We start from the raw sequence: 55,637 nt of genomic DNA, 5'->3' as shown, positions 1-55,637 counted from the left end.
TTTTTGACATTCCACTGGCCTCTCTTCTCTTTTTCCTTCCCTCTGGTTGTGTGTGATAGTAGCCTCAGAAGCTCTGCCCAAGGTGCATGGAGGTTCTAATAAATTTGTACCATTTTTTGGCCAAAACTTTCTGGATCTTGAAGGTTGCCCACACCATGTGCACCACGGGCGATTGCTCTAAGACAACGAGGGAGGCTCAGCCTCCTCTAAAAATGACGAACATCGTGTAGGATGAATTGCGCTAGGCTTATGTTATAGCCGACCTTATAACATTGCTATTTCAGATCCAGAATCATAGAAATATATGTGCTCAACCCACTACAGTGCGAAATCATTCCCTTATAACTTTAATGTGTGCGTGAGTTTTTCCCCCTTGTGACAGCGCGATGCAGCCCAGCCTCAGTGCACTTCAATGGCATTTGGGAGCTCTGCGCTTTTCAATCTCAAAATGCAAGACGATTATTGGACAAATACTGCGAAAACGCCCGCCCCACGGACTCCCAGCCTCAGTGGATTTCAATGGCATTTGGGAGCTATGCGCTTTTCAATCTCAAAATGCAAGACGGTTATTGGACAAATACTGCGAAAATGCCCGCCCACGGACTCCCAGCCTCACAGTGGGAGGGACATGGCAGTTTCCGCGAGGAGACTGGTGATTGGTGAAAGCGGCCGGATATTTTCTTTGATTGACAGCTTGTTTCAACTATAGACAGGCAGCGGTGAATCTCAGTTAAGTCCCATGCGGATTCGCAAGTGGTGTGGTGCATTGTAAGAGATCAGCTTACATTTCGATTTCATTCATTACATACGGTTTCTACCAGCTTTTTTAGTTTGTATATATTTTCATTGTAAATAAAGTGTAAATATAGTGTTGTCAAGTTTGCTATCTTAGTTCCAGAAATGTCGTTTATTTGAGTGACTGAACTTGAACTTGAGGGGGCTAGTCAGCTAGCAAAAAAGCTGCGCACGGATGCCAAGCATTGCTGATTTAACTTTGGCGAAGCCATTTGCCAGTCTTCCTTTCGAGGAAAAAATTAAAATTAAAGAGCAGGGTAGACCAACGCCTCAAACTGACTTGGTGAAAAAGGTAGGGAATAATACTCGTTCCTTTCAGCTCTCCTGGTACGAGAAAGTGAATTGGCTAACAGCAAGTGACCCACATCAACAACAGTAAATAGGCTACTTTAGTAATATGTCATGGATGGACCAAAAATATAGAATCTATTTAAAATGTTTTTGCTGAGTATATTATATTGGAATATATATTTTTCTGGATATAAATTAAACACAGCTACAGTTTGGAAAACATTTTTAAACAAAAACACAGCCGAGAACATTTCACTCTACAGACCTGGATTAAAAGTGAAGGGTTATCAAAATTGTCAATAAAACATTTCAAAGTCAAAATAAGTAAAATATAGGGAAAGTGTCATTGAATGAAATGTGTGGCACCCAGCTCTGAGGTTCCTGACAAAGAGCTGCTTTCAATAATGATCAATTTTTAAACAACATGCCACAATTTATAATATAAAATGTTAAAATATACCCCCCCCAACACCACCATCATGTATATTGGACAGTAGGCTAATGGGCCAAAAGAACCTGTGATTTCACAGTTTGTGACGCTGCCAACAATCAGCCAGATCAGAGGCAAGAGTATGGGCAAAATTATGTTTTTTCTTTTAAAATCTGGAAATATCGTAACCGACCAGCCTCCCCTGTTTGAAAGACTACCAACCGCCACTGATGTGCACACACTACTGTGTGCTGGTTTCCAGGAGAAAAAGACATTTTTGAACACCATGACATAATGAACTTTTCAGAGTAGTCACTGGACTGACAATCGTTCAGAGAATACCATCTTTAAAAGTCATTAAAGAGTCAAATTATCCTCTCTTTTTGAAGGTAGGTAGTTCTTGGCCATGTTTATTGACAAAACATGCCAGAATTTTTTTAAGTGAAGCGACAGGTCTGGCTTGTGAAGCATCTATGTATGAGTTTTATTTACATTGGTAGCTCAGTGGTTAGGAGACCAGACTACTTTTTGGAAGGTTGTGAGTTCACATCCCAGCACTGCCAAGCTGCCACTGCTGGACCCTCGAGCAAGGCCCTTAACTGCTCAGTTGTCTAAATGAGATAAATGCAAGTCGGTCTGGATAAGGGCCACTTACATTTATCTTTGTGATTTGAACTCACAACCTTCCGAGCATAGCAGAGTTTTATGCTATGTTGTTTGTGTCAGTGTTACCATTTGCACGTGGAATGTTTTGCACTGATTTACCAAGGTATAATTCTCTATACTCCATATCTTTTAGTGAATAAAGTGATGCTTTTTCTGACATAGTAGCACATCGCAACAACGCACAAAAATGAATATAATCACAGAGTACTGTAGTAGGTCGTAATTACCCAGGATTGATTGGTTAGGCTAATTGGTGGCTCTAAATTGACCGTAGGTGTGAATGGTTGTTTGTGTCTATGTGTCAACCCTGTGATAACCTGGCGACTTGTCCAGGGTGTACCCCGCCTCTCGCCCATAGTCAGCTGGGATAGGCTCCAGCTTGCCTGTGACCCTGTAGAACAGGATAAGCGGCTACAGATGATGGATGGATGGATGATTGGTATGTTGTTTTGGGGACAGGTGGACCACATAGCAACAACAAAAACAGTTTAACTCTGAGAAAGAGAAATGGTTATTATTTTCACATATTCTACAGTGATCCTGTCCTCAGTGTGATTGGATGCATTGATTGTTCTTAAACTGAGCCGTCTTCAAATGCATATTGTCCAGCAAACCATTATGCTATTTCTCTAAGAGACTTTTGTATTGATTTAAAAGTAGTTGCACGGATGTGCTTTAGACCCTGAGGCCTGGGGCGAAATTCTAAATCTGTCATGCTGCATATTTGTCAAAGAAGTCATCTAAATTGTAGCAGAATTGTTTCATGGTTAATAAAGATTTTCAGAAGCAAATCATTTTCAAAATATGTGGCTTTGCAAGTATAAATAGACAGCTTAAGCTTATTACAACACCCATCCATCATCTATACCGCTTATTCCTTGGGGTCGTAGGGAACATATACTTCAGATTCATGTTGCTGTTTATAGCAGATTAGTTTGCCTGGAATTAAATTTTAGACCAAAAGAAGAGGGGATTTTTGATGAATTCAGATGAATAATGTCAGTTCCAGTTTTGCCAGATCTCAAGTTTAATTTGTGTGTAAAACCAGTCCAGTTAGTTTTGCTCATGGTTACTTTAACAAGACATAACTAGCCTTAATCTCATCTGATTATCTCTAGCCGCTTTATCCTGTTCTACAGGGTTGCAGGCGAGCTGGAGCCTATCCCAGCTGACTACGGGCGAAAGGCGGGGTACACCCTGGACAAGTCACCAGGTCATCACAGGGCTGACACATAGACACAGACAACCATTCACACTCACATTCACGGTCAATTTAGAGTCACCAGTTAACCTAACCTGCATGTCTTTGGACTGTGGGGGAAACCGGAGCACCCGGAGGAAACCCACGCGGACACGGGGAGAACATACAAACTCCACACAGAAAGGCCCTCGCTGGCCACGGGGCTCGAACCTGGACCTTCTTGCTGTGAGGCGACACTGCTCACCACTACACCACTGTGCCGCCCCTAACTAGGCTTAATCCTTTTTTAAAACTTAACATGGTATTTGTACAGTACAGGCGGCACGGTGGTGTAGTGGTTAGCGCTGTTGCCTCACAGCAAGAAGGTTCTGGGTTTGAGCCCCGTGGCTGATGATGGTCTTTCTGTGTGGAGTTTGCATGCTTTCCCTGTGTCCGTGTGGGTTTCCTCCGGGTGCTCCGGTTTCCCCCACAGTCCAAAGGCATGCAGGTTAGGTTAATTGGTGGCTCCAAACTGACCATAGGTGTGAATGTGAGTGTGAATGGTTGTTTGTGTCTCTGTGTGTCAGCCCTGCAGTGACCCGCCTCTCACCCATAGTCAGCTGGGATAGGCTCCAGCTTGCCTGCGACCCTGTAGAACAGGATAAGCGGCTACAAATAATAGATGGATGTTATTTGTGAAATTGCATTAAAGACATTTTATTATACTCCAGTTTTGTTTAAATAATTTGATTTATTAGGACATAGTTTCAGTGTGCATATCACAAAACAGGAATGGGCATGTCCCATTTTTTCATAAACCATCAGACAACAAGCAAAAACTGACACTTATACAGAAAAAAGAAAAGAAACCCTACCCACCCACATTGGTCCATTCCCACACTAAAGCAAAGAGCATGAAGAGTGTTACTGTCTTAAGTTTGTTCTGGTCTAATGTTTTCTATTTGAAATTAAATACTGGAAGTTGTAGACACTTCATCAAAATAAGAGAGGAAAGGCTGCCATGTAATGTAAAACTTCTCAGTTCATCCTCTTTGAGAAAATTTTATCTTTTCCAATTTCAGGAACGACATCACATCAGTTTTCCAAGCGTGTTGTCCTGGGGCATATTATACTACAGTTAAAATAGTATAAACCTAAATAAAAACAAATTTAGACATTGTCATTCATGAAAGTGGTGCAAAAATGAGAAGAAATAAAATAGATTAGATTAGATAAAACTTTATTGATCCCTTTGGGCGGGTTCCCTCAGGGAAATTAAGATTCCAGCAGCATCATTACAGATAAACAGAGAAAAGAAATAGAGAAAACTTCTAGATAAATTAAAGGATTTACATATGCAAATATAAAAGAATAAGATATGGGGAAGAGAGGAAGGGGCGCAGCAGGAAAGATATTGCACTTTATATTGCACATTGTGGTGGCACGGTGGTGTAGTGGTTAGCGCTGTCGCCTCACAGCAAGAAGGTCCGGGTTCGAGCCCCGTGGCTGGCGAGGGCCTTTCTGTGCGGAGTTTGCATGTTCTCCCCGTGTCCGCGCGGGTTTCCTCCGGGTGCTCCGGTTTCCCCCACAGTCCAAAGACATGCAGGTTAGGTTAACTGGTGACTCTAAATTGACTGTAGGTGTGAATGTGAGTGTGAATGGTTGTCTGTGTCTATGTGTCAGCCCTGTGATGACCTGGCGACTTGTCCAGGGTGTACCCTGCCTTTCACCCGTAGTCAGCTGGGATAGGCTCCAGCTTGCCTGTGACCCTGTAGAACAAAGAGATAATGAGATGAGATTGCACATTGTCCGGTATTGCTTATTGTTAGGCTAGGCTACTGGCAGAGGCGATTCTAGAGTCTGTTGTGGCCCCAAGCAAAAATTTCCAGGGGGCCCTTCTGACCAGTGTTCATCACCAATATGTTATAAATAATCTGACACCAACGAAAAATGTATGAAACCAACAAGTTTTTTTTAATTCCAAATGTGAAAATACAATGGCAGAGAACATTAAAAAACAAAATAAATAAGCCCTCGGGCCCCGACTCTCGGGGGCCCCTGGGCCAGGGGGCCCCAAGCAGTTGCCTGCCTTGCCTGTTCACAAGCTGCGCATCTGGCAACTGGTCCTTCCTGTCCTCTGTCCTCCTGTTACCCCCCCAGAGAGGACTTGTCGAGTCTGATGGTGTGAGGGACAAAGGAGTTTTTGAGTCTGTTCGTCCTGCACTTTGGAAGGAGCATTCTGTCACTGAACAGGCTCCTCTGGTTGCTGACGGTGTGCAGAGGGTGACTGGCATCGTCCATGATGTTCAATAGTTTGTCCATAGTCCTCTTCTCTGCCACCGTCACCAGAGAGTCTGCCACAAAGTATTATTCTAGATTATTTTTCTTAATTATTTTAGTGCATAAAGTGACAATGTATTATTCTAGATTATTTTTCTTAATTATTTTAGTACATAAAGTGACAAAGTATTATTCTAGATTATTTTTCGTAATTATTTTAGTACATAAAGTGACAAAGTATTATTCTAAATTATTTTTCTTAATTATTTTAGTGCATAAAGTGACAATGTATTATTCTAGATTATTTTTCTTAATTATTTTAGTACATAAAGTGACAAAGTATTATTCTAGATTATTTTTCTTAATTATTTTAGTACATAAAGTGACAAAGTATGATTCTAGATTATTTTTCATAATTATTTTAGTACATAAAGTGACAAAGTATTATTCTAGATTATTTTTCGTAATTATTTTAGTACATAAAGTGACAAAGTATTATTCTAAATTATTTTTCTTAATTATTTATGTACATAAAGTGACAGTATTATTCTAGATTATTTTTCGTAATTATTTTAGTACATAAAGTGACAAAGTATGATTCTAGATTATTTTTCATAATTATTTTAGTACATAAAGTGACAAAGTATTATTCTAGATTATTTTTCTTAATTATTTTAGTACATAGTGACAAAGTATTGTTCTAGATTATTTTTCTTCATTATTTTAGTACATAAAGTGACAAAGTATTATTCTAGATTATTTTTCTTAATTATTTTAGTGCATAAAGTGACAGTATTATTCTAGATTATTTTTCTTAATTATTTATGTACATAAAGTGACAGTTATTCTAGATTATTTTTCGTAATTATTTTAGTACATAAAGTGACAAAGTATGATTCTAGATTATTTTCATAATTATTTTAGTACATAAAATGACAAAGTATTATTCTAGATTATTTTTCTTAATTATTTTAGTACATAAAGTGACAAAGTATTATTCTAGATTTTCTAAAATGCCTGGTCAAACTGAGAATCAGTAATATTACCCCAGAGGATGTGTGCTGCCTGGCGTGTGGCTTTTCCTGATCTCTGTACCACGTGCTTCAGAATTATTGGCGCAAAGCAAACTGCATTCCAAAAAATTTTGAATTTTGTCTCGAGCGCTCAGTTGAAAACGTTGAGCTGCGTCGGGAATCGTGATTGGTCTGTCTTGATCACATGACCGACGCATATTATTAGCGGCCATGTTAGTCAGGCCCATTCTTTCATTCGTCTGGAGCACAAAGTGAGGTGTTTGTGGCAGCTTTGTGCGGTTTATTTTCATGTGTTTTGGTTAATATTAGGTGGCTTAAATGTTAGCTGGGCGGTTCTGTAGAACTCTTTAAGCCAATATATGCTTTTCTGGACCTTTAGCTTTATATATAAGCGCATTCTTGGTCGGTTTTTTTTTTAAACGTCGTGCTGTTAGCTGAGATTTTTAGCATTTCCAGCTGAGTAGCGGTTCGTATCGTCCAGTCAAAACTTCAGGATATTTTATTTCACCATGGCGACCGCTACTTCTACCCCGGCCGGCCACAGAATAAGCACCCGGGCGAGCAGCGGAGGAGGAGGCACTCCTTTGAGCCCCACGAGGATCACCAGGCTGCAGGAGAAAGAGGAGCTGAGCCACCTCAACGACCGCCTGGCCACTTACATCGACAAAGTCCGGAGTCTGGAGTCTGAGAACAGCGTTCTTCACCTGCAGATTTCTGAGAAGGAAGAGGTGAGGAGCCGGGAGCTGACCGGCCTCAAGTCCCTCTATGAGACCGAGCTGGCGGACGCGCGGCGCTCTCTGGACGACACGGCGAAAGAGCGGGCCAGGCTGCAGATCGAGCTGGGAAAACTCCGAACCGAGCACGAACAACTCGTGCAGAAGTGAGTGAGGTTTCTACTCGTACGCGTCTTTTCTCTTTCTTTAAGCAGCCAGTGCAGGGAGCGCTTCCTCGTGCTTGAGCTTTCAAAATGGCCCGCCATTTGTAGCGTGTGAGGAATGGCCGCTCTGCGGTTACACACAGAGCGGCGTCGGGTTAGTGTGCGCGCAGCTCTACAGGCTCAACTGACAGCGCAGCTCAAGTGGAAAACTTCGAGATCAAGTCCAGAGATTGAGTCGAGTCACTGTAGTGAAGGAGAAATTCGAGCTTAGCACTTGCACAGGTTATCAGTTCACATCCCAAGCATAATGAAGTTTGGACTTTTCCAACTGCCACACCTTTGGTGGCTGTGGGGGAGGGGAAATCACTTCCAGCCTCGAGTGAACTGGGATTGAAAACTAAGCACCAAAAGAGAATTATTCTGGACACGTGGTCTGTGTGTTCTACAATCAGGGAACGCAAGCTAAAAATCACATTTAACACTTATCATCTTCAATATCAAAAGGCTTGACTAAATAAACTTGGTTGTTTATTGTAGCCCTGTGATAGCTCTATTTACCATGCAAAAAAAAAATTGGTGATAACGTTATTTTTGGTGACTGTATGGCAATATATGTCATATATTTAGCAAAATTACTCGTGTCATTTAGAAAAAGTGCTTTTTGACCACAGGTAGCTCCAAAAGGGATGCACTTAAGTTAAATCATTCTTTATACCATAAAACAAATATTTGGTTCCATATCATTGGAAACATAGTTAAGTTTTAATGTTGAATGCCAGTAAGTTTTCAGACTATTTCGATCAAATTAGTGTGTAATTGTGTCAAAAAAAAAAGCCCCCTCTGAGACAGCTAATTTTTCAATATAAAATAACATATATCTAAAATGTGGTCAAGATAGATTGGGACATAAATATTAGAGACAACTAACACAAAGCTTACAGCCTTATATTTAAAAGCACTATGGAAGTAGTGGATTCTGATTTGTCCAAAAGAAAAAAAATGTCCTCTCTGAGAATCACTTCATTTGTTTCTCCCAGCCCTGCTTAAAGCTACACTTAATCTTGTTATAATACAAACTATTACACATGCCTATCTGTTCTTTAACTTGTCCTCCACTTAAAAACTGGTACAAGAACCAGTTTGAATCAATTTGAATTTTGGACCCCTGTGACACAAACTTTGTACCCTGTTTGTAAAACAACCCTTATTTTAACCCTTGTGTGCTCTTCAGGTCAAATTGGTTTTTTATTTATATACAAGTGGAGCCCTATCTCTAAGGGAGCGCCCAGCCACCCTGCGAAGGAAACTCATTTCAGCCGCTTGTATCCGCAAGATACTTAGACTTAGAGATAGACTTAGAGATAGGGTGAGAAGCACAGTCACTCGGGAGGAGCTCGGAGTAGAGCCGCTGCTCCTCCACATCGAGAGGAACCAGCTGAGGTGGCTCGGGCATCTTTTTCGGATGCCTCCTGGACGCCTCCCTGGGGAGGTGTTCCAGGCATGTCCCCCCGGGAGGAGGCCCCGGGGAAGACCCAGGACACGCTGGAGGGACTATGTCTCTCGGCTGGCCTGGGAACGCCTCGGTGTTCTTGCCGAGGTGTCTGGGGAAAGGGAAGTTTGGGCTTCCGTGCTTAGACTGCTGCCTCCGCGACCCGGTCCCGGATAAGCGGAAGAAGACGAGACGAGAAGTGGAGCCATATACATCTCTATGCTTCTCATTTTCTCTGCTGAACACTGAAAAGGAGAAATTTACCCCGCTTTTTTGTGCATCAACCATCCGTCTGTCTTTATTATCCAGCTTAAAGTGCATAGGTAAATTCAGCAGCAAGATCAATGCAGTTCTCCTATTTTATATTAAACTTTGGTCAAATATCGGTCACATCCTTGAAAAATCAAGTCAAAAGTATTCTTCACTTGGTCTTTTTTTTTTCTTAATTATGACTTCTTCTCAAAGTGGACTTAGTACCAACAAAACCGGCAAAATTCAAATATGTGCACAGATACAGCTCAGCCTCTCCATCACACATAAAATTTACGCTTCACTCCAGCTTCTAATAAGACCTGATTTTGGGCTCCCTGTGCACCGTGAAGCCAAAATAAAACCCCTTTTTAGTTTGAGCTTACTTAAAGTGCATATCATGGGTAAATTCAGGAGCAAGATCAATGTAATTCTCCTGTTTTATATTAAACTTTGGTCAAATATCTCTCACATTTTGTGCAATTTTTTTTACCTTGCGCAATACCAGAAAAATTCAGTTGAAATCCAGGCATTTGAGGCAAATTGGTCCGCCTCTGAAAAAACTTGGCATTTGGATTTCCCAGGAAACATTGATTTTCGTGACGTCGTGTGTGGGACGCCTCCCTCTGAATCCTATGTCAGCACTGGTTTGTTTGAGAAAACGACCTGGTGGTTTTCTGCAAATTTCAACGTTCTCATGTAATTATTAAAATGGTTAACAGATGTAACGTAGGAGGGTGTAGCAACACCAGTCTTGACAGGATTAACACTCATAGTTTTCCAAAAGACCGGACAATGAGAGAGAAATGGGAGCGCTTGGCCTACACAGGCTGTGCACTGAAACCGTGCAAGCTCGTGCGGCCTGCTGGCGCTTCTGCAGGTAACGTCACGAATCTGGCTCCAGACTCTCTTGGGATTTTTTTTTTTTTTTTTTTTTCCCCAGACAAGTTTTATTTTATTTATTTTCTGTTGTAGGCAGATGGCCTTGTGCAAAATTACCATTCTGGGTGAGTGTGTAAAGGGACATTCTTTCATATAAAAAACAAAATTGGTCCAGAATATGCACCTTTAGGTCATTTTAACCTGGGGGGTGCAAAACGTTAATTGACTCATCTGTCAACAAAAAGAAAACAAATGGGTGAATAGGCCATTTGCAGGAATTGGTCACGTGTCAGTTTTCCCCATAGCAACAAGCCTGTGGTGGGCAAGCTAATGCCGCTTTTCCACTACAAACGCGGCTGAGTCGGGCTGAGCTGTGCCGGGCTGAGTCGAGCTGAGCGGGGCTGTTGGAGTTGCATTTCGACTACAACCGCGCTGAACCGTGCTGGCTGGAAGTGGGTGGATACATTGGGTGGAGTTAGCGAAAGTGGGTGGACGTTACGTGATGTCGTTAAGCAGCGCAAACAGTGACATCAGTGAGCTTTTAAGCGGTAGTCTCACGACCCGAATAGTAAACAATAAACATGGAGGACATGGAGTCGTTAGTGTTGCTGGTCTTGGTGCTGTGGCTTGTTGTCACCGACAACGCCAACAGATACTGGCAAGAGCGTATAGATGAGGCGAGGCGCATAAGGCTTCATAATTCTCGTAATTCTCCTTCTTCCGGGTTTATGGTGTTTACAGATCCCAGCGTGCTCGCGGGGTGTGTGTGGGCATGTGAGGACACTCCTCCTCACCAATCAGTGCACAGGGGAGTGTCTGCTCACGCCCCCAGCCTCACTCGGCACGGTTTGGCTCGCTTCAGCCCCACTCCAAAACGGTGCGAGTTTTAGGGGCTAAGCAGGGCTGAAGCGAGCTGAGTCGTGCTGTTTTTTGGTAGTCGAAACGCGAGCCGTGTCGGGCTGAAGTGAGCTGAAAAAGGGTAGTGGAAAAGGGCCATAACTTGACATTCCTTGACAACCATAAGAGTTTGACTGGCAATGCGAAGCAATCCATTTCTATAATGGCTGTTTTTATCTTTTTATACTTTTAAAACCTGAATTTTCGTGTGTACTTGGAAAAAGTTTGTGGTTTTAACTTCTGTCGTAAGTTAAAGTGAATCATGATGCAAATAAATCTGCTGCTTATCGGCTAAAAACACATCTGCAGAGATATCTGTATCTATTTTCAAGAATCTTCACACATTAAGCGAATGATAAAGGTAGAAACGGAGAAGTTATAAATGTACCCGAGAAATTTGCCATTTCGCACGTGAATTTCTTTTGGCGGCGACCAACTTGAGTCCAAAAATCTCTTACGGCCAATGATTTGCTTTAACTTGCGACAGAAGTTAAAACCACAAACTTTTTCCAAGTACACAGGAAAATTCGGGTCAAAAAAGACAGTAGAAAAGGTAAAACCAGCTATTATAGAAATGGATTGCTTCTCATCGCCAGTCAAACTCTTATGGTTGTCAAGGAATGTCAAGTTAGCTTGCCCACCACGGGCTTGTTGCTATGGGGAAAATTGACATGACCAATTCCTGCAAATGGCCGATTCATTTGGTTGCACTTCCTCCATGTCTTGTTTACCCTGACCATGCACACCTGCTGGTATGAGCATCCCAAAGCATGAGAACTGGTTTTGTGTGGTTTGCCTGTTTGCCTGAAAACGGCTGTATTCAAGGTTGGTGGTTTTAAAGATCATTGACTGACTTTGGTCAGCTAAGAGACTCACTGCACTTGCCTGCACAAATGTTACTTTATTTTTTGGCTGTTATTCTGTAAGACGGTATTCCTCCGATGCTATTTACATGGCTGCTGAAACTGAATATTCCTATTTACGTGAAGCCATGTATACTCTAATATAAAATGCACCATAACAAACTACAGCCATGCCCTTTCTAGCATTATTGCCCTACAGAGGGTAAACGGGTAAAAGGCTGCGTGTTAGAAACTGCGATTAAACCCAGAATTCAGATGCATATTCCAAATCTGCTCTATGTACGTGTCTGTTAAATTCTCCTAAAACCTGAATATCGACATGAGTGTTAAATTCAGAATATGCCGTTTACATGACCCGTATCAAATTCCCCATGTCATATTTGGAATATTAGTGTGCATGTAAACGCACTGAATTTGTCTTGCATAAAGATTTTGTTTCTGTGAAGATTCTCCGTCATCCAGGTCATAGTAAACTGTGGGTGGTAAGAGAGCAACTGGACTTGCTTGAAGACGTTTCACTGCTCATCCGAAAGGCTTCTTCAGTTCTGTCTGACTAATGGGAGTATCAGGTATTTATCCTCTCATGGATGATACCATATTTATCATCCATGAGAGGATAAATACTCCCCATTAGTCAGACAGAACTGAAGAAGCCTTTCGGATGAGCGGTGAAACGTCTTCAAGCAAGTCCAGTTGCTCTCTTTTACCACCCACGGTTTAAAGATTATGTTCCAGTTTTAATTGGTGCTGTTTTGATGCTTCAATCTATTGTACTCAATGTGGACAAAGCTGCCTGGAACACTTCCCTTTGTATGATTGTGTTTGGGGTTTGTCTTTTTCCTTTTCCTTTAACAGCTTCATGCCTGGGTGAAGTGGTCAGTAATGGGCTGGTGTTGGAAGGCATGGCATATGGTAGTCCTCAGAGTAGTGAAAATGTTTCCTTTGGTAGTCCTCAGAGTAGTGAAAATGTTTCCTTTAATGTTGTGTAAGTTGGTCCTATCCCATGACTGCTTGTTTCTGAATATCCGCTTCCTTTTGTTCACTGATCTTGTCCTTGTCTTTGCACGCCTGCTGCTGTTTGGTTATACACACCCTTTTTCTTAACCTTTTTTAAAGAAACACATTTTTACCTTGTTCAAAAACATCTTGAGAGAGCAGTCAATATCTTTGCTTATTGATTGCTGTGGATTCATCCTGTATGTGAAATTTTATTTCTACTCATGAGTTTTTATATTTAGGTCAAGTCTATCTATGGAAGTGGCTAGTAAAATTACCATTAGAAGGCAAGACGGATAAATAAATGAATAAAAAAAAGCACAATACTCATAATGGCCACTCTTTCTGCCTTAATCTGGTGAACTGTTGCAAACCTTGATAAAACTGAAACGTTTCATTTACATTTGGTCATGTGGAAGTCATAAGAATTGTCCTGATCTTGTAGTCTGGTTAACACCAGACCATATAAGTGAAATATGGTCTGGAATCCGCCTATTGAATTTCTCGTGGGGAGGTGTGGTTTACGATTGTCAAGGGCCGTTTATTGGATGTTGCGAGTGTCTATCATTTGGCGTATACGTAGCCCATGGCCAATCATGGCAGTTGTACCCGGTGACGTAGTTAGAGCGATGAAGAGGCGAAGAAAGACTGTAACGCCAAACGCTGTTCTTTTTTTAAAACAAACTTTCGCTCTAAACTATTCAGAGCAGTGTCTAAAGTTTGGTTCGTATCGCTCGCCGCCATGTTAAATGTGATCCGTAAACAGTCCCAAATAAACTACAAGCTTCCGTTTGTTGAGTAGTACGCGTCACCGTCTTTCCACCCCTCCCCACTCTCTGATTGGCTCCCTAACTCAGGCGAGCCTTTAGACCATAGTTTCCATGCTGTCTTTTCAGATCGGAACGATTGTGCAAAGCAGCATGGGATTTCCCAGGCTACTGATCTTGTACAATACTTGTCACTAATATAATATATAGGACTCACCCCTTTAATATTACCTAAATGGAAGTACCAGTATAGCCTAGGTCACAACCGGACATACGATTTTTTGGCCGTGCGATTTTTGCCGTTTCCCAAATTGCTGCTTTTTTTTTTTTTTTTCTTCTTCATGGAGAAAGACGCACATTGGGTGTAAGTTTGTCTTGCAAACTGAAAAAAACGTAAGCGCCCGTAGAGTTTGTTTGACATGACAAAGAACCTCTGCGGCCAGTCTACGGCTCGAAAATCAGCACATCACACGCGCGCCCTCCATGCGTTTTTTGCACATAGACCGGCCGTAGGAGCACGTACCGTACAGCCGGTTGTGACCGAGGCTTATGGGATACCTCACTGAACTTGGAAAATGTATGCCATGGCTGTTTGCTAGAACTAGGAACAGGTATTACAAAAACGAGGGGAAAAAAATCCTTCCAGCGGACCTGTTGTTGCCTCTTAAGTGCATAAAATTTTATAATTGGCAAAATTGAGTCCTGAGGCACAAGAGTGCTGCATCAACACTTAGGATTGCAAAGTACCTAAGGACACAAGTGTGCACACATCCCTTTGCATACTCAAATGACGGCGTGCATCCTTGGATCCATTTTTACATATTAAACCACATCTCATCTTGGTGTACACTGCGAGACGTAACAATGACTGTCAGCTTTAAAGTAAATGTAATGCCTCTAAACTTTTTTTTTTCCCCTCTCTCTCCTACTCCTTTGTACAAAGCAACAATCATTGTTGATGTGACTGTGTTTTCGAGCCACAGCTGATCCAAAAGGCCATAAATTAATGGAAAATCAATAAGATCAGCTGATTTTCACGGAATCTGTTGAGACCGAACCAGAAGGTCCTGAAGGGGTGCGTGACATCACGCATATAACAATTCGGGTATCAATTTCGTTCCCATGCGCAGCCTCGATATGGAATCACGTTTTGGAGAGAATTCTGATCATGATTTGGGATTCTTATATGTTGGATGAAGGGGCAGATGATTATCAAGGATATTCCGGAGTAAATGGTTATGTTCGAGCCCCCAAGACGAGAAACTACCAGCTCACGACAGTCTTCCTCTGTCGCGTGCGTGAGATGGATAGATGGAGAGAGATGTGCAGAAAGCTGTGGTTACCCTTCATGTTTTCCTGAACAAAAGTAAAAACAAATCGAATATTGCAATCTGAGAGCATTCAATACGTTTCAGTTAATAACGATTGTACGTGCATATTCTTCTTCCTGTTAAAGTGCATTAGATAGAAGACCGGATGTTGTGAGCATGTAAATGATGCACCAGACGCAGGATTACGAGCAACATGTGTGAGATAAAATGGGGGAATCGATGAACTGCTCAAATGTCATTTGTTAAATTACTTAAAGCTCATAGGCAACGGTTTTAATTTTATGCACATTTGAAACTTTGTGTTAAGCTCTCTGTAATTTTCTTCTGGTCCCAAGAAGTATTGTTAAGAAGTAATAATTAAAATAAGTTAGCGCGGATCGTGGCGAATTTCTGTTTGGCTATTTTCGTGACCACTCGGTGCGTGACGTCATTTAAGACAGACAAACCGCTCGAGTTGAGTCCACTTCCATGTGTTTTCATTGCCGTTTGGCTTGAGTGCAGACGTGCGTTTGGGAATTTCCAAAAAGAAAAACATGCCTTACTGTTGTGCAGTGAACTGTAACAACGGGACCGGTTCAGGAAGAAGTTTTTACCTTTTTCCGAGAGAGAAGAGGCAGAGAGTGGATTGGCTTTTTCTGGAAGAAAAGAGGTGGAGCGAGAGGGTTGGCTTTTTCCGAAAAAGGAGAAGAGGCGGAGCAAGTGGATTGTGCGTGTGAAGCAAAATCAAGCAGTCAAAGAAGAAGCGGAGCAGCAACGCTCAAGCAAAAAGAAGATTGGAGGTAAACATTTTTACTTTTGCTTGCAACTGACAAGTCAAGAATCCTGAGGGATCCTGTACAATCATTCAGTGCGTTTACATGCACATCCAAATCGAGCAAAGGGTCCCAGCAGGGGTGCCAGAGAAATCCAATCCTACATGCACCCAAGGAAATCGAGCCATTGTGTGAGGTACATTGTGCACCCAAGCCACAGGTGGCGCTACATGCCCCATCGTGTTGGTACACTTCCGGTTGTCGTCATGAAGAAAAGCTATTCAAGAGTGTAAACAAAGTTATCAGTTCCGTGTTCTCCATTGTGCATTTTTCTCCCGTCCATGAATTTTAATATATTCAACTCCTTAAGCTGAATGAGCATGAACTCTGTCTCCTCATTGCTCCAGAAGTGCACGTTTCTGCTCGCCATTTTCTCCTCTTCGTTTGTTCATCCTGACCTCTTCTGCTGCTCGCTACTACTGTTGTCATGCCGACCGAGGCTGTCGTGTTTCCCGCTTGTGGTCTCGTCACTTCCGGAAGGGGCAGTGCTGAAGTAAGTAGCTCGACTACGTAGCTCGATAGGGTATACATGCACCAAGTAGCTTGGCAAAAATCGCATAATCTAGGTCGTGTAGCTCGATTACGAGAAATCAAGTTCGGTTCAATTTCAGCCTTGCTAAGGTGTTTCCATGGCATTTAGAACTTCGATTTCAGTCGAGCAACGGCAGAAATTCAATTTTCTCTATGTGCATGTAAACGCACTGATTGTGGAAATGAGACAAAGGGATATTTCCTTGCTTAGAGTAGGCTATAAATGGTATGGCACAGATGGCAGGCTAATGTGGCCTACCGGCACACTGTCCAGTAATCATTCCCTATATCCACTAGGGAGGGCTGTTTAATTATTCTTCAAAAGGGCTCTTATTTAGTATTATGACGAAAGTAGGAATTTATCATAACGACCAGGATAAATCGTTTGGGCGTGAGTCTTGTCGAGGTCCGGGGTCACCGCGATCAGTGTCGGCGGAGTCGCTGTCCGATTCCGAGGCCGCACGGTCAAACCAGTGAGCCACATTCACCGATTGCTTCGCAACGGCCATAGGCTCATACATGTATGGTTTCACTTCTCGATATTCAATTTGGAGAGTTCCTACTTCAAAATCGCTATCGCTTTCAGACATTTTACACAACCTCTCACGACCAAAGTCCATGCGCGTGTGCTTGGTTCGCAGGTAAACACAGAACTGCTCCCGGTCTGTTTGGCTTAAATGATGTCACGACGACGGTCCCCTGGCGGTGAAAGTGCGCATAAGTGAGATGTAAACAAACCTTCGGAAATTGGGCAAACCGGTATATTTTACAGTTGTACAGTTTTATTCAATTTTAGGGTGCAAATTAGACACTAGGAAAATTGAATTTGCTTTTTGGGTCGTTCTTCTAGACAGTAAAGTTGATATTCTCCATTTCACCTCTGACCATTGCCTATGACTTTTAATCCTTGAGTGGGGCATAAGGCCAATACCAAGCGCCTCCACTTTTGACGGTCTTTAGCAAGATGATGTTCCCCATGATAGATTTAACTCTGGTAGCTCAGAGGTTCTTTTCCAAGTGGTCTTGGGTCTTCCAGGTTTCCGCCTTCTGTAAAATAAATGTTGTGGGTTTTTTTTTTGGCTCCAATAATTCCCATGTGGTTGTTCTGGTGGTGAACACTTGATGAATCAGATTTATTATTAGTAGGTGACACAATCTGCCTGCTTTGTTTGCTCAAACTTTACCCACTGTCGCTTTAGATTAGTGGAAATTCGTGAACTGAATGTCCTGTTGTATATGGATTTGAACAGCCAAACGCAGCATGGTGCTTTCCCATCATTATTTTTGTCAGATTCCAACAAGATCCAATTTCAGTGAGCAAACAAGCACTGAGCCAAATGAACTGAATTGAGCTACATAACGAGGGTTCCACGCATGTCTTCATGCGAGATTAGCCCTGAGGCAAGACTGCCTTTTTCCGGGATCCGTAAACCATGATTTATCGATTTAGTTTTGTGCTTGATGATAAAATAACAACAATTAACCCCCCCCCCCCCCCCCCCCCCCCCGCTTTATTAATTAATTTTGGTTGTTACTAATGAGATTCATTTTAAAGCATTACAATAAGGCATTACATACACTTTCAAGTTTTTTTTTTTTTTTTTTAATATTAAATGAAAGTATGTCCCTTTACACACTCCTCCAGAAGGGTAATTTTGCACAAAGCCATCTGTCTACAGCAGGAAAAAAAAATTAAACACGTCTGGAAAAATCCCAAGGGAGTCTGGAGCCAGATTCGTGACGTTTCCTGCGGAAGCGCCAGCAGGCTGTGCGAGCTTTGCACGGTTTCAGTGCACAGCCTGTGTAGACCAAGCGCCCCCATTTCTCTCTCATTGTCCGGTCTTTTGGAAAACGATGAGTACTAATCCCATCAAGATTGGTGTTGCTACACCCTCCTACGATACATCTGTTAACCATTTTAATAATTACGCGATAACGTTGAAGAAATTTGCAGAAAACCACCAGGTCGTTTTCTCATAAACAAACCAACACTGACGTAGGATTCAGAGGGAGGCGTCCCGCACGCGACGTCACGAAAATCAATGTTTGCCGGGAAATCCAAACGCCAAGTTTTTTCAGAGGCGGACCAATTCTCTTGATTTCAACTGAATTTTTCTGGTATTGCGCAAGGTAAAAAAAATTGCACAAAATGTGACAGATATTTGACCAAAGTTTAATATAAAATAGAATTACATTGATCTTGCTCCTGAATTTACCCGTGATATGCACTTTAAGACGTTGGTAATTTGTTTTTAAAACATGAATCGCATTTTTCTAATTTTCTGCTTTAGTGTCATAAATCTACTTGTAAAGTGAGATCTCAGGCCAAAAATGCTGTTCCAATATAATTAATTTACACACTGGGTCTGAATTGATGTATGGTGCATATGGTTTACAAGCCCTGTATGACACCAATGCCTAGCTGCCAGCTTTATCTGATGTATGTGGTGTCACAGCTAGTCATTTGTCATTTCTGCATTACCTAAGCAGTTGGACTGACGGCCAGTTTTTCACCCAGTGTCATCGAGACACCACGCAGCTTTCTCTACCATTGGGGGGGAAACTCCATTCATTCATCCAAACACTAAGCACTAATCTTATCCCAGAAATGTGATCCTGAATTAGTAGATGCAGGTCTTAGACTTTGTGAAATGGTCTTGTGACTTCCATTTTAAAGGCTTTATTGGACACTCATGCTTTTAAATCAGTTCGTTACCAAGTTGAAGTCTCTAATCAGTTGTCTGCAATTTGTAATTTTGTACACCTTTTAATGGCTTAAAAATGTAGAAAGTGCAGGGCTGGGTGCTGGGAACGAAGATTTCATATACCTTCATATTAAAACCCCTCATTTGGGCACCTTCAATTTCTTAAACTACCTTTTGAAGATAACTGGCAACTAGGTCAAGATTGCATCAGCTGTTAAATCCTGATTTCATGTTTGTTAAAGGTTGGGTATAGAACATGTACTTGAAGCATATACACAGAGCCATGGTCTAGCTTTCGTTTATAAATACCTTGAGATCTCAAGAATGGCACAGGAATAGTTTAAGGTCGTAGGCAATGGTCAGAGGTGAAACGTAGAATATCAACTTTGTCTAGAAGAACGACCCAAAAAGCAAATTCAATTTTCCTAGTGTCTTATTTGCACCCTAAAATTGAATAAAACGGTTAAAATGTACTGTTTTGCCCAATTTCCGAAGGTTTGTTTGCATCTCACTTGTGCGTACTTTCACCGCCAGGGGACCGTCGTCGTGACATTTAAGCCAAACAGACCGGGAGCAGTTCTGTGTTTACCTGCGAACCGTGTACGGACTTTGGTTGTGAAAGGTTGTGTAAAATGTCTGAAAGCAATAGTAATTTTGAAGTAGGACCTCTCCAAATTGAATATCGAGAGGTGAAACCATATATGTATGAACCAATGGCCATTGCGAAGCAATCGGTGAATGTGGCTCACTGGTTTGACCGTGCAGCCTCTGAATTGGACAGCGACTCTGATCGCGGTGACCTCGACAAGACTCACGCCCAAACGATTTATCCTGGTCGTTATGATAAATTCCTACTTTCGTTGTAATACTAAATAAGAGCCCTTTTGAAGAATAATTAAACCGCCCTCCCTAGTGGATATAGGGAACGATTACTGGACAGTGCGCCGGTAGGCCACATTAGCCTGCCATCCGCGGCATTATACTATTTATAGCTTACTCTAAGCGAGGAAATATCCCTTTGTCTCATTTCCACAATGATTGTACAGGATCCCTCAGGATTTTCTTGACTTGTCAGTTGCAAGCAAAAGTAAAAATGTTTACCTCCAATCTTCTCCTTTTTGCTTGAGCGTTGCTGCTCCGTTTCTTCTTTGACTGCTTGATTTTGCTTCATGTGCACAATCCACACACTCTGCCTCTTCTCCTCTCTCGGAAAAAGGTAAAAACTTCTTCCTGAACCGGTCCCGTTGTTGCAGTTCACTGCACAACAATAAGGCATGTTTTTTTTCTTTGGAAATTCCTGAATGCACGTCTGCACTCAAGCCGAACGGCAATGCAAGTAAATGGAAGTGGACTCAACTCGAGCGGTTTGTTTGTCTTGAATGACGTCACACGCCGAGTGGTTACGAAAATCGCCAAACAGAAATTCGCAGTGATCCGCACCAACTTATTCTAACTTATTTTAATTATTACTACTTAACAATACTTCTTGGGACCAGAAGAAAATTGCAGAGGGTTTTTTTTAACATATAAAGTTTCAAATGTGAATAAATTGAAAACCGTTGCCATTAGATTTTAAGCATTGACAATAAATCTAATATAGTAATTTTTATGATTTAAAGTGATTTATATAGGTAGCGGTCTTGAGTGAATGACCTTGACGTCCATAACATCAGAGCAGGAAGTCTATCGGTCTCATTGCCATTTCCACTATAGTAAAGCACAGAGCTGACTGCAACTCCGATCCTCCATTTTGGGCTAATTTATCGCTATGCTACGTAGAAGTGCCAGCAACATGACAGAAGATGGATTTGCGTTGTATTCATGGCCCAAGAATATTCAAACTGCAAAGATTTGGACGCATTTTACAAGAAGTTCACGGGTACGCTGGGTGCCTACGAAGTGGTCTCTCCTCTACTTTGCACATTTTACTGAAGACTCGTACGAAACCTCTGATCTGTTGAGGAGTGTTGGCTATAAGCCTGTGTTGAAAGAGGGTGCAGTACCAGCAATTAAATAAAACAAGAAAAGGAAAGCATTTATTTTATTTATCCTTTAAAAGGAAAGCAAGTTCAGTTGCACCAGTTCTCCCGGAGTGTGAGCCAAGGGTTGTTGGTAAAACCCGGGAGGGGACACAAGGGCAAATACAGCCCCAATTACATACCGTATAACGGCGCCCAAATTACGGGCTTGTCAAAAGGCCCAAAATAAAGCATACGAAAATTGCCCAAATTAGAAGAAAAAAATCCTGTTTCATAAGGGTGGAGAACCCAAAATATTTTTAAATTATTGTTAAGTCATTTTTTTGGTGTGTGTGTGTGTGTGTGTGTGTGTGTGTGTGTATATATATATATATATATATATATATATATATATATATATATATATATATATAAAAAATAATTTCAATTTGTTGTTCAGTTCCTTCATAACATGAAATGCATCTAGCGATTACCGTAAACCGTGTCTGAGTCTCTGACGTCTGAATGTCGTAAAATATACTTCCTTTGTTTGTTGTGAAATTCTCAACGATTCATGATAACACGTGGCTGTCGGTTTGTGATAATTCTAAGAGTAATAACTTTGTGTTGTTGAATGACTGTTATACTAATTATACTACTGGACCTATTATTAATATATGTAAAGACATACTACAAGCTTTTTATGTGGTTATATTATTAGTGCTGTCAAAAATGTCGCTTTATTAACGCATTAACTTGACTCAATTTTAACGGCGATAATTATTATTTTTTTTTAATCGCGAGATTAACGCTCTGTGACATGATGTAGGTTTTGAAACTGCTTTTGAAACTGCCAGGAACTTGGAACAGAGACTTTGCTTAGAAAAACAATAGCAGTTAGACTGTAATGCCACGCCCCGCACAGCCAGAGTCCTCTGCGCCCCCCCCCAAAAAAAAGAACCAGCGCGGGCAGGGCGCGCTAGTAGAGATGGAATTTATGGCTTTTTGATGGGATCCGCATCTTTGTGATCCGTTCTTTGAAAAGAGCCGTTCAAAAGGCTGGCTCATTTGGCTCTTTTTAAATATTTATTCAGTTTTAAGAAGGCAGCGTCTAAAGAAGCCAGATCCCTCTGAACTGTAAACTCAACGCTATCCCAGAAATCCTTCCTGTAATATGCAAATTTGGCCGCCTCTGATTGGACAGCGCGACGCATCAACAGTGTAAAAGTACAAAATGTGTTAAGTGAGCTGAAACGGTAAAGATCTGATTCAATGCAATATTTATCAACGAACAACTTAGTTAATATAATGGTGTACTTTATATTATAATCAAGCATGTCAAGCCTACCGTCACTGTGTAACCTGTCTCTCTGATTAGAGTTGTAGACTAACTTAAGCAGTAGATCACTACACTCATGGTTCTTTTGCTAGCCCCGGTGCTCAGCTTAGGTTTTACTTTGCAGTGGCTGTGTCAAGACGTGTTATGCTTTGCAATAAAAAAAACATTGGTACAAAGCAAGCCCATTCACTTTATGCTGATAGGAGAATTACGATGGTTTTTCATGCGACAAATGTGCGATTAAATTGCGATTAATCGCGAGTTAACTATGACAGTCGCGACATTAATCGCGATTAAATATTTTAATCGCTTGACAGCACTATATTATATATTGATATCTTTATTTTAATTGATATATTGTTGAATTGACATTCTAGCTTTTTCGATATATCAATAGCTTAATTTAAACAGATACATATGTCATATTTTTGATATTTTGATTGTTGTAGATCATTATTGTTTCACTGTTTGAGACTTTAAAGTTCTCTGCTGCCCATACTCTTGTGCAAATAGATTATTACATATTGTTTCCCATTTTTCATGCATATAAAAAATTCATGAACTATTTTTCATTTATTCAGAGTGTTGGAGAAAACTTTTGACTTTTTAGATACAGCACTACTTTATACTTGCACATGATTATGTAATTTCTATTTTTATTGCTCGATTATATTTATAATTGGTTTAAAAAATTACTAAAAATGATGCGTCAATTTTCGGCATGCTACGCGCGTAAATAGTAAAAAAAAAATTTTGGCTCGCTACGCTTGCCATGGTGCCCAAATTAAAAACCTGTCTTTGCCCCTGGGACATGTCACTGCCTGAGTGATCTCCCCGCGGTTGTTGCTAAAACCGGTGATGTTCCATTCCATCCCGGGTTTTAGTAATTGCCTGAGCCGAGCAGTACTGGTGGAGTACTCTGTATCGAGAATGAGTGGAGCAGCTGTCTGATTTCTCTGCTGGATATTGCTGCCATCTCACCCTTATGTGGAAGAAGTGAATGAAAGGAGAATTGAACAAACAACTGAAAGTCAGACTGTTTCGAAATGATCGGCCTTCAAGAAGCGAGACCGACTCTCATTTGGATACAAAACAACAAAAACTCGGTTTACCTGCATTTAGATTAATACATATAACTTGTATTGTGTATTTAAGTTACCGGTATAAGATTTAATTTGCTTCAGAATGTGATTGTCTCAGTTCATCTGATTTATTTAATTAGTCTTTTACGTTTTATCAGTGAAAATGCATGCATGTACATGTATGTTGCATAAGTTATAACACCTATCCTGTTTTAATGAGAGTCAACCCACAATCAATGAAGTCAAATCAGTCTTAGTTGAGCAAGTCGGTAACGGTATTTCTTACTTTCACCATAAATTTTTTTTTATATGACTTTGGTCTATAGCTGTCAAAGGCCTTGGCCTTGAAATCGGTTACCGCTATGATGTCATGGGCTGGCTGGCTCAGCGGGGCAGCTCAAACGCCAACTTTGCAGTCGATTTTAACTTGTATATATTTTAAGTTCCCATTTATGCAGCATACAAAAGTCAAGGGTGGAGATACTATCCACTCAAATTTATTTAAAACTAAAGGTTGTGCGTATGTCCTTTTAAGGGTGTTTTGTATAAGGACTTTTGAACAGTTCAAATCAAAATTTCAAAACATTGGTTCACTTTTCTATTATGCAACGTGGGTGCTTGGTTATTTCTGGGTCCAATAATTTAACCGTTTGAGGATTTGCTTTTAGTTTTTGGGCAACATCACCCCAACAGACCACTCTTGTGTGTGTAATCGAATTGTCCTTTACTGGGCTTCAGGGTTAATGGTTAAATCATTTTATGGGATTCCTAGACAAGATGACAGGAGTTAATGGTGGGGTGTTTTTGTTTAAATAACACCATGAAGAAAGCTTTCACAAAACGTGAGCAAGTTAGGTTGGTCAGTAGAGGTAAATGTTCAGTACACTGCCCAGCTTCAGAGTAAAATTTAGTGTGCGTGAAATCCTCTCTATTCCCATAGCGTCCTTCCCCCATATGCTCTTTCGTGGCGCGTAAAAACTAGCTCTGGATAAGTGCATATGAAACTATTTTTTGGCTGACGTGGTACAGGAAATTCCATCTGAATTGTGTCTTTTTGAAAGAATTCTGAAAATGGAAGCGCCCTGTTTTATGGCCCCCCCCCGCCTTATTTTTTATAAAGCCTGAGGTGTATTGACTGAATAACATTAAACTGATGTGAGAGAGTAAGCCAGTTGATGGACTGAAACAAAAAACTCTTACCATCTGTTCCTAAAAATCGGACAGACGGCCTTTATTTGTAACAGCCACATGTGTGCAACGTTCTCCATAGAAGAGTGGGTTTGGGTGAGGAGGGTGGATGGTGTAGTCGTCCACTCTACGTGATGAATGCATCATTCATCTCTGAGCATGCTAATGCAATGGCTAATAGATGAACACTGTGCACCGATTTCAGTATGTAGGAAAATTGACTAGTGGAGATTTTTTTTCCATATGGTTTGATTGCAGCTTTTGTCATTGTCACGGAGGTTTGAGTGACGTGACAGCTGTAAGGCCATGTTTGTTCTAGATCTGCTGTCTAAGCCAGCTGTTCATTTCCTACTGAGAAGTCCCTTTGTCCAGGTTGAACATTTGAGGATGCATTTGCTACCAAAAGTTATATGGAGTTAATGGTCAGGGTTGTCTGTCAGTGAAGCTGCTCCAAGTGACCATTTAGTAACGTGGACCTTGTTTTTGGGGAAATGCAAGCTGAATAAATACGGTTATTCCTTCAGATGATGCTATACCTTCTCTCTGTAGGGTCTAAAGGTTCTTGGCAGACAGGGGTCATTTGTAAACCCTTCCCTTGGAATTTGCACATGAGCATGGCTAAGCTCCGAACACTTTGAAATTGCAGTTAGCTGATCACACTCAGTGCTGCAAAATGGAGTGGGTGGAATGGCTTGACCTTGGCAGTCACCATTGCTCTTTGAGTGTGCAATAAAAATGGAGACCCTGCATCAGTTAATATGTGGGCAGATTAGTGATGATAAAATGTTAAGTCAGTTCAGGGATAGTAATTAAGACTTGCTGAAAGACGATCTCCAGGCATTCAGTTACTCCTGATAAATGCAGCCTTAAAGCGCATATCACGGGTAAATTCAGGAGCAAGATCAATGTAATTCTCCTATTTTATATTAAACTTTTTGGACAAACATTTGTCGCATTTTGTGCAATTTTTTTACCTTGCGCAATACCAGAACAATTCAGTTGAAATCCAGCCATTTGAGGCGAATTGGTCCGCCTCTGAAAAAACTTGGCATTTGGATTTCCCAGCAAACATTTGATTTTCGTGACGTCGCGTGCGGGACGCCTCCCTCTGAATCCTACGTCAGCACTCGTTTGTTTGAGAAAACGACCTGGTGGTTTTCTGCAAGTTTCTTCAACGTTATCACGTAACTTATTAAAATGGTTAATAGATGTATCGTAGGAAGGTGTAGCAACACCAATCTTGATGGGATTAGTACTCATCGTTTTCCAAAAGACCGGACAATGAGGGAGAAATGGGAGCGCTTCGTGCAAGGCACCCGGAAAAATTGGTTACAGACTACAGCATTATTTGCGGTGCTCACTTCACAAGGCCCGATGACTTTGAGAACTATTTGCAGTGGGAAATGGGCTTCGCGAAGCAACTTGATCTGAAAAAAGATGCAGTTCCATTTGTCAATGTCCAAAGCAACACCGTCTCCATCTGTGTCCGCGTCACCAAAGGAGCCAGCCATGTTCGTCTCCCCTGATAGTGGATGCGGCACTTCGCCTTCTGAGGCCCTTGAAGCCGAGAACCAGGCAGAGCCGAGAAAAAGACCAAGAAAATTGGCAATTCACAAGTTGACTGTTGCCAGGGTAAGAAATCATTGACATCTCATTATATTCTTCATCCAAAGGTGAAGTAACATTTGCGCTCGGGTGACAATTCCATATTTCAATGCAAAATCACTAGCTGCTAAACTTGGTCTACACAGGCTGTGCACTGAAACCGTGTAAGCTCTCGCAGCCTGCTGGCGCTTCCGCAGGTGAAGTCACGAATCTGGCTCCAGACTGTCTTGGGATTTTTTTTTCCAGACATGTTTTATTTCATTTTTTTTTCTGCTGTAGACAGATGGCCTTGTGCAAAATTACCCTTCTGGATGAGTGTGTAAAGGGACATACTTTCATAAAAAAAAAAGAGAGAAATTGGTCCAGGATATGCACTTTAAACATTTACTGCTGATCATCGAAGGTCACCTGTGCTGATCACCTTATCAGTAGACAGGAATGAGATGAATAGACACAATTCCAGTATACACAGCATTAGCAATAAGATGAAGACTCCTGTTCAAGTAAAACAACTGTGTAAAAGTAAAATTCAGTCAGGCAGCGTTGTCCAATGAAATGGTATTAAACACCAATGTTGGTTGGCTGGCAAAACTTTATAGTATTCCTTTTATAAAGAGTTCTGGATCAATTAAGGTTTCTTGGACCCTTTCCTGAAAGGAAAATGCACTGTTGTAAGTTTACACCTTCAACCCTTAAGGGTTCCCCCAGAGAGACATCTGAAGAATCTAAGGGAGCGTATGCAGTCACTTTAGTGCAGCACGGAAGTGAATCTTGAAAGCTTGGAAATAAATGACAAACTTGTGTTCAATGAGAAGTTTATAGCATGTAGCTTGGATCACTGAAGTTTTAGTTTCCTGGATGCTGACGGGCGTTAATGTTTGAAAAGTATGTGTCGTACTACATGCAGGGTCCTCCACTTTTCAAAAAGGGGGCGGGGGGACGAAGTCCTCCTGAAGCTGACGGACTTCGGGCTTTTTTTTGACAGTGAAACTGGCCAATAAATGGATAGGAAATGCTAAATCATTGTTAATCATTTTACAAAAAATTAACATGGTACATATCTTTATTGTCAATGTGATATTCATTTGACATTTCAGTTGAGATCGCTGCACCTGTAGTGCATCCCTGAGAGAGTTCATTTATTTTTCTAAATAAATAACTTCCATGCATAAACAAAATGCCCAATTGCAATAAATGCATACTTTTTATTTTATTTAAACAATACACAGTGTTAATTGGGTGAAACCAATCCATGCCCGAGCTGGTGCGCGTGCCTGAGACTGGCACTACAAAGCCACCCCGGCCTCCTGTAGTTCGGTTCCTTTGACCCAGGAACCCAGAAGTCCTGTAGTAAACAAACAGTGAAGCAACGGGACAATGCAGCTCTCGCATACACGATCACAGATGCCTAAAATAAGACCTGAACTTAACGTGTGTGTGCTGTTACTGTATATGATTACTGTAACTGTGTATGATCAGAAAAGATGATGGATAAGCGTAACTGTTGCGCAATAACGCTACAAACGCGTGCAAAGTTATTTAGCTGCTGGCTAGCTGCAGCTTGTAGCTTCCAACGTTGTGTGTCAGTATAGTGTAATGTAACGCAGGGCAGAGGTGGAAAGAGTACTAAAATATTATACTCAAGTACAAGTACTGTTACTCTGATGAAATTTTACTTAAGTACAAGTAAAGTTACCAGACAAAAAATCTACTCAAGTAAAAGTAAAAAGTAGATCATTTAAAATGTACTTTGAGTAAAAGTAAAACGTTACTTTTAACAATGGGTGTTTTCTGCCTCCATTGTGTTGTGCAAAAATGAAAAAGAAGAGGAAACAAGGATATATGTACATCTCAACCCAGATGTTTTATTTAAAGGAAGTGTATCAAATTGAATGCTTAGGATAATGCTGCATTAAAACTGAGACAAACAAAAAAGGTCAATACACAGTCATGTCGTTTACGTCGCCCTGACCACACACAAAGCATTGTACACGAAATATGAAAGTGAAATGTTGCACCGAAATCTCGTAGCTTGCCTGTGTGCACTGTGTGTTATTCATCTCATCTCATTGTCTCTAGCCGCTTTATCCTTCTACAGGGTCGCAGGCAAGCTGGAGCCTATCCCAGCTGACTACGGGCGAAAGGCGGGGTACACCCTGGACAAGTCGCCAGGTCATCACAGGGCTGACACATAGACACAGACAACCATTCACACTCACATTCACACCTACGGTCAATTTAGAGTCACCAGTTAACCTAACCTGCATGTCTTTGGACTGTGGGGGAAACCGGAGCACCCGGAGGAAACCCACGCGGACACGGGGAGAACATGCAAACTCCACACAGAAAGGCCCTCGCCAGCCCCGGGGCTCGAACCCAAGACCTTCTTGCTGTGAGGCGACAGAGCTAACCACTACACCACCGTGCCGCCCACTGTGTGTTATTGAACAATTCAATTCAAACATTATTTGTTTTGCTTAGTATTCCTTTCTGGCCTGTTGGATGTAGAATGGTAGGAGGACTGATCACGTCAGGTTGGCGAGCTAACTTGCTTGCATGATTAGCCAACCGAATAACAGACTAGTTACCGTTATGTTACAGTACCAACAGGTTGCTACTTCAACATTAGCAATGCCATCCATTATTTTTGGAATATAACCAGCCTATTGTTGGTTTTACTATGGAAAGGAAACATTATGATCAGGGGCGCAGATACGTTTTTTGAACTGGGGGGGGGGACAAAGCTGCCAGCAGACCAACCCCGATATGCCTGTCAAACTTGTTGTGGGTAACCATAGCAACCAAGCTCGAGCTCGCAACCTGTGCAGTCTGCGCAGCTCAACCAACCGAATATCAGTCTTTTTGTTTTATGTGAGTTGTTGCAACTATGTATACATTGCTGTGCACCTCAATAAACCGAATGGTAATTAGTCTTTTGATTTTTCCGTGAGGTTTGCCTTATGCAAAGAAAGACAGCATAGACATTTTTTCCTCCCTATAAGTGGGGGGGACCGAACGAGGTGAATTTAAATCTGGGTGGGACGAATCCCACCCTCTATCTGCGCCCGTGATTATGATGCCAATGACAATACTTACCTCAACATGCTTGCGCAGATTAGACGTCGAATTTTTGTATGCCGCAATGGTTGTCTTCTTGGGCACACATAATCTGCATTGCATAATGAAACTGTTACCCCTTTTCTCTACGAAGCTGAAGTGATCACGTATGTAGGGCCAGGGGTGCACTTCATTATTGGAAGAAATTGCGTTTTCTGCAGGGTCGTCCACCACGGTTCCTTGGTCTCCTCCATGTCCGCAGGGGCGCTTTATCAACACCCGTGGCCCAGGGGCTAGGCCCCTCATAGGCTACCTGTCAACCCTACCCTTACCGTTGGCCAGGAAAACACTATTTTATTTGCAATACGTGTCAAGCATTTACAGTGTAAGCGCGTAATTAGCCTAGAAGCCTACGATAGGTTACGTTTGCCTCAGCGTAGCTGCGCAAGGCCCACGCTCACATCGCTCAACACATCCGACCACAGAGGGAGAGAAGAACGTGCGCATTATCATTACGGAGCCGGTTCTGATTATTACCACGGGCAGGACAGTGATACTGCGTAACTTTCACGCAGGGGCATGGCCAGAGATAACCACACAAGCGCGCGTGCGCTAATGTAGACCTATGTGTTGTAAACATAAAACACACACACACCTACAGACAAGTCCTTTTAAAAAATAAAATGCATAAAAATAGCTCGGCGGCATGAAAACAAACATTCACTGCAATACGAGGTGCCCTAGAATCGCCATCAGTTTTTAATATCTATATGGACTTTGTTGTCAGGATTGCACAGCATGAGATATCAAAACTGTACCCAGATACAGGCTTCAAGTTCAGATATTGCATTCCAAATGAGGTATCCACAAGAGAAATGCGTACGAAAGCACGAGCATCAGGAGAGGGTTGCATAACAGAGATTCTATACGCAGATGATCAGGCCATACTCGCTGGATCCATCGAGGAGCTTCAGAATATTCTTCAGTTGTATGATAAGACCTACACCCGCTTTGGTTTACAAATATCATATGTCAAAACAGAAACAATGGCTTTTAACGTCAATGAGGATATCAAATGTAAACCAAGTATCATTTCCCTTGGCGGCACTAATATTAAAAACGTCCGCACCCTTAAATATCTTGGTTATAATGTCAGCAACTGTGATGAATCCTCACACTTCCTGCATGCTAGGATAAGTGCTGCATTCATGAAATGGAATGAACTGAAACACGTTCTAACCGACCACCGAATACTACTAAAAACCCGTATAAAGTTCCTAGTGGCATGCGTTCGATCTCGTCTCCTGTACAGCACACAGGCATGGCAACTATCATCCAGTGAAATTCACAAAATTGAGGTAGTGTGGCACGGCTTCCTAAGGAAAATGATTAAAGGTGGATATAAATGAAAGAATTCCCCTGACCAAAAGAACACTACAAATGAAGATATAGACTGGAGCTACAAGATGTCCAATGCTGACCTCCGGAAACTGACAGGAACCCAGGATATAAAACTATCCTGCTATGTACAACAACTAAAAATATATTGCTCACGTTTGCCGGATGGGCAATAACCAAGTGCAAAAGCAGCTCCTGTTTGACAAAAATGGTTACAAATGGACGAAATGGGAAAATCTGCTGGGCATAGACACCCAACAGATAAGACGTATGATGATGGACAAATCAAACTTTGAGCAACTGCTACAGCAGAAGCACCCCTAGAGAGTTTAACTTTTGACAGGGGAACATGATGATGATGAAGGTACTTGGCTCGGCGGCCACACGAAACGTAAACACCATGGACAGCGGCCAAACTCATAACTCTACAGACCGAAATACACGAAACCGAGTCCTACTAGGGTCTATTTTACCGATCTATGTTCAAGCATCATGTAAGTCTTCCTTCTCCTTGAATAAGACCGTGCATTCAACTGCCTTTTTGACATGACTGCATCGAAATACCACTCAACAATATTTCACGCACTCTATCAAGAAAAAAGTTAAACATGATTAACACGGGCATACTGTTTTGAGCATACGATTTTTAAAAAAAGAAACTAGCTACATCAAAGTCCTTCAATAAACCCATTCTCTTTAGCGCAAATGAGCTTAACCTAGTTCAAAGCATGACGCTAGCAGTAGCTGCATAAGGCAAAATCATGTGGGCCTTTCGTCAACAACAAGCCACGGCAGGCAAACATTAATAATCGAGCGTCCTTACCTTAAAACGTTGTCTTGACCACAGAACTTCTCAAGTATTTCACTTAAATCCACACGGGTTAACAACACACCCAACACAGCTAGCGAGAAATGTGGATCTGCGCTAGCTTTGTATTGCTATTCCCCTCAGTATGCTTACTCTGTCTGCTGCCCGAACTGTGAATTATAGGCTACAATCTTTTCATCAGTTTCTTCAGTAGATGCCGTTTTAGACATTTTATTATCCCCATCGAAATATGCTATTATACTAACAGGATTATAACTCAAATCACACGACACGTATTCAAATCACAACTGATTTATTTTACTGTTGGACAGATCATAGCATATCTAGCCTAGCTGCACATAGCCTAGCTGCTGGTAGGCTGATAACTGATAAGTAGCTGATATTCTGAACAGATTGGTGATCCTTACCTTAAAAGTCTGTGACTTTAGGCAACGATTCTATCATTACCTGCATCTCTTTTTTTTTTTTTTTCCCCCTTTTATGCGCCCCGCTAACATCTGAACGCTTCATCTTTCAAAGCCTCTAAATTTGTGTCTCTGTAGTCTGCAGTCTTTGGCGCGCTTTCGTGCGTGACGTTACATTTTATTCTGGTACAGTTGTGGGTGTTCGTTTCGCGAACCACATCCACCATGTCTCTTACAGCAGGCTACTGTGCGCTCATTTATTTCTAACCTTATTTCTATCCGTACATTAATGTAGGCCCACGATTCCGACAGTTTATTATTTTATTAATATTACAAGGCCCCTGATTGGCTGTGGCCCAGGGGCTTGAGCCCCCCGAAGCCGCCCCCCCCCCCCCCCCCCCCCCCCCTTAAAGCACCGGTGCATGTCCGCCATCGTCTGTGTGAGACTCGTGCGCGCGACAACTGTCCTTCCCGTGATTCATTTCCAGAACGCATTTCCCCTTCTCCGCTTTAGCCTTTTTAAAATTTATTTATTTATTTATTACTCCGTAACGGTTGTGATGTAAAATGTACCGAAGTACACTACTTAAAAGAAAACATACTTAAGTAGAAGTACACTCTTTAAAAATTACTTGAAAAAGTATAAGTACACAAAAAAGCTACTCAAGTACAGTAATGCGAGTAATGTAATTCGTTACTTTCCACCTCTGACGCAGGGATAGCCCCGTATGCATTTGTTTAATGGTCTTTTGCATGTTAGTTACAAAATTATAATAAAGCGAATACTTTACGATTTATTTGGTGTATACTGTTATTATTTTGGCACCAAGGGAAGGGTGGCGGGCCAGAATTATAACATGGCGGTGCGCCACTTTTAAAAGCACCCGTGGAGAACACTATACATGAGCATTTGTTTGAAAACATGACATTCACTGCCCACGTTCAAGTCATGAGCTTTCAGCTGTGTTCAGAATCCACCCCCGTTTAGTGCTGCTTTACCCATGTGTACCTCATGTCTCGAGCCCCACCCCACTCCCCAAAGGTCAATGTCCACTGGCTCCTTGAGTAGTCCTTTTAATATAGATGTTTAGGTACTGCCTAAAAGCAGAGCTCCTGGTGAGTGTATGAGCAAAACCTTTACAAGGGCACAAAATCAACCTGAAATAAAATGCTATAGCGTATGAGCCATCGAATTGTGTAGTGCAGGGCTTTTCAAAGTGTCGGGCGTGCCTCCCCTGGGGGGGTGCCAGAGTTCTTCGGGGGGGGGGGGCAACGTGAGGAAACAAACCAGAATAAGTTACTATTGCGGACATTTAACGAGCTTCAGCTAGCCTTTACCAGACACAAAAAGGATCGATTTTTAGTACCTAAAGCTACAGTGAGTGAGGAGACAGAGTCTGGGCCAAGCAAAAAACCACACCCTCCAGGATTTCGCGATGTTGCGATTTGCAACATCAACGCAAATTCAACCAATCCCCGCGAATTCAGGGCAGTGTTGCAATTGTATCCAATCACCGCAACCTTCACGCAAATTTGACCAATCATTGGCATTGTCTTGAGGTGACGTCGACAAACTACCTTCCACCTTACTTCCGTGTATACGTTCAAGAGAAGCAGCATGCGCACAGTGTTGCCAGATTGGGCGGTTTTAAGTGCATTTTCGTGGGTTTTGAACGTATTTTGGACTGGAAAACGTCAGCAGTATCTGGCAATACTGCATGTGCGAGTCAGTGTTTATGTAGGCTTAAATTCTGTTACTGAAAGTGTGTTGTGTTTACAGTGAAGGACTGTGTGCACTATTTTTTTTACTTAATACAAGAAATTAATGGATGCCAACATTTTTGCCAAAATGGTATTTTATTTTCCATTGTTTGGCATCTTCAGCATCATACTGTGAGATTCTGTTCAATTATTATTATTATTATTATTATTATTATTATTATTATTATTATTTCCTTCTATGAAGCCTGAGCCATTTATTTTATTAGTTTATATTTATTGTTTAATTTAGTCTTCAGGAGAGACTGCCTGCACACAGTACTAGTATTAATAGTTTTTTTTTTTTTTTTTTTTTACATGAAAGTTGAGGCATTTATATTATATTTTAAGGTAACTTCATGTTGTGCTGTGAGGTTCTATGCACTTTAACTTTTGAACCAACAGGTGCATTTGGATAAGTAAAGCCTATTTTTCTGCATTTTTCTAGTCCTGGTAATCTTTTATATTGGTAAAGTTGTTTATAGGACCATTTCTCAGTGTCTGGTTTTTTTTTTTTTTTTTTAATCAATAGTTTTTTTGGTAATAACTTAATATTTAACATATCACTCAATTTTAATCACAAAAATAGAAATTCGCAACAATTTCTCGCAACTTTCACTTCCTCCCGCAATGTAATCGCAACAAAAACCTAAACACTGCAACTTTCATCGCAATTTTTTTGGAAACCCCCCGCAACATCAGACATTTTAGCCCGCAACAATCACAAAAAAGGCCCGTGGAATCCTGGGGGGACTGAAAAAAGAAGGAAGTATGACCACGATTATTTAAAGTTTGGATTTTCATGGACTGGATCTGAAGATGCTCCACTGCCACAGTGTGTTGTCTGCCAAGAGGTGCTAGCTAACGATGCTATGAGATGTTTAAAATGTGTAAAACAAGATGTTTTAAAAAGAAAAGCACAGATGTTTAAAATGTGTAAAAGAAAAAGGTGTACAACAACCATTTTTTTAAAATACGAATGGAACATTAAGTATAGCAACAACAAAAATTGTTTATTTGCTCTCCGAGGGGGGGGGGGCTGACTCTCCCACACTTTGAAAACCCCTGGTGTAGTGCATTTTGTCAGTAAATTGCTGCATTGTCTTGTGGTGATCTCCGTATCATGGCAGTTATGAATACGTATTTATTCCCTTTGACGCAGCATGCCATGCGCCAGAAACGCCATGATATTTTATTATGCTGTGACTCTGCTGGGTGCCTGGTGGACAGCAGTAAACCAGCACTTTCACTCTACATTACCAGTGGTCTCAAAGTTTAGGGGAATAAAAGGGTACGAGGCAGAGAATAGGAGGGTGCAATTAAAGGCTGAAGCCCTTCACTGTGAACCATAGGAAAGAAATCCTGTCTGTGCCTCACTCAGGCCCTGTCTACACAGCAACGGATTCAGGTGAATCCGATACAATTGTTTATCGTTTCGGCCTGGCGTCCACACGGCACCGGCGTTTTGGGTGCCCCAAAACGCAGTCTTTTGAGAACGGGTTCCAGAGTGGAAAGATCTGGCAATGTTGCTGTTGCGAAGTCGTCTGGATGAGTAGAACGGATTTGTTTACGATGACATCACAACCACATGACTGTGAGTGCTTCACGCCGGGTAGAAGTGTAATGAACTCGATGCGAGTTGTCAACAAATCCTGTAACTTGGTTCATGAAACGCGCTTACAAAATATTTTCACTGAATATTTGTGTAATGGTGCAAAGTCAGAGAGAGAGAATAGCCCTTAGGGCAGAGTCAATTCCGCCAGCAAAAATAGGGGAAAAAAGGAGCGATCTCACCTCTTCAGATGTTGGTTTAAGTCCTACAATACATTCCTCAAAAAGGGCGTAGAAGAACAAATTAATCCATCAACGTGTAGCATTCAATTTATTCCGGACCATTAAAGACGCCGCCTTCCGCATAGAATCATACGTCATCCTCGCCGCCATATTGGATGGGTCAAAGCGGAGAATAAAGATTAGCTGCGTTTAACTGTACCAACAGGTTTACCGTCCATACGAGATCACATGGGATTACCTTTCACAGGTGAGACTGGAAAAATACTTTTCATTGTATTTGGTCATTATAATGTAATTTTACGAACAGATTTTCCTGACTTTGTGGCTAATATGAAGTCTCGCGCATAATAGTTTATGCGCATGCGTCCTTACTACTTCTATTGTTCTGGTGTCTCCGAAGGGACCGTCTTACAGCACCCCTAGAGGTGTGGCATGTGTATTGCATCGTTTTCAGCAAGTGTTGCGTTGCCATATGGACCTGATATTTTACTGATCGTTGCCCATTTGGACGCGATATTTTTTTAAATAACATCTCGTTGCCGTTGTCGTGTGGATGTAGCCTCAATCACTGCCTGTTTTTCGACTCTGCATTTGTCTCCGTTTTTGATCCATTTGTTAGCATGCTTTCAATAAAACTCTTCCTGCACTTGCATCTATCACCCTGTCGATTGTCCGGTGGACTTAAACTGTGTTTTAACTAGTTGAAATGGTAACTATCTAAATTACAGTAAGTTTCACTCAGTAAGGGGTCACTTTTGATCAGCAACTTCGGGGGGGGATTCTTAACGTGCATCATAGCATGTTTTAACTAGGAAACGGGGTTTTTTATTTTATTTATTTTTTTATTAATCTTTTATTTTTAAAGCAAAAGTGCTGGATTTCACAACACTTCTATCTTGTGTAAATGGACAAATTTACTTGTCGATGTTGCCTTGTACTTACAATCGGGTTCCCTGTGGTGGTACATGCATTTGTACCTATGTACATATGGTTAACAGGCCTTTCAATTACATGAAAGCTGCGACGGATAGCATCGTAGGCACCTAAATTAAGGTCAAGTGCCCAAAATATGCTACCAAAAGTAAAAAAAAAAAAATGTTGATTTAAATAAACTTGGCTGCATAAAACCCAATGTCTTGACTTTCTTCTTTAAAAACACCAAAATTAGCATGTATTTCTCGTAATTGACGCAAAATCCACACCATTCCCATGTTCCGGGTTCGTTGAACTAGCTGTAAGCCTCGCGCAGAGCACGAATTCTCCAACGGCCATCAGCATGTCATGATTTCGTGGAGGAGCGAGACTCGCATACCAATGACCAGAGCGGGATTTCCACATCAGGTAAAAGACTGAATAAAAGAGAGCTATTCAGGACACAACTGTGTATTTTAAGATACAGCTCGCATCTTAAATACACAGTTGTAAGTGTGGGTGGAATCAGTGACTTGGAGCTTGGTCCTCTTGTTGATAGTCTTGGACACTGTCCTTTCATTTAAACTAAGATCTTTTACCTGACTACATCCTGTGAATTGCAATGCCGATTCTTGTGATGTGACTGAAAAACCTTTTGTGTCACAGGTCTGCTACAGGTTTGTCTTTTTGATGGCGACAGTGCAGAACTTGCTTTTTCATTCCCAGGCTCCTTTCCTCCAGGCTCTCCTCAGGCCCCAACACGGCTGCCTTTTTTAAATAAATACTAACTGTATTCTAATTATTTTTGTCATGTACATGCAGGGTTTTTTCTAGAAAAATTTAGTACGAGGGCGCTCACCATGGCGAGGAAGCGGGGGGGGGGATGGTGCCGGTTGTCCCCCCCCCCGCCGTGCAAAGCCTTTGAAAAATGCTCCAATGGGACATTCTGAGGCTATCTGAGAGGGAAATTGTAACAATTTGTCTGTCAACATTGAAAAAGAAAAGTAATCATCTTCTGCCCCGGACAGTCTTTGGCTTTCTTCCGCTTCGTGCCGCGGGATGACATCTTTAAATGCCCAAGTGTCAACAAAAACAACTCGCGAACTACTTCTGTCAAAAGCTCCCGCGCCGATGGGTGAAAGGTCATTCAGTCTCGAGAAATCTCGCTCTACAAGTCAGCTGACCTTGTATGTAACCCATGTCAAATCTCGCAAGAGCAGCCGCGACAAGTAAACAACTAAACAACATGGCGCCTCAGTCTGGAAAACATCAATTCGGATTGTTTTTGCACCGTCTGGCGGTGTATCTACTATGATTGGAATATTTTTGGAGCAATTATAACATATTTGATGATCAGACACATTGTCACGTAGTGTTGCTGGGATGTTTTCACGGAGTCGGTAAGGGGGCGCACGCCGAGAGTAAGAGGGCGCAGCGCCCCGTTCCCCCGTTTAGACGAAAGCCTGTACATGTATATCAAGAGGGATTAATGCTGTAGATGTTTTGCAATAAAGGTCAAAATAACATTCATAGATTCTTTATTCGTAACTTTTGTAGCTAAAAAAGCAGCAGCAGCAGGTTTAAACACAGAGCGCTGGGAAAACAGCACTTTGCGCGTGCAGAAAAGCCCAAATTACCTTGTATCACGATGGAAAAAGCCCAAATGCAGGATGTAGCCCAAGTTATGTAATTGAAAGGCCTGGTTAAGCTGGGGGGGTTTAAAACTAATAATTTCAAGTATTCTCTGCTTTGCACATGGGGAGCTTTACTAAAACCCTTCAGGTCTCCTGAAACCAGTTACCAGTCATGTGCTGGGTTTGATCTTTCCGACACGGCATGTTTCATAATCTCTGGTGATTAGGCCAGTATTTGAGGCCCTCGAGTAGTAATTGTGTCTAGTCTGAAAGGTGTTGGAGTACCATGCACGTTGAGTACAAATGTGGTGTGTTTTTCCAGCATTTCTCATGCTGATCCAGTCATAATGTTAAAGAAATGTGTACTACAGCACTGTTTTTAAATTCTTGATGCTGACTTCTTGATGACTGCTCGAGGTTACTGATTAGAAGTTGAGGTCCCAGTACTCACAATCTGCTACGGTTTGGTCCTTGAGCATGACCTTTAAAGGAGAACTGAAGTCATTTTTTAAAAAAACTTGCTTTATCTCTTAATGTGTTATTCAGTTACATTTTCGGTTTTAGTAACCTTATATCGTGACTCGTATCAGCAACTAAGTGCAATAAAATATTATACTTATCGGCCTATTCGGTTTTTAGCCATGTTGAATTTAGTTCGTTTGGTCCATGGCAGGCGTCACTTATCCGCGCGATCTTCACGAGACTTGTGCAAGACTTCGAAACGTCAAGTGTCAGCCAGGTGTCAGTGGTGCCATTTTTTGAAAACCGTTTACATACATTTATTCCACCAAATGAACTGTGTTCCAAATGAAATATTACACAAAAACGAGTTTAAATGACTTATTGTCGTCGTCTTTTTTTTTTTTCAAACTCTCCTGATTGCTGTCCAAACAAACACAACTTCCGGCTTGATTATGTCAGCATTCAAGAGACCGTGCGCGCGCGTCTTTTGACAATGTTGGCAGATGTTGGTCGCTTTGATTTCCACTGTACGTTTTACTTCCGTCCTACGATGTCTCGCACAGGTCTCAATGAATCTCGTTTACGGCCATTGCTTTGACACATGGGCTGACTTTCAAGCACTCATAACTTGCTATAGCAGTGACAAAATGGCGATCAAAAATGTATTCCTGTATTTAATAAAATGAGAAATAGAATTTTGTTAAATTTGCCTTCAGTTCTCCCTTTAACCCTCAACTGTTCAGCTCATATATCACTTTAGATAAGTGTCTGCCAAATGAGTAAATGTAAATGCAAACAGGTTTGCAAATACTATCGGAAATACCCAGCCCTAAGAAAATCCTGTAATATCTGAAGCCACGATATGATCTGTGCATGCTCCTGTGAGCTATTCGGAGGAAGGGGTGTCACAAATATGTCGCTAAGAATCCCATTTCCTGTCAGTGGATGAGTAGGGTTTTGTATGAGAATTCTTTTCATTCACATAGCTCCTCTGGAATGAGTAAGCTGTCCTTGTGTTTTATGAATGGAAGGCTCTGTCAGACCTGGTTGGACAGATCATCGTCAGGGACGTTGTCTTTAATCAATAATCACTAGTGTTGCACCGATACCGATACCAGTATTGGGCGGGGTTCCGATCTGGCACTAAAATGGTGGTATCGGTATTGGCGAGTAGCAAGAAATAGGGCGCCGATACCATTTACCGATGCTAGTATGACACTTGAACGCAGCCTTCTCTCTCCCGACTAGGGCTGTGCCGATAGACGATGCCATCGTCCATCGACGATGGTGGTCATCCATCACGATGGAGAGCCACCATCGTGATACCACGCCCCCTCCTGTCATAAACATGCATATACGGTATCATCTGGGCCTATTTAACCTAAAAAGTTAGTTTTTTGTTAGTTTAGTTAGTTAGTTTTGTTTAATATATAAATATATTATATAACATATATATAAATACATAATTATATAAATCATTATAAAGTAATATCCTATTACCGCTTGTTCACGTAGGCTATGGTGCAGGGACGTGCTAGTGAACAAACGTGGTTACACAAATACAGTATGCTACTAATACATTTCGACTTCATTTTTTAGCCTACACTCTACTTTTAATGTAAAATTTGTCATGTTGTTCAAACAAATAGCCACTATTAACGACTTCAGTCGGGAAATATTGCACCTTATCAAACGGCAGTGAAGCGCAGACTTCGGCAGAAGTCAAATAACTTTAATCTGGTAAATAGGCCTACTTTCAGACACAAAATGGTCCACTCTAAGCCATAATGTCAAACCAAATGGAAGAATGAAGGTGATTCTGATAAATGTAAAGACAGTAAAAAAAAAAAAATCATGATTTTAAAAGCTGGTGCAATAATTCAAACACTAATAAATTGGAAAAATTAGCGCGTTCAGTGCGCACTAAAGGCCGAAACGCATCTTCAATTGATATGGTGTAAATAAACAATGAGTAATAGCTTAAGTGTAGTTTCTTCTCATAGTTTGAATACTAGTCTTTCATTGTTGGAGCAGATTAATATCTTACCGTGATCAGTGAGTGCTCGGGGAGGTTCATTTCCACCTGCGCTTTGCGCAGCTCATCTCTCGGAAGCCAGCTGTGCGCAAACGCAGTGTTGACTGCTCGGCAAACTCCAAACGCTCGGGCTGTACTGGCCCTCTGTTGCGCAAGCGAGTTGGTTATGGCCAGGTTCAAATTGTGCCCAAAACAATTTAACCACGGTCATTTCAATTGCCTGATGGCTGTGACAATATTCGCCCCGTTGTTATACAGGCGATCTTTTTCTCCTCTATTTTCCATTCGGCAAGTGTCTCGCGCAATGCGTCTTCTAAATTGTCCGCTGAATGCGTCTCTGGCATGAAACTCGTCTGCAGGCATTTGGACTGCATTGCCCACTCTCGGTCCACATAATGTACGGTAGCTGACATATAGGGCATCATGTTGCAGCTGGACCACATATCCGTTATCAAGGCCAAATATTCCACATCACCTAGCGCTTTTTTTTTCCTTTACGTGCCAAAGCCTCGGATGAGTATCTAATACTTTTAATAATAATAATAATAATAATAATAACAATAATAATAACAATAATAATAATAAGGTATTAAAATCCCCCCCGCCCACGATATCATCGTCCATCACGATGTTTGCACTGTAAACATCGTCGATGCCAATTAAGGGGACATCGCACAGCCCTACTCCTGACACTCACTACACTCTGTGTTGTGTGATCACACGTGATCACTGTGCATGCCTGCCAAGCAGCTATTGCTATTGACCTGCTCCAGACCAATGAGAGCGGGCCAGTAGCCGCTCTTAACCAATACAGGGGCAGCTTTTTCATGCGGAGGAAAAACAAACCACGAGAAGAAAATGTCGGCGGTCTGGATATATTTCAGCATAGAAACTCCGGCGAGTACAATGGCTACATGCAAGATTTGCGGCCTGAAAGTTTCGAGAGGTGGAGTTAAATCGGCCAGTTTCAATACCTCGAACCTGATAAAACATTTGAAGACGAAACATGTGAATGAACACAGAGTTTCTACTGGATTCACTTTGTATTAGTCTTTTTCCTGTTTCACAAAGGTAAGCAGCAGCCTAACAAAGCCATGATAGCAATGATTTTACATCCAAGTATGCAGCTCTTCGTGTGTGTGTGTGTGTGTATATGTGTATATTAGGGTTGGGCGGTATCCAAATTTTGATACCTTTAAACTGTCTGTGTTTTCCCGGGGTATACGGTATTACCGAGAAAAAAATATTTTGTTTCGGCCTACTGTGTAACGTGCGCCTATGCCTCAAATGTACTATTTAAAAGCAGCATAGTGAATTGTGTGCATTGTGGTATGGATTAAGCAGCAAAGCGAATTTTGTGCATTGATGAATGGATTAAGAGATATTTCAAAGCATCACGCAACTCTTCCTTCATCTTGAAAATAGCATTCAACTGTCGTTTACACATGTCTGCGTTGAAACGCCATTTGCAGCACTATTTCACCTACTCCATCAAAAAAAAGTACACGATGAGCAGGATCATACCCTTTCAAGCATGGGAAATAAGAAAAAGAATCAACCAACACCCAAGTCCGTTTAGACTGCGCGATAAACCATATTCTTCAGCGCAAATGAGGCGAACCTAATTCAAATGCGTGATAGCTGCACAAGGCAAAATCATATGGGTCCACGTCATGCCATGGCGGGGAAATTAATAATCAAATGGCCTTACCTTGCTTAAAACGTTGTCTTGATCACATAACTCCTTACAATTATTCCACTTAAATCCATACGGTTTAACACACCCAACAAAGATAGCAAGCGCATTGCTAATTCCCACCAGAAACCTAACAGTTTACGCTACGATGTTTTCTTCCGTTTCTTCAGTAGATGACATTTCAAACGTTTATTACCCACATCCCAAATGTCATACGTTATATTATTTTACCTTGTTGTTACTCATGTAACCTACTCAAAACACTCAGATTGGAGGTGTTCCCCTCTCGCGCCATGACAGTCTTCTTACATACTTTACACACAGCTTCATCTGTGTTTGCTGGCTCTCCCTTTTCGTTTGGTTTGAAACCAAAATACTGCCACACTGCCGATGTTCTATTTTTTTTTTTTGCCACTAACTCGTTATCTTGACTTGCCATCTTTCAACCGCGGTCTCAGTCTCTTGCGAAGCTTTCTGTCAGACTCCAAATGTCACGCAGGGTTGCCATGGTAACGACAAACAACCCTGCACGCCATGAGAACTTCTTTAGGAAATTGATAGAATTAGTGAAAATACGATCACACAGTTATTCGGGATGATCTTCAATTTATTATTTTATATTATGACCTCATGTACTCCATATTTATTTAGATATTATATATTTTTTTTAAATGACGGTAATGAGACCGATACCGTTGGTACTTTTGGATACCTCGGGATACCTTCTTACCGTAATACCGCCCAACCCTTGTGTGTGTATGTGTTTTATTTATTTATTTATATATATATATATATATATATATATATATATATATATATATATATATATATATATATATATATACACACACACTTCAAACGGAGTGGTATCGGCCGGTACTGCACAGCCAGGTATCGGGGCCAAAAAAATGTTATCGGTGCAACACTAATAATCACATCTAATCTTTGAGAGGAAGGAGTGGAATTATTTAATTGGTCGATTGTGTGGACACCCCCCCCCCCCCCGATTATTACCAGGTTTATAGAAGTATGATTTTGTTTTTCAACAGTAGAAATGCGGAGACGCTTTCGGTTTAACAAGGTGACCGAGAAATCATGCTTACTTGTGAGAACAGAGTCTTATCTTAAGGTTGAGTTATGGGTGCGCCTCCCTTTTGATTTGTAACAATGTAATGCTGATAATGTTCAATGATAACACGGTTTGATGCATGTTAAGAATCCCCCCCCCCCCCCCCCCCCCAACTGACGCTCCCCTAGTTGATCAAATATGACCTTTTGTTGAGTGAAACTTCATACAATAAGTCCTTTTATCATGGAGTGCCTTGCTAATTTGGATCAGACCTTCACCTTTGACTGAATGCTCTCGTCTACACACAACCATAAAACCTGTTCCGTTTTGTAGCATGATGTGCTGTGTATTTGTGGTTGCAGCTATGCTAAAAAGGACGCTGACCTGGCTGGCTGTCAGGCCCGACTGAAGGATGTGGAGGCGTTATTGAACACTAAGGAAGCCAGTCTGGCCACGGCCTACTCTGAGAAGAAAAATCTGGAGGCCATGCTAGCAGATCTGCAAGCCCAGTTCCAGGAGGTACGCCTCTTAACTTTGCTACCTTTTGTAGCAAGTGTAATAATGTACTGGCACACGAGCGCCCAGCTAATGGCACTTTTCACTTCTGTTGTGTTTAGCTGGAGGCAGGACTGGTTTCAGCTAGGAAGCAGCTGGGAGATGAGACTCTGCTGAGGGTGGATGTTGAGAATCGCTGCCAGAGCCTGGTGGAGGAGCTGGAGTTCCGCAAAAACATGTTCGAGGAGGTAAATGACGTAATCGCTACTTTATAGGCTTCGGTTCAAAGATCTGAAAACTACACACGCCCAATTATTTTAATTACTTAATATTTTGAAAGTAACGCACATTTTATCTCTATTTTTCAGTCAAAGCTCAGCTGGTGCTGAATCTAAAACATCATAGTTCAGACGTTCATTACAGTTCTACATTAGCGTTGGCAGTGTTTTGTAATGCACTGCTGATACCATCTTCCCTTAGCAGCATGAATAAAGTCACAGTAACCAGTTTGCTTATGGTCCTGGAAATGTGCTATGCTGCAGACAGATAGCATTGAAAGTAGTTAACAGATTGTAACTGCCCACACACACTGGTGTTGAAGGCTCCCTGATAAAGCTGGCTGAATGATGGCTCTTGCTGATCCGGAACCATGCAGCTGGAGCAAAAGAGAATGTGCTACTAGGCATGGTTTAATTTTGCTTTGAGATGAGCGTGCACTAGTGTAAAGAATCAGAGAAGTGTCAGGAGATTAAAAGTAAATGTGGTGTGGCTGATTTTTTTTTTTTTTTTTTAAATACTGTGGGTGGGACACATTCCTTTGCTTGGGTAGGAACCTTCTAAAGAACTTGAGGTAGCTGTATTTCCTGTGTATTCCTACCAGGGAAGTTAAAGTGATTGTTTGTTTCACTGCCAATCTTTTATTATAATGTCTGTCTTTGTAGCTAGATGATTTGACACATCAAGCGTAAATCCCTGCACTGTGGAGCGCCAACTCGTATCAGGTGTATGCAGGTGTAGCAGAGCAGGGTTCAGAAGACTGAAGAGACCGAGATAGATGGGCTGTTTTACTTGTTGGTTTAACTGCTATTCTCAGAGGCTTTATTTAAACTACGGTCTCGCTCTGAGACGCACTCAGCAACACAAGTGCGTGCGCACAAGTCTGTGCTGGATCACGATTCTCCCCTCTCGTGGCTCTCAGCACTCTCCCCCTCTTATGCCTTCTGTCATTCAATGCGACAAGAGCACGTTAATTAAATCCATCACAGGTGCGACCCCTCTGCCACTTGCCTCCCCTGGCTGTTCTCTCTGCCCACAGACCGGTACTCGATCCTGTCTCCACAGCAAGTTTCCAATAAAAATAACACGGAGTAGGTACAAATGAGTCTACATGCTGATCTTGGGTGCACCACCGCGGTTAAATACTGACGCTTCTGTCCAAGACGAAGTCAAGGAGTAGTAGTTGTGTCTGGACGGGCGTGTTTTACAAGAGCCGTAAATCCCTCTCTTCTCTGCTTCGTTCCTACCCTGATTTTATTGACACCCCCTCCCTCCAATTGATTTTATTACTTGTATTTTATCTTAAAGCGCTGTCGCCGCACAGCAAGAAGGTCCTGGGTTCGAGCCCCGTGGCCGGCGAGGGCCTTTCTGTGTGGAGTTTGCATGTTCTCCCCGTGTCCGTGTGGGTTTCCTCCGGGTGCTCCGGTTTCCCCCACAGTCCAAAGACATGCAGGTTAGGTTAACTGGTGACTCTAAATTGACCGTAGGTGTGAATGTGAGTGTGAATGGTTGTCTGTGTCTATGTGTCAGCCCTGTGATGACCTGGTGACTTGTCCAGGGTGTACCCCGCCTTTCGCCCGTAGTTAGGTTAACTGGTGACTCTAAATTGACACTAGGTGTGAATGGTTGTCTGTGTCAGCCCTGTGATGACCTGGTGACTTGTCCAGGGTGTACCCCGCCTTTCGCCCGTAGTCAGGTTAGGTTAACTGGTGACTCTAAATTGACTGTAGGTGTGAATGGTTGTCTGTGTCAGCCCTGTGATGACCTGGTGACTTGTCCAGGGTGTACCCCGCCTTTCGCCCGTAGTCAGCTGGGATAGGCTCCAGCTTGCCTGCGACCCTGTAGAAGGATAAAGCGGCTAGAGATGATATGAGATGATTTTATCTTAAGTGCTTGAAATATGCACTGGAAAATAGTTGCACACAATCTTCTGCTCACCTAATTTGCAGGAAATTAAGGACACCCGGCGCAGGCACGAGACCCGTCTGGTGGAAGTGGATTCTGGTCGCCAGATGGAATACGAGTTCAAGCTGGCCCAGGCCCTGACAGACATGAGGCAGCAGCATGATGATCAAGTCAAACTCTACAAGGAAGAGATGGAGCAGACCTACCTGGCCAAGGTGAAGCTCAAACTTTTCATGAGGGTTTTTTTTTTTTTTTTAAATATAATGAATCCGTTCAGTTACCCATAACTTCCACTGATCAAGTTCCTTAAATATCCTTTCAGGGGTGGGGTTATATAATTTTTTAAATTAATTTAAATCTACAAGTTTAAAAAAAAAAAAAAAGGCAATATGCATCAGGTCCCCACCCCTCCAAAGTTGCTGTGAGGGATGTACACCCAAAAAAAAAAAACCCTGACTTTACTGTTCTTGTACACGTTCTGCTTAAGTTGCACATTCAGAGTTTTTTTTTAGTGTGTGAGCATCTTAACAATCCTATGATGTGATTTATGTAGCAAGGAGCAGATAAAGAGTGAGGTTGGGAAACTTGAGTTGAATGCAGTAAAAGATGTGCACAGTGCTGCATGCAAGCCCTGTGCAACAGAAACGATGAGCGCTAAAAACATTTCCACTTTAACCATGAGTCTTGCTCAACTGACTGATCCCTCCTCTGCCCTTATTTTGTAAACCTGTAATTTATCATGGCCGGGTTCTTGCCGGAACTGATGATCGCATCATCGTTTTTTGGGGGGCTAATCAGACTTGTCAGAGCAGTCGGGGGTTTGGTGCCTTGCTCAAAGGCACTTGAGCCAATCCTCCTGGTTCAGGGAATTGAACCAGGTCACCTTTTGGTCTCAAAACTGTTTCTCTGACCATTTGGCCATGGCTTTGCCAAAAATCTGGCCCTATAGTGGTTGACTGACCTTTTTTTTTAATACCAGCATGGTCAAATAACCTTTTGAAATCCGTTAAGATGATTACCATTTTTCTAACTTTAAGAAACCAAGAAAATTTGTGCATGCAAACACTGGAGTAATGAATCCTATTATGCAGCTATTTATCTATACCGTATGTGCATGCATCAGTAAATGTTTGACATAGTACTAAGTTTGCCCCCAGATTTTTGTTCTTGTTTTCACACCTCTCTCAGCATCAGCAGTGCCAGTGTTGCACTTCCTTCCAGCCTCTCAGAAGACACTGTTAGTTCCTCTTTGCATCAAGCTAAAGCTCATTCCCCACACTCTGGTCGTATTGAGTTGTCCTGTGTTTTCAGCTTGAGAACATACGCCTGTCTTCAGAGATGAACAGCAGTTCAGCAAACTTGGCACGTGAAGAGCTGAAGGAGTCTGCTTTGAGGGTTGAGAGTCTGGCAGCTCAACTGGCCAGCTTGCAGAAGGAGGTACGCGTGCCATTATATACATACACACTGTTCGTGCTGAGACGTTTGCACCCTACATAATTGCTAGGAAAATTTTTGAAAGTCTTCCAGTTGTGTTTTAATGATTTTGGTAAGATAAAGGAAGTGAACAGAGAATTTATTTTGATTTTAAGATTGCACACGAGTGTTTCGACCTTCTGCAACTTGAGTGAACTTCCTGTTTATTATGTACAGCTGATGCAGACAGTTAAGATTCAAAGGTCTGTTAGACTTCTATGATCAGTCTGTCAAAGATTAGAGCTTTTCTATAGAGCACGACACACAGCTAGTACTTGCATTCTTCAAGGTGATGAAAAGGAGTGACATCTGAAGTGGGGGTTTTATTTTAATTAATCTAAAAAATTGTGACATAAGGATTTTTTTTTTTTGGTGCGCTTGACTGCTATGGTGAAATTCTTTGGGGTGTGACATAGCAGCCAGTGTACCAAATATGTAAAGCACTTTCATACTGGTGCTGTTTTTCCTCTTAAGGCCATATGATCTGTAAAGGAAACTGGAGGTCTGAGTTTTTAAAGGTTCAGTCTGCAGTATGAGTGTTGCTGGACATGTAATCAAACAATTTTAAAGATGTCTTTGAAAAGTCCTGACCTTGCAATATTGCTGTATAATGGATCTGTGTAGCATCTAGATTTAGCCAGTATTTCCCTTTTTCTGAAACTGGTGCTGACCGGAGCCAGGACAGCGCTGCCACTTTTTCATAATCAACTTGTGCGGCCGTATGTTGCTTCAGTGGAAAGGGTGACCTCTGATTGGTGGGCTAAAAATGCTCCGATTAAAATATCTTGTTTCAGAAGTTTAATATTGACAACTGATTTAAATACATGAACCTCACTGTGATGTGTGTAATGTGCTTCAGCAGTGTAGGGTTTATTGTGCTAGGCAGGGAAGAGCGACAGCAGCTGCACAGTAGGAGAAGTGAAACAGGAGCAGGTAAACGGAAGCGTGGCCAGAAGAGTGTGGACAAAGGTGGTAGATGAAAGATGGAAAAGGGCTGTGTTTACAGGCAGGCTGCGTATGGTCATTGCTTATAGGGTATGGATTTCAGCTAGCTAATTATTTTTGTTCATTTTTGTGCAGTCTTTCCTTATTGCTCGGATTTTTTCTACTCTCCTGTCTTGCGTTCGTTTGAATAGACTCGAGGCTGGCAGGATCGAATCAGTGAATTGGAGGCCGCTCTTGCTCAAGAGAGGGATCTGAGCCGCAGGATGCTGGCCGATAAAGAGCGCGAGATTGCTGACATCCGAGCAAAGATGCAGCAGCAGCTGGATGAGTACGAACAGCTGCTGGATGTCAAACTGGCCCTCGACATGGAAATCAACGCCTATAGGAAGTTGCTAGAGGGCGAGGAGGAGAGGTAAAACTTGCATGCACTTACACTGAATGTGCCAGAGATGCTAGAGTGAGACCAACTCTGCTCTACTAAGAATGAACAACATGGTAGCCGCGGGGTCTTAAAAGTCTTAAATTTAATATTCCAAAATTAAGGCCTTTAAAAAGTCTTAAATTGCTTTGCCCAAGTCTTAATTTTTTAAACAAAGGTCTTAAATTTACTCGTACTATTCTACGATATGAAAACGTGGGTTTTGCGTAACATCAGTGAATTTCTTGGAGTATGCGCAAAGAAAGAAACAATATCGATACATTTTCGCGCCGGCGCAATCGTCGGACCCCGTGGTGGAGAGGAGACTCCGCGAATCGCAGCATGGGGAAGTGTCGTTTTAATCAGCAGTGGCTTTCAGATGAAAGATATCGTGATTGGGTGAGGGAGGTTCCTGGAAGTGACGTTGAAGCAAGATGCTGTGTTTGTCGAAAGGCACATTGCATCTGCCCTCCACCGCCACCAGCCCATCGCTCAGTTCTGCACGGTTCAATCTCCAAATGCACCTGGAGTTGGCACTAGCACCACTGCCGAACGTCAGCAGCATCAGCCAAGCCAGACATCATCGGCAAGGCTAGCAACAACACAAGGGCTGAGCAGTGGCATGATGGGTGTCGGTGGAACCCCGACACTTCGGGCAGAGGTGCTCTGGATTTTAAAAACAATTATGGAACACCACTCGTACAGCTCGAATGAGGGCATAAGCGAACTCTTTAAGGCTGTGTTCCCAGACTCGGAAGTCGCTACAACATTCTCCTGTGGAAAAACAAAACGTCTTCGGTCTTGCTTGTCTTGAATGTGAAGATTCGACAAGCAATGCACATAATGACTTAAGTATATAACTTTTATAATAAAAGTATTTTTACTTGAAACATTTGTCATTATTGGGAATTTGATCTGGTGTTTTACGACCGCATAATGGGTGCGATGTAGGTCTTAATTCTCATTTAAGTGGTCTTAAAGTCTTAAATTTATGGTGGTCAAACCTGGGGAAACCCTGGAACAAGTAAGTTTTCCTTCTGTTTAACCCCCCCAGATTAAAGCTTTCTCCCAGCCCGTCGTCTCGTGTGACCGTGTCTCGAGCCTCGTCCAGCCGCAGCGTTCGCACTACACGTGGGAAGAGGAAGCGTGTGGATGTGGAGGAGTCGGAGGCCAGCAGCAGTGTCAGCATCGCCCACTCAGCCTCTGCCACTGGCAACGTTTGCATCGATGAACTCGACGTTGATGGCAAGTTCATCCGGCTGCATAACAACTCCGATCAGGTCAGAAACCGCGAGGTAAAACATTTTAGAAATTCATTGTGTACATTTCATAATGCTCATGCAAGATCTTTTGCAGGACCAGGCGATGGTCGGGTTTGAGCTGACCAGAATTATTGGAGAAACTTCTGCTACCTACAAGTTTACTCCTAAATATGTCCTAAAGGCTGGACAGAAAGTCACTGTAAGTGCTTAGCTTTGTCTTAACGGTCATGGAGTAGTTGTGTTACTAATGATCTCCCTGTTGAGTTGTAGTTTATGCAACTGTCTGTTTTTTTTTATATTTCTGTTTGCTTTTTAAACACTGTCGTAGATCTGGGCATCGAATGCAGGTGTGAGCTCCAGCCCTCCCACTGACCTTATCTGGAAGAACCAGAGCTCTTGGGGCACTGGTGAGGACATCAAGGTAGTCCTGACCAACCCAGAGGGGGAGGTAAGAAATCGCACTCCTCAAGGGGGGGAATGCTAGTCTGGTTAACACCAGACCATATCACAAGTGAAATATGGTCTGGAATCCGCCTATTGAATTTCTCGTAGGGGAGGTGTGGTTTACGATTGTCAATGGCCGTTTATTGGACGTTGCGAATGTCTATCATTTGGCGTATACGTAGCCCATGGCCAATCATGGCAGTTGTACCCGGTGACGTAGTTAGAGCGAAGAGAAGGAAAGAGAAGGCAAAACAAAAATAGGAAAACAATGGCACCGAACGATTACTGTCGTTTGTGCAAGACAAAGCTTGATCGAAAGTTTGGTTCGTATCGCTCGCTGCCATGTTAAATGTGATCCGTAAACAGTCCCAAATAAACTACAAGCTTCCGTTTGTCGAGTAGTACGCGTCACCGTCTTTCCACCCCTCCCTAACTCAGGTGAGCCTTTAGACCAGGGGTTCTCAACCTTTTGCAACCTGGGCCCCACCAAAGCTGGTTCATTGCAGTTGGGGGCCCCTCTTCTCGCTATCATTGGGAATTGGGACCAGGCGTGAATTTAGGTTTTACTTTTTACTGTGCCTTTGTGATCTGCATTTGCGTTAATGCGAGACCTGAGCCTGCTTTGCCTTATAAAGATCCTCGATTCTTGGCGAAATGTTTGACAAGCACAGTCTGAAGTCATCCTCAATTTGCGCACGATTGCGATATTTCGTTTTGAGCGCAGTCATTTTTGAAAATCCTGCCTCACACAAGTAGGTCGATGCGAATGGGATGAGCAGTTTCAAGGCTACGTCACACAGTTGCGGGTACTCCTGCATCAATGCTGCCCAGAATGTCGAAAGAGGGCATGAGGTGAAGACTGCCTTAAGTCTACTGTCACTCTTCAGCTCAATAAGCTGTTCCTGCATGTCAACTGGAAGTTCGTCAGCAGTACACACAAATGGATCTCGAACCCACACAAAAGAGCGATAATCCTCTGTGAAGTATGCCGCAAACTGTTTTCTCATTACCGACAGGTGCTCTGACGCTGCTTGAAAGACAGATGAGAAATCGTGGGAAGTGCCTGCATTACTGATAAAGTCTGCAAGGCTTGGGAACATATCACAGTTCCCCCGACTGATGCGGCCACACACACAAGATTTTATGATAGATTGATGATAGATTTTATAATAGTATTGATTTGTATGTAATAGTCCAATGTCCTGCATTTTGACATGGGTAAATGTGTTGCATCTGCTTAGCTACTATAGCCTGTTAGCCCCAGATTTTTTTTTTTCCTCCATACATGAAGCCTACTCGCGACCCCCCTGGAGTACCTCCGCGCCCCACCAGGGGGGCGCGCCCCCCCGGTTGAGAACCACTGCTTTAGACCATAGTTTCCATGCTGTCTTTTCAGATCGGAACGATTGTGCAAAGCAGCATGGGATTTCCCAGGCTAGGGGAATGCCCTGGCTGCAATGATTTAGTTTGTAAAAGTATAATTTCAACAGTGGCCAGTATAGTCAATCAGTGTCTGCTGTGCTGTTTGCAGGAAGTGGCTGTAAGGAGTACGGTGTTTAAGACTGCCACAGTGGAAGAGGATGATGAGGGAGTGGAGGCCATTGAGGAAGAACTCTTCCTCCAGCAGGTGAGATGGAGTGTCGAGCATGATGACTGGAAGAAACAGTGCAAGAGCATGGTCATGTTTACAAGAACGCTTTTGCCTAATGTTACTTACTTTGAGGGTGCTACAGTGGGTAGCTTTGCTGCCTCATAGTTCCAGACTCCCTGGTTTAATCCTGAGCTCAGGTTACTCTCTGGGTGCAGTTTTGCACCTTCTCAATGTTCATGTGTGTTTCTTCTCACCTCCCAAAAACATGCCATGAGGCTACACTAGGACTGGCTATGCTAAATGGTCCTTGGGTGTGAATGAGCATAAACGTGTACAGGATATCCTGTGATTGATGGACTGTTCTGGTTGTACTTTGCTATGAGCCTGGAGTTCCCCAGTTCACAAGCTCCATATCAACAGCCCTGACCAGGATAACGCACTGAAGATTAGGGCTGTGCAATAATCTAATTTTGATCACGATTTCGATTTTTGTGTCAAATGATCTCAAAATTCATATAATCGAGTTGAAACGGTTATTTTGCCATTTGTCGGGGACGCGCACACGCAATACATTTCCTTCCCGCGGGCCCATGCGCAGACTTGCCGACAACACTCACGCGTCGGAAGCAGTGTGTGTGTGTCTATGGCTCTCCACTCACGCAGCTGAAAGGAGGAGAGATTGTGAATTTTGTTTGGCGCGAGGTAGGCTCGCAAGATGACGGAAGGAGGGCAGAATCGGTTGGTCGACAAAAAGGGACGAAAAACGTCTGTAATATGGGATCACTTTGGATTCGAAGAATCCGACGTGGAACAGAAGCGCATCGTGTGTAAGATTTGCAATAAGGTAGTATCTGCGCCTCTTGGCAACACTACAAACCTCTTCAACCACCTGAAACTGAGCCATAAAGTTATTCACGACGAAACAATAAAAAAAACAAAGATAAAGCCGATGCCGCCACAACCAGGAAGACAATGCAGCCATCCATTTCAGCCACTCTCTACAATGCCATGAGTTCGGAGAGGCACAACGCGCACTCAGCATCTATCGGATATTATTTAGCCAAAGACATGCAGCCTATCAATGCAGTAGAGGGTGGGGGTTTTAAGAAAATGATAAACGAGTTTGACAAACGTTATGCACTGCCCTCTCGAGATTGTGGACAACTGGATAGAATGTACATTTGTTTTTTTCTGTCTTGTGTCAAAAGAATATTATTTTGTTTTATACATCACAAACTCAAGTTTTTCTAGACTATATTTTCAGTTTGAAAGAAAGGTGAACGTAAATGATCAATAACAAAGAGGGTTTTTTTTTTGTTTGTTTTAAAGAGAAATGCTGAATAAATGCATTGTTTTGAATAATCGTGATTTCAATATTGACTGAAATAATCGTGATTTTTTTTCCATAATCGAGCAGCCCTACTGAAGATTAATCCTTTGCTAAAAATCTGATGAAAGAACAGTCCACAATGAATGGTTTTAGATGGCAGAATAAAAATCCCAGTTCACTGCTTTTGCTGAAATTTGGGCATTATGGATGCCTCGTGTTCTGTGTGGTAACTCGTCTCCTGAAAGAATAAACAAAACTGATCATCAGGTCTGTTTTCTAAGCGATGGTAGTTTATTCGAGTTGCTGTTTGGAATGTCGTGTGTGTGTGTATATATAGTTGAGCATCTTTCCTGTTAAATTGGGTCAGCTCTGGTGTTTTCCATCCGTGAGGAGATCTTGGTCCTTCTCGCCAATGTACTGATCTTTTGCTCTAATGTCTTGACAGGGAGAACCGCCAAGAGGGGGCGTTAAGAGGGGCTGCTCAATCATGTGAGTGCAGTAACACTACACACCACCTAACTCTTCCACTACAGCCAGGTTCAGCTGCCAACTCTCCAACCACCTCAGAACTATTTTTGTATCACTTGTGTATAATAAACGAAGTGAGTTTTTTTTTTTTTCTTTCTTTCTTTTAGTTTTTAATGGATTGTAAACCTTTTTTTTTTTTTTTTAATTTTGTATGTGTGATTCATAAAATGCTTCACAACTTTATGAACCAAAATGTAGTGGTCTGCAGAGGACTGTAGTGAAACTGAGAGCTTGGTGACAAGTAGGCAGCTTTTGCAAAATTACCAAGTCCTCCAGGTGCTGTGATTTTTACCTTATTTGTGTATCTTCAGTTTTTAAAAAAAGAAAATATAGCATTTTAATGGTCTCTTTATAGAAAAGTTATAATTTTATACTAGTTTTGTAGTTTTTAGCCAGACAGTCTGTTGTATATTGGAATGTAGACCAAATTCACACGTGGAAGGTAAAAAGACTGCCGTTTCAAACACCCATTTTGAAGAGACGATTGAAGTTGTTGGATGTGTTCATATTGTTGATGTGAACTTGGACTGTTTGAACTGCAAAGCACCACAAGGTGGCAGTCTTGTCATATTTGTTCCATTGGATTCTTTTATTTTTGAATATTGGTTCATCAATATATGCAGTGCCAGTTTTTCTACTCTTAAAGTGCCAGCATGCTGACATACACTGAAGAAAATCTCCCTGTCCAAATATGACAAGTTTGAGAAGAAACATAGCGGCTACCGATGTTCTTGAGCTACTGTACTTTGCCAGCAGTTTATGTAAGCAGTCTCTAAATTGGTTATAATAACATCTGTTTCTTTATGGTGGGACACTAAAGCAGTAATAGTCATTTATCTCATTACCTCTTAAGAGTTAGCCTTGGGTGGACTTGCTCGTTTCTTTATGCCAGCTTGTCCCTCTTATCGATCTTTGACTAGTCTTATGCCTATACTTTTGACTTTCATCTTAACCTTGAGTAGAATTGTGGGTTGTCCTTTCATGTCACTTGCATGCTTTTGCTCTAACCTTTACAGTTTGTAAGGCAAAATAAAATTGTTTTTTCTATGTGGTCTGTTTGCTTTTTCCCAAGGTTTTTCTTTCTTTAAATACTTCTATGGACAAATGTCAAGTCTTTGGAGGATAAGTACTGCACTTTGTTTTTTTTTTTTTTTTAAAGCTCTGAGTAATTTGTAACTGCAGGGTTGGAGTTTGATGAGTCATAAAACACAATTGCTAAACATGAAAGAAGCATAGCGCAAGACCACTAGGTGGTGGAAGTGCTGTTTTTCTATCTGAGAACATAGTTGTCGGTCTGTTTAGGTTCTTGTGTGGCATCTCAAGAATGAGTGACCTGCATGTAGGATTTATATGTATGTTATTTACCAGCTGGGAGGTCTTGAAAGTACTGAGCGAGGCCCTCTGGGCTGAGGTCAGTATTCAAGGCCGAGGTCACGGTAATTCACCATACGGACCAACCTTAAGCTGGTAAATAATATATTTTTTTCTTTACCAAATTCTAGCAGAAAATGAGAGCGCCCGAAAGGGAAAACCGAGCCGAGCCGCCATTTTTAATCCTCATTCACGGCTGTAATGCAAATGGCTTCCTCCTTGGTATACAAGTGCACTTCCATGGCAGGAAAAAAATACATTTTGCCACCAGTCATTCAGCCATGTTTTTGCTTGACCAAAGTTA

The 55,637-nt window shown here is 41.9% G+C and overlaps 1 protein-coding gene across 1 annotated transcript; it reads left to right on the top strand.

Annotated features, from left to right (window-relative positions):
• The first annotated feature begins 6,896 nt into the window (after positions 1–6,896).
• lmnb1 (lamin B1) lies at positions 6,897–55,009 on the top strand. The gene is made up of 11 exons (XM_060909196.1): positions 6,897–7,556; positions 43,658–43,814; positions 43,913–44,038; positions 46,016–46,186; positions 47,283–47,408; positions 48,581–48,801; positions 49,862–50,087; positions 50,164–50,268; positions 50,398–50,517; positions 52,045–52,140; positions 53,880–55,009. The coding sequence occupies exons 1-11, from the start codon at positions 7,186–7,188 to the stop codon at positions 53,925–53,927; spliced, it is 1,767 nt and encodes a 588-aa protein (XP_060765179.1). The 5' UTR covers positions 6,897–7,185; the 3' UTR covers positions 53,928–55,009.
• Positions 55,010–55,637: the final 628 nt, after the last annotated feature.

This window comes from Neoarius graeffei, chromosome 25 (assembly GCF_027579695.1).
Source record: "Neoarius graeffei isolate fNeoGra1 chromosome 25, fNeoGra1.pri, whole genome shotgun sequence".
Lineage (NCBI taxonomy): Eukaryota > Metazoa > Chordata > Actinopteri > Siluriformes > Ariidae > Neoarius > Neoarius graeffei.
The sequence above is the reverse complement of the archived record's forward strand: the minus strand, read 5'-3'. Positions and strand labels throughout refer to the sequence as shown.

Coding starts and splice junctions, on each gene's coding strand:
- lmnb1 (XM_060909196.1), top strand. CDS start 7,186: ATGGCGACCGCTACTTCTACCCCGGCCGGCCACAGAATAAGCACCCGG. Junction 7,557..43,657: donor CACGAACAACTCGTGCAGAA/GTGAGTGAGGTT, acceptor TTGTGGTTGCAG/CTATGCTAAAAAGGACGCTG. Junction 50,269..50,397: donor AGGCTGGACAGAAAGTCACT/GTAAGTGCTTAG, acceptor ACACTGTCGTAG/ATCTGGGCATCGAATGCAGG.